Below are 71,030 nucleotides of genomic sequence, written 5' to 3' on the forward strand. Positions count from 1 at the left end.
CGCTTTGGGGCATTTCCTGTCCCGGGCGCTAGACCTACCCACACAAGTGAGGTATCATTGTTATCGGGAGACTTGGGGGAACGCTTGCTGGAAGAAAATTTGTGGCTCCTCTCAGTTTCCAGAACTTTCTGCCACAGAAATGTAAAGAACATGTGTTTTTTTAGCCAAATTTTGAGGTTTGCAAAGGATTCTGGGTAACAGAACCTGGTCCGAGCCCCACAAGTCACCCCATCTTGGATTCCCCTAGATCTCTAGTTTTCAGAAATGCACAGGTTTGGTAGGTTTCCCTAGGTGCTGGCTGAGCTAGAGGCCAAAATCTACAGGTAGGCACTTTGCAAAAAACACCTCTGTTTTCTTTAAAAAAATTGGATGTGTCCACGTTGCGCTTTGGGGCATTTCCTGTCGCGGGCGCTAGGCCTACCCACACAAGTGAGGTATCATTTTTATCGGGAGACTTGGGGGAACACTGGGTGGAAGGAAATGTGTGGCTCCTCTCAGATTCCAGAACTTTCTGCCACAGAAATGTAAAGAACATGTGTTTTTTTAGCCAAATTTTGAGGTTTGCAAAGGATTCTGGGTAACAGAACCTGGTCTGAGCCCCACAAGTCACCCCATCTTGGATTCCCCTAGATCTCTAGTTTTCAGAAATGCACAGGTTTGGTAGGTTTCCCTAGGTGCTGGCTGAGCTAGAGGCCAAAATCTACAGGTAGGCACTTTGCAAAAAACACCTCTGTTTTCTTTAAAAAAATTGGATGTGTCCACGTTGCGCTTTGGGGCATTTCCTGTCGCGGGCGCTAGGTCTACCCACACAAGTGAGGTATCATTTTTATCGGGAGACTTGGGGGAACACTGGGTGGAAGGAAATTTGTGGCTCCTCTCAGATTCCAGAACTTTCTGCCACAGAAATGTGAGGAACATGTGTTTTATTAGCCAAATTTTGAGGTTTGCAAAGGATTCTGGGTAACAGAACCTGGTCCGAGCCCCACAAGTCACCCCATCTTGGATTCCCCTAGGTCTCTAGTTTTCAGAAATGCACAGGTTTGGTAGGTTTCCCTAGGTGCCGGCTGAGCTAGAGGCCAAAATCTACAGGTAGGCACTTTGCAAAAAACACCTCTGTTTTCTTTAAAAAAATTGGATGTGTCCAAGTTGTGCTTTGGGGCATTTCCTGTCGCGGGCGCTAGACCTACCCACACAAGTGAGGTATCATTGTTATCGGGAGACTTGGGGGAACGCTTGCTGGAAGAAAATTTGTGGCTCCTCTCAGTTTCCAGAACTTTCTGCCACAGAAATGTAAAGAACATGTGTTTTATTAGCCAAATTTTGAGGTTTGCAAAGGATTCTGGGTAACAGAACCTGGTCCGAGCCCTACAAGTCACCCCATCTTGGATTCCCCTAGGTCTCTAGTTTTCAGAAATGCACAGGTTTGGTAGGTTTCCCTAGGTGGTGGCTGAGCTAGAGGCCAAAATCTACAGGTAGGCACTTTGCAAAAAACACCTCTGTTTTCTTTCAAAAAATTGGATGTGTCCACGTTGCGCTTTGGGGCATTTCCTGTCGCTGGTGCTAGGCCTACCCACACAAGTGAGGTATCATTTTTATCGGGAGACTTGGGTGAACGCTGGGTGGAAGGAAATTTGAGGCTCCTCTCAGATTCCAGAACTTTCGGCCACGGAAATGTGAGGAACATGTGTTTTTTTAGCCAAACTTTGAGGTTTGCAAAGGATTCTGGGTACCAGAACCTGGTCCGAGCCCCACAAGTCACCCCATCTTGGATTCCCCTAGGTCTCTAGTTTTCAGAAATGCACAGGTTTGGTAGGTTTCCCTAGGTGCCGGCTGAGCTAGAGGCCAAAATCTACAGGTAGGCACTTTGCAAAAAACACCTCTGTTTACTTTCAATAAATTGGATGTGTCCACGTTGCGCTTTGGGGCATTTCCTGTCGCGGGCGCTAGGCCTACCCACACAAGTGAGGTATCATTTTTATCGGGAGACTTGGGGAAACGCTGGGTGGAAGGAAATTTGTGGCTCCTCTCAGATTTCAGAACTTTCTGCCACAGAAATGTGAGGAACATGTGTTTTATTAGCCAAATTTTGAGGTTTGCAAAGGATTCTGGGTAACAGAACCTGGTCCGAGCCCTACAAGTCACCCCATCTTGGATTCCCATAGGTCTCTAGTTTACAGAAATGCACAGGTTTGGTAGGTTTCCCTAGGTGCCGGCTGAGCTAGAGGCCAAAATCTACAGGTAGGCACTTTGCAAAAAACACCTCTGTTTTCTTTCAAAAAATTTGATGTGTCCACGTTGCGCTTTGTGGCATTTCCTGTCGCTGGTGCTAGGCCTACCCACACAAGTGAGGTATCATTTTTATCGTGAGACTTGGGGGAACGCTGGGTGGAAGGAAATTTGAGGCTCCTCTCAGATTCCAGAACTTTCTGCCACAGAAATTTGAGGAACATGTGTTTTTTTAGCCAAATTTTGAGGTTTGCAAAGGATTCCGGGTAACAGAACCTGGTCCGAGCCCCACAAGTCACCCCATCTTGGATTTCCCTAGGTCTCTAGTTTTCAGAAATGCACAGGTTTGGTAGGTATCCCTAGGTGCCTGCTGAGCTAGAGGCCAAAATCTACAGGTAGGCACTTTGCAAAAAACACCTCTGTTTACTTTCAAAAAATTGGATGTGTCCACGTTGCGCTTTGGGGCATTTCCTGTCGCGGGCGCTAGGCCTACCCACACAAGTGAGGTATCATTTTTATCGGGAGACTTGGGGAAACGCTGGGTGGAAGGAAATTTGTGGCTCCTCTCAGATTTCAGAACTTTCTGCCACAGAAATGTGAGGAACATGTGTTTTATTAGCCAAATTTTGAGGTTTGCAAAGGATTCTGGGTAACAGAACCTTGTCCGAGCCCTACAACTCACCCCATCTTGGATTCCCCTAGGTCTCTAGTTTACAGAAATGCACAGGTTTGGTAGGTTTCCCTAGGTGCCGGCTGAGCTAGAGGCTAAAATCTACAGGTAGGCACTTTGCAAAAAACACCTCTGTTTTCTTTCAAAAAATTGGATGTGTCCACGTTGCGCTTTGGGGCATTTCCTGTCACGGGTGCTAGGCCTACCCACAAAAGTGAGGTATCATTTTTATCGGGAGACTTGGGGAAACGCTGGGTGGAAGGAAATTTGTGGCTCCTCTCAGATTCCAGAACTTTCTGCCACAGAAATGTAAGGAACATCTGTTTTATTAGCCAAATTTTGAGGTTTGCAAAGGATTCTGGGTAACAGAACCTGGTCCGAGCCCTACAAGTCACCCCATCTTGTATTCCCACCGGTCTCTAGTTTTCAGAAATGCACAGGTTTGGTAGGTTTTCCTAGGTGTCGGCTGAGCTAGAGGCTAAAATCTACAGGTAGGCACTTTGCAAAAAACACCTCTGTTTTCTTTCAAAAAATTGGATGTGTCCACGTTGCGCTTTGGGGCATTTCCTGTCGCTGGAGCTAGGCCTACCCACACAAGTGAGGTATCATTTTTATTGGGAGACTTGGGGAAACGCTGGGTGGAAGGAAATTTGTGGCTCCTTTCAGATTCCAGAACTTTCTCCCACAGAAATGTGAGGAACATGTGTTTTATTAGCCAAATTTTTAGGTTTGCAAAGGATTCTGGGTAACAGAACCTGGTCCGAGCCCTACAAGTCACCCCATCTTGGATTCCCCTAGGTCTCTAGTTTTCAGATATGCACAGGTTTGGTAGGTTTCCCTAGGTGCTGGCTGAACTAGAGGCCAAAATCTACAGGTAGGCACTTTGCAAAAAACACCTCTGTTTTCTTTAAAAAAATTGGATGTGTCCACGTTGCGCTTTGGGGCATTTCCTGTCACGGGTGCTAGGCCTACCCACAAAAGTGTGGTATCATTTTGATCGGGAGACTTGGGGAAACGCTGGGTGGAAGGAAATTTGTGGCTCCTCTCAGATTCCAGAACTTTCTGCCACAGAAATGTAAGGAACATCTGTTTTATTAGCCAAATTTTGAGGTTTGCAAAGGATTCTGGGTAACAGAACCTGGTCCGAGCCCCACAAGTCACCCCATCTTGGATTCCCCTAGGTCTCTAGTTTTCAGAAATGCACAGGTTTGGTAGGTATCCCTAGGTGCCTGCTGAGCTAGAGGCCAAAATCTACAGGTAGGCACTTTGCAAAGAACACCTCTGTTTTCTTTAAAAAAATTGGATGTGTCCACGTTGTGCTTTGGGGCATTTCCTGTCGCGGGCGTTAGGCCTACCCACACAAGTGAGGTATCATTGTTATCGGGAGACTTGGGGGAACGCTTGCTGGAAGAAAATTTGTGGCTCCTCTCAGATTCCAGAACTTTCTGCCACAGAAATGTAAGGAACATGTGTTTTTTTAGCCAAATTTTGAGGTTTGCAAAGGATTCTGGTTAACAGAATCTGGTCCGAGCCCCACAAGTCACCCCATCCTGGATTCCCCTAGGTCTCTAGTTTTCAGAAATGCACAGGTTTGGTAGGTTTCCCTAGGTGCCGGCTGAGCTAGAGGCCAAAATCTACAGGTAGGCACTTTGCAAAAAACACCTCTGTTTTCTTTAAAAAAATTGGATGTGTCCACGTTGCGCTTTGGGGCATTTCCTGTCGCGGGTGCTAGGCCTACCCACACAAGTGAGGTATCATTTTTATCGGGAGACTTGGGGAAACGCTGGGTGGAAGGAAATTTGTGGCTCCTCTCAGATTCCAGAACTTTCTGCCACAGAAATGTGAGGAACATGTGTTTTATTAGCCAAATTTTGAGGTTTGCAAATGATTCTGGGTAACAGAACCTGGTCCGAGCCCTACAAGTCACCCCATCTTGGATTCCCCTAGGTCTCTAGTTTTCAGAAATGCACAGGTTTGGTAGGTTTCCCTAGGTGCCGGCTGAGCTAGAGGCCAAAATCTACAGGTAGGCACTTTGCAAAAAACACCTCTGTTTTCTTTAAAAAAATTGGATGTGTCCACGTTGCGCTTTGGGGCATTTCCTGTCCCGGGAGCTAGGCCTACCCACACAAGTGAGGTCTCATTTTTATCAGGAGACTTGGGGGAACGCTGGGTGGGAGGAAATTTGTGGCTCCTCTCAGATTCCAGAACTTTCTGCCACAGAAATGTGAGGAACATGTGTTTTTTTAGCCAAATTTTGAGGTTTGCAAAGGAGTCTGGGTAACAGAACCTGGTCTGAGCCCCGCAAGTCATCCCATCTTGGATTCCCCTAGGTCTCTAGTTTTCAGAAATGCACAGGTTTGGTAGGTTTCCCTAGGTGCTGGCTGAGCTAGAGGCCAAAATCTACAGGTAGGCACTTTGCAAAAAACACCTCTGTTTTCTTTAAAAAAATTGGATGTGTCCACGTTGCGCTTTGGGGCATTTCCTGTCGCGGGCGCTAGGCCTACCCACACAAGTGAGGTATCATTTGTAACGGGAGATTTGGAGGAACGCTGGGTGGAAGGAAATTTGAGGCTCCTCTCAGATTCCAGAACTTTCTGCCACAGAAATGTGAGGAACATGTGTTTTTTTAGCCAAATTTTTGAGGTTTGCAAAGGATTCTGGGTAACAGAACCTGGTCCGAGCCCCACAAGTCACCCCATCTTGGATTCCCCTACGTCTCTAGTTTTCAGAAATGCACAGGTTTGGTAGGTTTCCCTAGGTGCTGGCTGAGCTAGAGGCCAAAATCTACAGGTAGGCACTTTGCAAACAACACCTCTGTTTTCTTTCAAAAAATTGGATGTGTCCACGTTGCGCTTTGGGGCATTTCCTGTCGCTGGTGCTAGGCCTACCCACACAAGAGAGGTATCATTTTTATCGGGAGACTTGGGGGAACGCTGGGTGGAAGGAAATTTGAGGCTCCTCTCAGATTCCAGAACTTTCTGCCACAGAAATGTGAGGAACATGTGTTTTTTTAGCCAAATTTTGAGGTTTGCAAAGGATTCTGGGTAACAGAACCTGGTCCGAGCCCCACAAGTCACCCCATCTTGGATTCCCCTAGGTCTCTAGTTTTCAGAAATGCACAGGTTTGGTAGGTTTCCCTAGGTGCCGGCTGAGCTAGAGGCCAAAATCTACAGGTAGGCACTTTGCAAAGAACACCTCTGTTTTCTTTAAAAAAATTGGATGTGTCCACGTTGTGCTTTGGGGCATTTCCTGTCCCGGGAGCTAGGCCTACCCACACAAGTGAGGTATCATTTTTATCAGGAGACTTGGGGGAATGCTGGGTGGGAGGAAATTTGTGGCTCCTCTCAGATTCCAGAACTTTCTGCCACAGAAATGTGAGGAACATGTGTTTTTTTAGCCAAATTTTGAGGTTTGCAAAGGAGTCTGGGTAACAGAACCTGGTCTGAGCCCCACAAGTCACCCCATCTTGGATTCCCCTAGGTCTCTAGTTTTCAGAAATGCACAGGTTTGGTAGGTTTCCCTAGGTGCTGGCTGAGCTAGAGGCCAAAACCTACAGGTAGGCACTTTGCAAAAAACACCTCTGTTTTCTTTAAAAAAATTGGAAGTGTCCACGTTGCGCTTTGGGGCATTTCCTGTCGCGGGCGCTAGGCCTACCCACACAAGTGAGGTATCATTTTTATCGGGAGACTTGGGGGAACACTGGGTGGAAGGAAATTTGTGGCTCCTCTCAGATTCCAGAACTTTCTGCCACAGAAATGTGAGGAACATGTGTTTTATTAGCCAAATTGTGAGTTTTGCAAAGGATTCTGGGTAACAGAACCTGGTCCGAGCCCCACAAGTCACCCCATCTTGGATTCCCCTAGGTCTCTAGTTTTCAGAAATGCACAGGTTTGGTAGGTTTCCCTAGGTGCCGGCTGAGCTAGAGGCCAAAATCTACAGGTAGGCACTTTGCAAAAAACACCTTTGTTTTCTTTAAAAAAATTGGATGTGTCCACGTTGCGCTTTGGGGCATTTCCTGTCCCGGGCGCTAGACCTACCCACACAAGTGAGGTATCATTGTTATCGGGAGACTTGGGGGAACGCTTGCTGGAAGAAAATTTGTGGCTCCTCTCAGTTTCCAGAACTTTCTGCCACAGAAATGTAAAGAACATGTGTTTTTTTAGCCAAATTTTGAGGTTTGCAAAGGATTCTGGGTAACAGAACCTGGTCCGAGCCCCACAAGTCACCCCATCTTGGATTCCCCTAGATCTCTAGTTTTCAGAAATGCACAGGTTTGGTAGGTTTCCCTAGGTGCTGGCTGAGCTAGAGGCCAAAATCTACAGGTAGGCACTTTGCAAAAAACACCTCTGTTTTCTTTAAAAAAATTGGATGTGTCCACGTTGCGCTTTGGGGCATTTCCTGTCGCGGGCGCTAGGCCTACCCACACAAGTGAGGTATCATTTTTATCGGGAGACTTGGGGGAACACTGGGTGGAAGGAAATTTGTGGCTCCTCTCAGATTCCAGAACTTTCTGCCACAGAAATGTAAAGAACATGTGTTTTTTTAGCCAAATTTTGAGGTTTGCAAAGGATTCTGGGTAACAGAACCTGGTCTGAGCCCCACAAGTCACCCCATCTTGGATTCCCCTAGATCTCTAGTTTTCAGAAATGCACAGGTTTGGTAGGTTTCCCTAGGTGCTGGCTGAGCTAGAGGCCAAAATCTACAGGTAGGCACTTTGCAAAAAACACCTCTGTTTTCTTTAAAAAAATTGGATGTGTCCACGTTGCGCTTTGGGGCATTTCCTGTCGCGGGCGCTAGGTCTACCCACACAAGTGAGGTATCATTTTTATCTGGAGACTTGGGGGAACACTGGGTGGAAGGAAATTTGTGGCTCCTCTCAGATTCCAGAACTTTCTGCCACAGAAATGTGAGGAACATGTGTTTTATTAGCCAAATTTTGAGGTTTGCAAAGGATTCTGGGTAACAGAACCTGGTCCGAGCCCCACAAGTCACCCCATCTTGGATTCCCCTAGGTCTCTAGTTTTCAGAAATGCACAGGTTTGGTAGGTTTCCCTAGGTGCCGGCTGAGCTAGAGGCCAAAATCTACAGGTAGGCACTTTGCAAAAAACACCTCTGTTTTCTTTAAAAAAATTGGATGTGTCCAAGTTGTGCTTTGGGGCATTTCCTGTCGCGGGCGCTAGACCTACCCACACAAGTGAGGTATCATTGTTATCGGGAGACTTGGGGGAACGCTTGCTGGAAGAAAATTTGTGGCTCCTCTCAGTTTCCAGAACTTTCTGCCACAGAAATGTAAAGAACATGTGTTTTATTAGCCAAATTTTGAGGTTTGCAAAGGATTCTGGGTAACAGAACCTGGTCCGAGCCCTACAAGTCACCCCATCTTGGATTCCCCTAGGTCTCTAGTTTTCAGAAATGCACAGGTTTGGTAGGTTTCCCTAGGTGGTGGCTGAGCTAGAGGCCAAAATCTACAGGTAGGCACTTTGCAAAAAACACCTCTGTTTTCTTTCAAAAAATTGGATGTGTCCACGTTGCGCTTTGGGGCATTTCCTGTCGCTGGTGCTAGGCCTACCCACACAAGTGAGGTATCATTTTTATCGGGAGACTTGGGTGAACGCTGGGTGGAAGGAAATTTGAGGCTCCTCTCAGATTCCAGAACTTTCGGCCACGGAAATGTGAGGAACATGTGTTTTTTTAGCCAAACTTTGAGGTTTGCAAAGGATTCTGGGTACCAGAACCTGGTCCGAGCCCCACAAGTCACCCCATCTTGGATTCCCCTAGGTCTCTAGTTTTCAGAAATGCACAGGTTTGGTAGGTTTCCCTAGGTGCCGGCTGAGCTAGAGGCCAAAATCTACAGGTAGGCACTTTGCAAAAAACACCTCTGTTTACTTTCAATAAATTGGATGTGTCCACGTTGCGCTTTGGGGCATTTCCTGTCGCGGGCGCTAGGCCTACCCACACAAGTGAGGTATCATTTTTATCGGGAGACTTGGGGAAACGCTGGGTGGAAGGAAATTTGTGGCTCCTCTCAGATTTCAGAACTTTCTGCCACAGAAATGTGAGGAACATGTGTTTTATTAGCCAAATTTTGAGGTTTGCAAAGGATTCTGGGTAACAGAACCTGGTCCGAGCCCTACAAGTCACCCCATCTTGGATTCCCATCGGTCTCTAGTTTACAGAAATGCACAGGTTTGGTAGGTTTCCCTAGGTGCCGGCTGAGCTAGAGGCCAAAATCTACAGGTAGGCACTTTGCAAAAAACACCTCTGTTTTCTTTCAAAAAATTTGATGTGTCCACGTTGCGCTTTGTGGCATTTCCTGTCGCTGGTGCTAGGCCTACCCACACAAGTGAGGTATCATTTTTATCGTGAGACTTGGGGGAACGCTGGGTGGAAGGAAATTTGAGGCTCCTCTCAGATTCCAGAACTTTCTGCCACAGAAATTTGAGGAACATGTGTTTTTTTAGCCAAATTTTGAGGTTTGCAAAGGATTCCGGGTAACAGAACCTGGTCCGAGCCCCACAAGTCACCCCATCTTGGATTTCCCTAGGTCTCTAGTTTTCAGAAATGCACAGGTTTGGTAGGTATCCCTAGGTGCCTGCTGAGCTAGAGGCCAAAATCTACAGGTAGGCACTTTGCAAAAAACACCTCTGTTTACTTTCAAAAAATTGGATGTGTCCACGTTGCGCTTTGGGGCATTTCCTGTCGCGGGCGCTAGGCCTACCCACACAAGTGAGGTATCATTTTTATCGGGAGACTTGGGGAAACGCTGGGTGGAAGGAAATTTGTGGCTCCTCTCAGATTTCAGAACTTTCTGCCACAGAAATGTGAGGAACATGTGTTTTATTAGCCAAATTTTGAGGTTTGCAAAGGATTCTGGGTAACAGAACCTTGTCCGAGCCGTACAACTCACCCCATCTTGGATTCCCCTAGGTCTCTAGTTTACAGAAATGCACAGGTTTGGTAGGTTTCCCTAGGTGCCGGCTGAGCTAGAGGCTAAAATCTACAGGTAGGCACTTTGCAAAAAACACCTCTGTTTTCTTTCAAAAAATTGGATGTGTCCACGTTGCGCTTTGGGGCATTTCCTATCGCTGGTGCTATGCCTACCCACACAAGTGAGGTATCATTTTTATTGGGAGACTTGGGGAAACGCTGGGTGGAAGGAAATTTGTGGCTCCTCTCAGATTCCAGAACTTTCTCCCACAGAAATGTGAGGAACATGTGTTTTATTAGCCAAATTTTTAGGTTTGCAAAGGATTCTGGGTAACAGAACCTGGTCCGAGCCCTACAAGTCACCCCATCTTGGATTCCCCTAGGTCTCTAGTTTTCAGAAATGCACAGGTTTGGTAAGTTTCCCTAGGTGCCGGCTGAGCTAGAGGCCAAAATCTACAGGTAGGCACTTTGCAAAAAACACCTCTGTTTTCTTTCAAAAAATTTGATGTGTCCACGTTGCGCTTTGGGGCATTTCCTGTCCCGGGAGCTAGGCCTACCCACACAAGTGAGGTCTCATTTTTATCAGGAGACTTGGGGGAACGCTGGGTGGGAGGAAATTTGTGGCTCCTCTCAGATTCCAGAACTTTCTGCCACAGAAATGTGAGGAACATGTGTTTTTTTAGCCAAATTTTGAGGTTTGCAAAGGAGTCTGGGTAACAGAACCTGGTCTGAGCCCCGCAAGTCACCCCATCTTGGATTCCCCTAGGTCTCTAGTTTTCAGAAATGAACAGGTTTGGTAGGTTTCCCTAGGTGCTGGCTGAGCTAGAGGCCAAAATCTACAGGTAGGCACTTTGCAAAAAACACCTCTGTTTTCTTTCAAAAAATTTGATGTGTCCACGTTGCGCTTTGGGGCATTTCCTGTCCCGGGAGCTAGGCCTACCCACACAAGTGAGGTCTCATTTTTATCAGGAGACTTGGGGGAACGCTGGGTGGGAGGAAATTTGTGGCTCCTCTCAGATTCCAGAACTTTCTGCCACAGAAATGTGAGGAACATGTGTTTTTTTAGCCAAATTTTGAGGTTTGCAAAGGAGTCTGGGTAACAGAACCTGGTCTGAGCCCCGCAAGTCACCCCATCTTGGATTCCCCTAGGTCTCTAGTTTTCAGAAATGAACAGGTTTGGTAGGTTTCCCTAGGTGCTGGCTGAGCTAGAGGCCAAAATCTACAGGTAGGCACTTTGCAAAAAACACCTCTGTTTTCTTTCAAAATATTGGATGTGTCCACGTTGCGCTTTGGGGCATTTCCTGTCGCGGGCGCTAGGCCTACCCACACAAGTGAGGTATCATTTTTATCGGGAGACTTGGGGAAACGCTGGGTGGAAGGAAATTTGTGGCTCCTCTCAGATTCCAGAACTTTCTGCCACAGAAATGTGAGGAACATGTGTTTTATTAGCCAAATTTTGAGGTTTGCAAAGGATTCTGGGTAACAGAACCTGGTCCGAGCCCCACAAGTCACCCCATCTTGGATTCCCCTAGGTCTCTAGTTTTCAGAAATGCACAGGTTTGGTAGGTTTCCCTAGGTGCCGGCTGAGCTAGAGGCCAAAATCTACAGGTAGGCACTTTGCAAAAAACACCTCTGTTTTCTTTAAAAAAATTGGATGTGTCCAAGTTGTGCTTTGGGGCATTTCCTGTCGCGGGCGCTAGACCTACCCACACAAGTGAGGTATCATTGTTATCGGGAGACTTGGGGGAACGCTTGCTGGAAGAAAATTTGTGGCTCCTCTCAGTTTCCAGAACTTTCTGCCACAGAAATGTAAAGAACATGTGTTTTATTAGCCAAATTTTGAGGTTTGCAAAGGATTCTGGGTAACAGAACCTGGTCCGAGCCCTACAAGTCACCCCATCTTGGATTCCCCTAGGTCTCTAGTTTTCAGAAATGCACAGGTTTGGTAGGTTTCCCTAGGTGCTGGCTGAGCTAGAGGCCAAAATCTACAGGTAGGCACTTTGCAAAAAACACCTCTGTTTTCTTTCAAAAAATTGGATGTGTCCACGTTGCGCTTTGGGGCATTTCCTGTCGCTGGTGCTAGGCCTACCCACACAAGTGAGGTATCATTTTTATCGGGAGACTTGGGTGAACGCTGGGTGGAAGGAAATTTGAGGCTCCTCTCAGATTCCAGAACTTTCGGCCACGGAAATGTGAGGAACATGTGTTTTTTTAGCCAAACTTTGAGGTTTGCAAAGGATTCTGGGTACCAGAACCTGGTCCGAGCCCCACAAGTCACCCCATCTTGGATTCCCCTAGGTCTCTAGTTTTCAGAAATGCACAGGTTTGGTAGGTTTCCCTAGGTGCCGGCTGAGCTAGAGGCCAAAATCTACAGGTAGGCACTTTGCAAAAAACACCTCTGTTTACTTTCAATAAATTGGATGTGTCCACGTTGCGCTTTGGGGCATTTCCTGTCGCGGGCGCTAGGCCTACCCACACAAGTGAGGTATCATTTTTATCGGGAGACTTGGGGAAACGCTGGGTGGAAGGAAATTTGTGGCTCCTCTCAGATTTCAGAACTTTCTGCCACAGAAATGTGAGGAACATGTGTTTTATTAGCCAAATTTTGAGGTTTGCAAAGGATTCTGGGTAACAGAACCTTGTCCGAGCCCTACAACTCACCCCATCTTGGATTCCCCTAGGTCTCTAGTTTACAGAAATGCACAGGTTTGGTAGGTTTCCCTAGGTGCCGGCTGAGCTAGAGGCTAAAATCTACAGGTAGGCACTTTGCAAAAAACACCTCTGTTTTCTTTCAAAAAATTGGATGTGTCCACGTTGCGCTTTGGGGCATTTCCTGTCGCTGGTGCTATGCCTACCCACACAAGTGAGGTATCATTTTTATTGGGAGACTTGGGGAAACGCTGGGTGGAAGGAAATTTGTGGCTCCTCTCAGATTCCAGAACTTTCTCCCACAGAAATGTGAGGAACATGTGTTTTATTAGCCAAATTTTTAGGTTTGCAAAGGATTCTGGGTAACAGAACCTGGTCCGAGCCCTACAAGTCACCCCATCTTGGATTCCCCTAGGTCTCTAGTTTTCAGAAATGCACAGGTTTGGTAAGTTTCCCTAGGTGCCGGCTGAGCTAGAGGCCAAAATCTACAGGTAGGCACTTTGCAAAAAACACCTCTGTTTTCTTTCAAAAAATTTGATGTGTCCACGTTGCGCTTTGGGGCATTTCCTGTCCCGGGAGCTAGGCCTACCCACACAAGTGAGGTCTCATTTTTATCAGGAGACTTGGGGGAACGCTGGGTGGGAGGAAATTTGTGGCTCCTCTCAGATTCCAGAACTTTCTGCCACAGAAATGTGAGGAACATGTGTTTTTTTAGCCAAATTTTGAGGTTTGCAAAGGAGTCTGGGTAACAGAACCTGGTCTGAGCCCCGCAAGTCACCCCATCTTGGATTCCCCTAGGTCTCTAGTTTTCAGAAATGAACAGGTTTGGTAGGTTTCCCTAGGTGCTGGCTGAGCTAGAGGCCAAAATCTACAGGTAGGCACTTTGCAAAAAACACCTCTGTTTACTTTCAAAAAATTGGATGTGTCCAAGTTGTGCTTTGGGGCATTTCCTGTCGCGGGCGCTAGACCTACCCACACAAGTGAGGTATCATTGTTATCGGGAGACTTGGGTGAACGCTTACTGGAAGAAAATTTGTGGCTCCTCTCAGTTTCCAGAACTTTCGGCCACAGAAATGTAAAGAACATGTGTTTTTTTAGCCAAACTTTGAGGTTTGCAAAGGATTCTCGGTACCAGAACCTGGTCCGAGCCCCACAAGTCACCCCATCTTGGATTCCCCTAGGTCTCTAGTTTTCAGAAATGCACAGGTTTGGTAGGTTTCCCTAGGTGCCGGCTGAGCTAGAGGCCAAAATCTACAGGTAGGCACTTTGCAAAAAACACCTCTGTTTTCTTTAAAAAAATTGGATGTGTCCAAGTTGTGCTTTGGGGCATTTCCTGTCGCGGGCGCTAGACCTACCCACACAAGTGAGGTATCATTGTTATCGGGAGACTTGGGGGAACGCTTACTGGAAGAAAATTTGTGGCTCCTCTCAGTTTCCAGAACTTTCGGCCACAGAAATGTAAAGAACATGTGTTTTTTTAGCCAAACTTTGAGGTTTGCAAAGGATTCTGGGTACCAGAACCTGGTCCGAGCCCCACAAGTCACCCCATCTTGGATTCCCCTAGGTCTCTAGTTTTCAGAAATGCACAGGTTTGGTAGGTTTCCCTAGGTGCCGGCTGAGCTAGAGGCCAAAATCTACAGGTAGGCACTTTGCAAAAAACACCTCTGTTTACTTTCAAAAAATTGGATGTGTCCACGTTGCGCTTTGGGGCATTTCCTGTCGCGGGCGCTAGGCCTACCCACACAAGTGAGGTATCATTTTTATCGGGAGACTTGGGGAAACGCTGGGTGGAAGGAAATTTGTGGCTCCTCTCAGATTTCAGAACTTTCTGCCACAGAAATGTGAGGAACATGTGTTTTATTAGCCAAATTTTGAGGTTTGCAAAGGATTCTGGGTAACAGAACCTGGTCCGAGCCCTACAAGTCACCCCATCTTGGATTCCCCTAGGTCTCTAGTTTTCAGAAATGCACAGGTTTGGTAGGTTTCCCTAGGTGCCGGCTGAGCTAGAGGCCAAAATCTACAGGTAGGCACTTTGCAAAAAACACCTCTGTTTTCTTTCAAAAAATTGGATGTGTCCACGTTGCGTTTTGGGACATTTCCTGTCGCGGGCGCTAGGCCTACCCACACAAGTGAGGTATCATTTTTATCGGGAGACTTGGGGGAACACTGGGTGGAAGGAAATTTGTGGCTCCTCTCAGATTCCAGAACTTTCTGCCACAGAAATGTGAGGAACATGTGTTTTATTAGCCAAATTTTGAGGTTTGCAAAGGATTCTGGGTAACAGAACCTGGTCCGAGCCCCACAAGTCACCCCATCTTGGATTCCCCTAGGTCTCTAGTTTTCAGAAATGCACAGGTTTGGTAGGTTTCCCTAGGTGCCGGCTGAGCTAGAGGCCAAAATCTACAGGTAGGCACTTTGCAAAAAACACCTCTGTTTTCTTTAAAAAAATTGGATGTGTCCAAGTTTTGCTTTGGGGCATTTCCTGTCGCGGGCGCTAGACCTACCCACACAAGTGAGGTATCATTGTTATCGGGAGACTTGGGGAAACGCTGGGTGGAAGGAAATTTGTGGCTCCTCTCAGATTCCTGAACTTTCTCCCACAGAAATGTGAGGAACATGTGTTTTATTAGCCAAATGTTTAGGTTTGCAAAGGATTCTGGGTAACAGAACCTGGTCCGAGCCCTACAAGTCACCCCATCTTGGATTCCCCTAGGTCTCTAGTTTACAGAAATGCACAGGTTTGGTAGGTTTCCCTAGGTGCCGGCTGAGCTAGAGGCCAAACTCTACAGGTAGGCACTTTGCAAAAAACACCTCTGTTTTCTTTAAAAAAATTGGATGTGTCCACGTTGCGCTTTGGGGCATTTCCTGTCCCGGGAGCTAGGCCTACCCACACAAGTGAGGTCTCATTTTTATCAGGAGACTTGGGGGAACGCTGGGTGGGAGGAAATTTGTGGCTCCTCTCAGATTCCAGAACTTTCTGCCACAGAAATGTGAGGAACATGTGTTTTATTAGCCAAATTTTGAGGTTTGCAAAGGAGTCTGGGTAACAGAACCTGGTCTGAGCCCCGCAAGTCACCCCATCTTGGATTCCCCTAGGTCTCTAGTTTTCAGAAATGCACAGGTTTGGTAGGTTTCCCTAGGTGCTGGCTGAGCTAGAGGCCAAAATCTACAGGTAGGCACTTTGCAAAAAACACCTCTGTTTTCTTTCAAAAAATTGGATGTGTCCACGTTGCGCTTTGGGGCATTTCCTGTCGCGTGCGCTAGGCCTAACCACACAAGTGAGGTATCATTTTTATCGGGAGACTTGGGGAAACGCTGGGTGGAAGGACATTTGTGGCTCCTCTCAGATTTCAGAACTTTCTGCCACAGAAATGTGAGGAACATGTGTTTTATTAGCCAAATTTTGAGGTTTGCAAAGGATTCTGGGTAACAGAACCTAGTCCGAGCCCTACAAGTCACCCCATCTTGGATTCCCCTAGGTCTCTAGTTGACAGAAATGCACAGGTTTGGTAGGTTTCCCTAGGTGCCGGCTGAGCTAGAGGCCAAAATCTACAGGTAGGCACTTTGCAAAAAACACCTCTGTTTTCTTTAAAAAAATTGGATGTGTCCACGTTGTGCTTTGGGGCATTTCCTGTCACGGGCGCTAGGCCTACCCACACAAGTGAGGTATCATTGTTATCGGGAGACTTGGGGGAACGCTTGCTGGAAGAACATTTGTGGCTCCTCTCAGATTCCAGAACTTTCTGCCACAGAAATGTAAGGAACATGTGTTTTTTAAGCCAAATTTTTAGGTTTGCAGAGGATTCTGGGTAAGAGAACCTGGTCCTAGCCCTACAAGTCACCCCATCTTGGATTCCCCTAGGTCTCTAGTTTTCACAAATGCACAGGTTTGGTAGGTATCCCTAGGTGCCGGCTGAGCTAGAGGCCAAAATCTACAGGTAGGCACTTTGCAAAAAACACCTCTGTTTTATTTCAAAAAATTGGATGTGTCCACGTTGTGCTTTGGGGCATTTCCTGTCGCTGGTGCTAGGCCTACCCACACAAGTGAGGTATCATTTTTATCGGGAGACTTGGGGGAACGCTGGGTGTAAGGAAATTTGAGGCTCCTCTCAGATTCCAGAACTTTCTGCCACAGAAATGTGAGGAACATGTGTTTTTTTAGCCAAATTTTGAGGTTTGCAAAGGATTCTGGGTAACAGAACCTGGTCCGAGCCCCACAAGTCACCCCATCTTGGATTCCCCTAGGTCTCTAGTTTTCAGAAATGCACAGGTTTGGTAGGTTTCCCTAGGTGCCGGCTGAGCTAGAGGCCCAAATCTACAGGTAGGCACTTTGCAAAAAACACCTCTGTTTTCTTTCAAAAGATTGGATGTGTCCACGTTGCGCTTTGGGGCATTTCCTGTCGCTGGTGCTATGCCTACCCACACAAGTGAGGTATCATTTTTATTGGGAGACTTGGGGAAACGCTGGGTGGAAGGAAATTTGTGGCTCCTCTCAGATTCCAGAACTTTCTCCCACAGAAATGTGAGGAACATGTGTTTTATTAGCCAAATTTTTAGGTTTGCAAAGGATTCTGGGTAACAGAACCTGGTCCGAGCCCTACAAGTCACCCCATCTTGGATTCCCCTAGGTCTCTAGTTTTCAGAAATGCACAGGTTTGGTAAGTTTCCCTAGGTGCCGGCTGAGCTAGACACCAAAATCTACAGGTAGGCACTTTGCAAAAAACACCTCTGTTTTCTTTAAAAAAATTGGATGTGTCCACGTTGCGCTTTGGGGCATTTCCTGTCCCGGGAGCTAGGCCTACCCACACAAGTGAGGTCTCATTTTTATCAGGAGACTTGGGGGAACGCTGGGTGGGAGGAAATTTGTGGCTCCTCTCAGATTCCAGAACTTTCTGCCACAGAAATGTGAGGAACATGTGTTTTTTTAGCCACATTTTGAGGTTTGCAAAGGAGTCTGGGTAACAGAACCTGGTCTGAGCCCCGCAAGTCACCGCATCTTGGATTCCCCTAGGTCTCTAGCTTTCAGAAATGCACAGGTTTGGTAGGTTTCCCTAGGTGCCGGCTGAGCTAGAGGCCAAAATCTACAGGTAGGCACTTTGCAAAAAACACCTCTGTTTTCTTTAAAAAAATTGGATGTGTCCACGTTGCGCTTTGGGGCATTTCCTGTCCCGGGAGCTAGGCCTACCCACACAAGTGAGGTCTCATTTTTATCAGGAGACTTGGGGGAACGCTGGGTGGGAGGAAATTTGTGGCTCCTCTCAGATTCCAGAACTTTCTGCCACAGAAATGTGAGGAACATGTGTTTTTTTAGCCACATTTTGAGGTTTGCAAAGGAGTCTGGGTAACAGAACCTGGTCTGAGCCCCGCAAGTCACCCCATCTTGGATTCCCCTAGGCCTCTAGTTTTCAGAAATGCACATGTTTGGTAGGTTTCCCTAGGTGCCGGCTGAGCTAGAGGCCAAAATCTACAGGTAGGCACTTTGCAAAAAACACCTCTGTTTTCTTTAAAAAAATTGGATGTGTCCACGTTGTGCTTTGGGGCATTTCCTGTCACGGGCGCTAGGCCTACCCACACAAGTGAGGTATCATTGTTATCGGGAGACTTGGGGGAACGCTTGCTGGAAGAAAATTTGTGGCTCCTCTCAGATTCCAGAACTTTCTGCCACAGAAATGTAAGGAACATGAGTTTTTTAAGCCAAATTTTTAGGTTTGCAGAGGATTCTGGGTAAGAGAACCTGGTCCTAGCCCTACAAGTCACCCCATCTTGGATTCCCCTAGGTCTCTAGTTTTCACAAATGCACAGGTTTGGTAGGTATCCCTAGGTGCCGGCTGAGCTAGAGGCCAAAATCTACAGGTAGGCACTTTGCAAAAAACACACCTCTGTTTTCTTTCAAAAAATTGGATGTGTCCACGTTGTCCTTTGGGGCATTTCCTGTCGCTGGTGCTAGGCCTACCCACACAAGTGAGGTATCATTTTTATCGGGAGACTTGGGGGAACGCTGGGTGTAAGGAAATTTGAGGCTCCTCTCAGATTCCAGAACTTTCTGCCACAGAAATGTGAGGAACATGTGTTTTTTTAGCCAAATTTTGAGGTTTCCAAAGGATTCCCGGTAACAGAACCTGTCCGAGCCCCACAAGTCACCCCATCTTGGATTCCCCTAGGTCTCTAGTTTTCAGAAATGCACAAGTTTGGTAGGTATCCCTAGGTGCCGGCTGAGCTAGAGGCCAAAATCTACAGGTAGGCACTTTGCAAAAAACACCTCTGTTTTCTTTCAAAAAATTGGATGTGTCCACGTTGCGCTTTGGGGCATTTCCTGTCGCTGGTGCTATGCCTACCCACACAAGTGAGGTATCATTTTTATTGGGAGACTTGGGGGAACACTGGGTGGAAGGAAATTTGTGGCTCCTCTCAGATTCCAGAACTTTCTGCCACAGAAATGTGAGGAACATGTGTTTTATTAGCCAAATTTTGAGTTTTGCAAAGGATTCTGGCTAACAGAACCTGGTCCGAGCCCCACAAGTCACCCCATCTTGGATTCCCCTAGGTCTCTAGTTTTCAGAAATGCACAGGTTTGGTAGGTTTCCCTAGGTGCCGGCTGAACTAGAGGACAAAATCTACAGGTAGGCACTTTGCAAAAAACACCTCTGTTTTCTTTCAAAAAATTGGATGTGTCCACGTTGCGCTTTGGGGCATTTCCTGTCGCTGGTGCTATGCCTACCCACACAAGTGAGGTATCATTTTTATTGGGAGACTTGGGGGAACACTGGGTGGAAGGAAATTTGTGGCTCCTCTCAGATTCCAGAACTTTCTGCCACAGAAATGTGAGGAACATGTGTTTTATTAGCCAAATTTTGAGTTTTGCAAAGGATTCTGGCTAACAGAACCTGGTCCGAGCCCCACAAGTCACCCCATCTTGGATTCCCCTAGGTCTCTAGTTTTCAGAAATGCACAGGTTTGGTAGGTTTCCCTAGGTGCCGGCTGAACTAGAGGACAAAATCTACAGGTAGGCACTTTGCAAAAAACACCTCTGTTTTCTTTCAAAAAATTGGATGTGTCCACGTTGCGCTTTGGGGCATTTCCTGTCGCTGGTGCTATGCCTACCCACACAAGTGAGGTATCATTTTTATTGGGAGACTTGGGGGAACACTGGGTGGAAGGAAATTTGTGGCTCCTCTCAGATTCCAGAACTTTCTGCCACAGAAATGTGAGGAACATGTGTTTTATTAGCCAAATTTTGAGTTTTGCAAAGGATTCTGGCTAACAGAACCTGGTCCGAGCCCCACAAGTCACCCCATCTTGGATTCCCCTAGGTCTCTAGTTTTCAGAAATGCACAGGTTTGGTAGGTTTCCCTAGGTGCTGGCTGAACTAGAGGCCAAAATCTACAGGTAGGCACTTTGCAAAAAACACCTCTGTTTTCTTTAAAAAAATTGGATGTGTCCACGTTGCGCTTTGGGGCATTTCCTGTCCCGGGAGCTAGGCCTACCCACACAAGTGAGGTATCATTTTTATCAGGAGACTTGGGGGAACGCTGGGTGGGAGGAAATTTGTGGCTCCTCTCAGATTCCAGAACTTTCTGCCACAGAAATGTGAGGAACATGTGTTTTTTTAGACAAATTTTGAGGTTTGCAAAGGAGTCTGGGTAACAGAACCTGGTCTGAGCCCCACAAGTCACCCCATCTTGGATTCCCCTAGGTCTCTAGTTTTCAGAAATGCACAGGTTTGGTAGGTTTCCCTAGGTGCTGGCTGAACTAGAGGCCAAAATCTACAGGTAGGCACTTTGCAAAAAACACCTCTGTTTTCTTTCAAAAAATTGGATGTGTCCACGTTGCGCTTTGGGGCATTTCCTGTCGCGGGCGCTAGGCCTACCCATACAAGTGAGGTATCATTTTTATCGGGAGACTTGGGGGAACACTGGGTGGAAGGAAATTTGTGGCTCCTCTCAGATTCCAGAACTTTCTGCCACAGAAATGTGAGGAACATGTGTTTTATTAGCCAAATTTTGAGGTTTGCAAAGGATTCTGGGTAACAGAACCTGGTCCGAGCCCCACAAGTCACCCCATCTTGGATTCCCCTAGGTCTCTAGTTTTCAGAAATGCACAGGTTTGGTAGGTTTCCCTAGGTGCCGGCTGAGCTAGAGGCCAAAATCTACAGGTAGGCACTTTGCAAAAATCACCTCTGTTTTCTTTAAAAAAATTGGATGTGTCCAAGTTGTGCTTTGGGGCATTTCCTGTTGCGGGCGCTAGACCTACCCACACAAGTGAGGTATCATTGTTATCGGGAGACTTGGGGAAACGCTGGGTGGAAGGAAATTTGTGGCTGCTCTCAGATTCCAGAACTTTCTGCCACAGAAATATGAGGAACATGTGTTTTATTAGCCACATTTTGAGGTTTGCAAAGGATTCTGGGTAACAGAACCTGGTCCGAGCCCCACAAGTCACCCCATCTTGGATTCCCCTAGGTCTCTAGTTTTCAGAAATGCACAGGTTTGGTAGGTTTCCCTAGGTGCCGGCTGAGCTAGAGGCCAAAATCTACAGGTAGGCACTTTGCAAAAATCACCTCTGTTTTCTTTAAAAAAATTGGATGTGTCCAAGTTGTGCTTTGGGGCATTTCCTGTTGCGGGCGCTAGACCTACCCACACAAGTGAGGTATCATTGTTATCGGGAGACTTGGGGGAACGCTTGCTGGAAGAAAATTTGTGGCTCCTCTCAGTTTCCAGAACTTTCTGCCACAGAAATGTAAAGAACATGTGTTTTTTTAGCCAAATTTTGAGGTTTGCAAAGGATTCTGTGTAACAGAACCTGGTCTGAGCCCCACAAGTCACCCCATCTTGGATTCCCCTAGGTCTCTAGTTTTCAGAAATGCACAGGTTTGGTAGGTTTCCCTAGCTGCTGGCTGAGCTAGAGGCCAAAATCTACAGGTAGGCACTTTGTAAAAAACACCTCTGTTTTCTTTCAAAAAATTAGATGTGTCCACGTTGCGCTTTGGGGCATTTCCTGTCGCGGGCGCTAGGCCTACCGACACAAGTGAGGTATCATTTTTATCGGGAGACATGGGGGAACACTGGGTGGAAGGAAATTTGTGGCTCCTCTCAGATTCCAGAACTTTCTGCCACAGAAATGTGAGGAACATGTGTTTTATTAGCCACATTTTGAGGTTTGCAAAGGATTCTGGGTAACAGAACCTGGTCCGAGCCCTACAAGTCACCCCATCTTGGATTCCCCTAGGTCTCTAGTTTTCAGAAATGCACAGGTTTGGTAGGTTTCCCTAGGTGCCGGCTGAGCTAGAGGCCAAAATCTACAGGTAGGCACTTTGCAAAAAACACCTCTGTTTTCTTTAAAAAAATTGGATGTGTCCAAGTTGTGCTTTGGGGCATTTCCTGTTGCGGGCGCTAGACCTACCCACACAAGTGAGGTATCATTGTTATCGGGAGACTTGGGGGAACGCTTGCTGGAAGAAAATTTGTGGCTCCTCTCAGTTTCCAGAACTTTCTGCCACAGAAATGTAAAGAACATGTGTTTTTTTAGCCAAATTTTGAGGTTTGCAAAGGATTCTGTGTAACAGAACCTGGTCTGAGCCCCACAAGTCACCCCATCTTGGTTTCCCCTAGGTCTCTAGTTTTCAGAAATGCACAGGTTTGGTAGGTTTCCCTAGCTGCTGGCTGAGCTAGAGGCCAAAATCTACAGGTAGGCACTTTGTAAAAAACACCTCTGTTTTCTTTCAAAAAATTGGATGTGTCCACGTTGCGCTTTGGGGCATTTCCTGTCGCGGGCGCTAGGCCTACCGACACAAGTGAGGTATCATTTTTATCGGGAGACATGGGGGAACACTGGGTGGAAGGAAATTTGTGGCTCCTCTCAGATTCCAGAACTTTCTGCCACAGAAATGTGAGGAACATGTGTTTTATTAGCCACATTTTGAGGTTTGCAAAGGATTCTGGGTAACAGAACCTGGTCTGAGCCCCACAAGTCACCCCATCTTGGATTCCCCTAGGTCTCTAGTTTTCAGAAATGCACAGGTTTGGTAGGTTTCCCTAGGTGCCGGCTGAGCCAGAGGCCAAAATCTACAGGTAGGCACTTTGCAAAAAACACCTCTGTTTTCTTTAAAAAAATTGGATGTGTCCACGTTGCGCTTTGGGGCATTTCCTGTCGCGGGCGCTAGGCCTACCCACACAAGTGAGGTATAATTTTTTATCGGGAGACTTGGGGAAACGCTGGGTGGAAGGAAATTTGTGGCTGCTCTCAGATTCCAGAACTTTCTGCCACAGAAATATGAGGAACATGTGTTTTATTAGCCACATTTTGAGGTTTGCAAAGGATTCTGGGTAACAGAACCTGGTCCGAGCCCTACAAGTCACCCCATCTTGGATTCCCCTAGGTCTCTAGTTTTCAGAAATGCACAGGTTTGGTAGGTTTCCCTAGGTGCCGGCTGAGCTAGAGGCCAAAATCTACAGGTAGGCACTTTGCAAAAAACACCTCTGTTTTCTTTAAAAAAATTGGATGTGTCCACGTTGCGCTTTGGGGCATTTCCTGTCCCGGGAGCTAGGCCTACCCACACAAGTGAGGTATCATTTTTATCAGGAGACTTGGGGGAACGCTGGGTGGGAGGAAATTTGTGGCTCCTCTCAGATTCCAGAACTTTCTGCCACAGAAATGTGAGGAACATGTGTTTTTTTAGACAAATTTTGAGGTTTGCAAAGGAGTCTGGGTAACAGAACCTGGTCTGAGCCCCACAAGTCACCCCATCTTGGATTCCCCTAGGTCTCTAGTTTTCAGAAATGCACAGGTTTGGTAGGTTTCCCTAGGTGCTGGCTGAGCTAGAGGCCAAAATCTACAGGTAGGCACTTTGCAAAAAACACCTCTGTTTTCTTTCAAAAAATTGGATGTGTCCACGTTGCGCTTTGGGGCATTTCCTGTCGCGGGCGCTAGGCCTACCCATACAAGTGAGGTATCATTTTTATCGGGAGACTTGGGGGAACACTGGGTGGAAGGAAATTTGTGGCTCCTCTCAGATTCCAGAACTTTCTGCCACAGAAATGTGAGGAACATGTGTTTTATTAGCCAAATTTTGAGGTTTGCAAAGGATTCTGGGTAACAGAACCTGGTCCGAGCCCCACAAGTCACCCCATCTTGGATTCCCCTAGGTCTCTAGTTTTCAGAAATGCACAGGTTTGGTAGGTTTCCCTAGGTGCCGGCTGAGCTAGAGGCCAAAATCTACAGGTAGGCACTTTGCAAAAATCACCTCTGTTTTCTTTAAAAAAATTGGATGTGTCCAAGTTGTGCTTTGGGGCATTTCCTGTTGCGGGCGCTAGACCTACCCACACAAGTGAGGTATCATTGTTATCGGGAGACTTGGGGGAACGCTTGCTGGAAGAAAATTTGTGGCTCCTCTCAGTTTCCAGAACTTTCTGCCACAGAAATGTAAAGAACATGTGTTTTTTTAGCCAAATTTTGAGGTTTGCAAAGGATTCTGTGTAACAGAACCTGGTCTGAGCCCCACAAGTCACCCCATCTTGGATTCCCCTAGGTCTCTAGTTTTCAGAAATGCACAGGTTTGGTAGGTTTCCCTAGCTGCTGGCTGAGCTAGAGGCCAAAATCTACAGGTAGGCACTTTGTAAAAAACACCTCTGTTTTCTTTCAAAAAATTAGATGTGTCCACGTTGCGCTTTGGGGCATTTCCTGTCGCGGGCGCTAGGCCTACCGACACAAGTGAGGTATCATTTTTATCGGGAGACATGGGGGAACACTGGGTGGAAGGAAATTTGTGGCTCCTCTCAGATTCCAGAACTTTCTGCCACAGAAATGTGAGGAAAATGTGTTTTATTAGCCACATTTTGAGGTTTGCAAAGGATTCTGGGTAACAGAACCTGGTCTGAGCCCCACAAGTCACCCCATCTTGGATTCCCCTAGGTCTCTAGTTTTCAGAAATGCACAGGTTTGGTAGGTTTCCCTAGGTGCCGGCTGAGCCAGAGGCCAAAATCTACAGGTAGGCACTTTGCAAAAAACACCTCTGTTTTCTTTAAAAAAATTGGATGTGTCCACGTTGCGCTTTGGGGCATTTCCTGTCGCGGGCGCTAGGCCTACCCACACAAGTGAGGTATAATTTTTTATCGGGAGACTTGGGGAAACGCTGGGTGGAAGGAAATTTGTGGCTCCTCTCAGATTCCCGAACTTTCTGCCACAGAAATATGAGGAACATGTGTTTTATTAGCCACATTTTGAGGTTTGCAAAGGATTCTGGGTAACAGAACCTGGTCGGAGCCCTACAAGTCACCCCATCTTGGATTCCCCTAGGTCTCTAGTTTTCAGAAATGCACAGGTTTGGTAGGTTTCCCTAGGTGCCGGCTGAGCTAGAGGCCAAAATCTACAGGTAGGCACTTTGCAAAAAACACCTCTGTTTTCTTTAAAAAAATTGGATGTGTCCACGTTGCGCTTTGGGGCATTTCCTGTTGCTGGTGCTAGGCCTACCCACACAAGTGAGGTATCATTTTTATCGGGAGACTTGGGGGAACGCTGGGTGGAAGGAAATTTGAGGCTCCTCTCAGATTCTAGAACTTTCGGCCACAGAAATGTGAGGAACATGTGTTTTTTTAGCCAAACTTTGAAGTTTGCAAAGGATTCTGGGTAACAGAACCTGGTCCGAGCCCCACAAGTCACCCCATCTTGGATTCCCCTAGGTCTCTAGTTTTCAGAAATGCACAGGTTTGGTAGGTTTCCCTAGGTGCCGGCTGAGCTAGAGGCCAAAATCTACAGGTAGGCACTTTGCAAAAAACACCTCTGTTTACTTTCAAAAAATTGGATGTGTCCACGTTGCGCTTTGGGGCATTTCCTGTCGCGGGCGCTAGGCCTACTCACACAAGTGAGGTATCATTTTTATCGGGAGACTTGGGGAAACGCTGGGTGGAAGGAAATTTGTGGCTCCTCTCAGATTTCAGAACTTTCTGCCACAGAAATGTGAGGAACATGTGTTTTCTTAGCCAAATTTTGAGGTTTGCAAAGGATTCTGGGTAACAGAACCTTGTCCGAGCCCTACAAGTCACCCCATCTTGGATTCCCCTAGGTCTCTAGTTTACAGAAATGGACAGGTTTGGTAGGTTTCCCTAGGTGCCGGCTGAGCTAGAGGCTAACATCTACAGGTAGGCACTTTGCAAAAAACACCTCTGTTTTCTTTCAAAAAATTTGAAGTGTCCACGTTGCGCTTTGTGGCATTTCCTGTCGCTGGTGCTATGCCTACCCACACAAGTGAGGTATCATTTTTATTGTGAGACTTGGGGGAACGCTGGGTGGAAGGAAATTTGAGGCTCCTCTCAGATTCCAGAACTTTCTGCCACAGAAATGTGAGGAACATGTGTTTTTTTAGCCAAATTTTGAGGTTTGCACAGGATTCCGGGTAACAGAACCTGGTCCGAGCCCCACAAGTCACCCCATCTTGGATTCCCCTAGGTCTCTAGTTTTCAGAAATGCACAGGTTTGGTAGGTATCCCTAGGTGCCTGCTGAGCTAGAGGCCAAAATCTACAGGTAGGCACTTTGCAAAAAACACCTCTGTTTTCTTTAAAAAATTTGGAGGTGTCCACGTTGCGCTTTGGGGGATTTCCTGTCGTGGGTGCTAGGCCTACCCACACAAGTGAGGTATCATTTGTATCAGGAGACTTGGAGGAATGCTGGGTGGAAGGAAATTTGAGGCTCCTCTCAGATTCCAGAACTTTCTGCCACAGAAATGTGAGGAACATGTGTTTTTTTAACCAAATTTTGTGGTTTGCAAAGGAGTCTGGGTAACAGAACCTGGTCTGAGCCCCACAACTCACCCCATCTTGGATTCCCCTAGGTCTCTAGTTTTCAGAAATGCACAGGTTTGGTAGGTTTCCCTAGGTGCTGGCTGAGCTAGAGGCCAAAATCTACAGGTAGGCACTTTGCAAAAAAACACCTCTGTTTTCTTTCAAAAAATTGGATGTGTCCACGTTGCGCTTTGGGGCATTTCCTGTCGCGGGCGCTAGGCCTACCCACACAAGTGAGGTATCATTTTTATCGGGAGACTTGGGGGAACACTGGGTGGAAGGAAATTTGTGTCTCCTCTCAGATTCCAGAACTTTCTGCCACAGAAATGTGAGGAACATGTGTTTTATTAGCCAAATTTTGAGGTTTGCAAAGGATTCTGGGTAACAGAACCTGGTCCGAGCCCCACAAGTCACCCCATCTTGGATTCCCCTAGGTCTCTAATTTTCAGAAATGCACAGGTTTGGTAGGTTTCCCTAGGTGCCGGCTGAGCTAGAGGCCAAAATCTACAGGTAGGCACTTTGCAAAAAACACCTCTGTTTTCTTTAAAAAAATTGGATGTGTCCAAGTTGTGCTTTGGGGCATTTCCTGTCGCGGGCGCTAGACCTACCCACACAAGTGAGGTATCATTGTTATCGGGAGACTTGGGGGAACGCTTGCTGGAAGAAAATTTGTGGCTCCTCTCAGTTTCCAGAACTTTCTGCCACAGAAATGTAAAGAACATGTGTTTTTTTAGCCAAATTTTGAGGTTTGCAAAGGATTCTGGGTAACAGAACCTGGTCTGAGCCCCACAAGTCACCCCATCTTGGATTCCCCTAGGTCTCTAGTTTTCAGAAATGCACAGGTTTGGTAGGTTTCCCTAGGTGCTGGCTGAGCTAGAGGCCAAAATCTACAGGTAGGCACTTTGCAAAAAACACCTCTGTTTTCTTTAAAAAAATTGGATGTGTCCACGTTGCGCTTTGGGGCATTTCCTGTCACGGGCGCTAGGCCTACCCACACAAGTGAGGTATCATTTTTATCGGGAGACTTGGGGGAACACTGGGTGGAAGGAAATTTGTGGCTCCTCTCAGATTCCAGAACTTTCTGCCACAGAAATGTGAGGAACATGTGTTTTATTAGCCACATTTTGAGGTTTGCAAAGGATTCTGGGTAACAGAACCTGGTCCGAGCCCCACAAGTCACCCCATCTTGGATTCCCCTAGGTCTCTAGTTTTCAGAAATGCACAGGTTTGGTAGGTTTCCCTAGGTGCCGGCTGAGCTAGAGGCCAAAATCTACAGGTAGGCACTTTGCAAAAAACACCTCTGTTTTCTTTAAAAAAATTGGATGTGTCCAAGTTGTGCTTTGGGGCATTTCCTGTCGTGGGCGCTAGACCTACCCACACAAGTGAGGTATCATTTTTATCGGGAGACTTGGGGGAACACTGGGTGGAAGGAAATTTGTGGCTCCTCTCAGATTCCAGAACTTTCTGCCACAGAAATGTGAGGAACATGTGTTTTATTAGCCACATTTTGAGGTTTGCAAAGGATTCTGGGTAACAGAACCTGGTCCGAGCCCCACAAGTCACCCCATCTTGGATTCCCCTAGGTCTCTAGTTTTCAGAAATGCACAGGTTTGGTAGGTTTCCCTAGGTGCTGGCTGAGCTAGAGGCCAAAATCTACAGGTAGGCACTTTGCAAAAAACACCTCTGTTTTCTTTCAAAAAATTGAATGTGTCCACGTTGCGCTTTGGGGCATTTCCTGTCGCAGGCGCTAGGCCTACCCACACAAGTGAGGTATCATTTTTATCGGGAGACTTGGGGGAACACTGGGTGGAAGGAAATTTGTGGCTCCTCTCAGATTCCAGAACTTTCTGCCACAGAAATGTGAGAAACATGTGTTTTATTAGCCAAATTTTGAGGTTTTCAAAGGATTCTGGGTAACAGAACCTGGTCCGAGCCCCACAAGTCACCCCATCTTGGATTCCCCTAGGTCTCTAATTTTCAGAAATGCACAGGTTTGGTAGGTTTCCCTAGGTGCCGGCTGAGCTAGAGGCCAAAATCTACAGGTAGGCACTTTGCAAAAAACACCTCTGTTTTCTTTCAAAAAATTGGATGTGTCCACGTTGCGCTTTGGGGCATTTCCTGTCGCGGGCGCTAGGCCTACCCACACAAGTGAGGTATCATTTTTATCGGGAGACTTGGGGGAACACTGGGTGGAAGGAAATTTGTGGCTCCTCTCAGATTCCAGAACTTTCTGCCACAGAAATGTGAGGAACATGTGTTTTATTAGCCAAATTTTGACGTTTGCAAAGGATTCTGGGTAACAGAACCTGGTCCGAGCCCCACAAGTCACCCCATCTTGGATTCCCCTAGGTCTCTAGTGTTCAGAAATGCACAGGTTTGGTAGGTTTCCCTAGGTGCCGGCTGAGCTAGAGGCCAAAATCTACAGGTAGGCACTTTGCAAAAATCACCTCTGTTTTCTTTAAAAAAATTGGATGTGTCCAAGTTGTGCTTTGGGGCATTTCCTGTCGCGGGCGCTAGACCTACCCACACAAGTGAGGTATCATTGTTATCGGGAGACTTGGGGGAACGCTTGCTGGAAGAAAATTTGTGGCTCCTCTCAGTTTCCAGAACTTTCTGCCACAGAAATGTAAAGAACATGTGTTTTTTTAGCCAAATTTTGAGGTTTGCAAAGGATTCTGGGTAACAGAACCTGGTCTGAGCCCCACAAGTCACCCCATCTTGGATTCCCCTAGGTCTCTAGTTTTCAGAAATGCACAGGTTTGGTAGGTTTCCCTAGGTGCTGGCTGAGCTAGAGGCCAAAATCTACAGGTAGGCACTTTGCAAAAAACACCTCTGTTTTCTTTAAAAAAATTGGATGTGTCCACGTTGCGCTTTGGGGCATTTCCTGTCGCGGGCGCTAGGCCTACCCACACAAGTGAGGTATCATTTTTATCGGGAGACTTGGGGGAACACTGGGTGGAAGGAAATTTGTGGCTCCTCTCAGATTCCAGAACTTTCTGCCACAGAAATGTGAGGAACATGTGTTTTATTAGCCACATTTTGAGGTTTGCAAAGGATTCTGGGTAACAGAACCTGGTCCGAGCCCCACAAGTCACCCCATCTTGGATTCCCCTAGGTCTCTAGTTTTCAGAAATGCACAGGTTTGGTAGGTATCCCTAGGTGCCGGCTGAGCTAGAGGCCAAAATCTACAGGTAGGCACTTTGCAAAAAACACCTCTGTTTTCTTTAAAAAAATTGGATGTGTCCAAGTTGTGCTTTGGGGCATTTCCTGTTGCGGGCGCTAGACCTACCCACACAAGTGAGGTATCATTTTTATCGGGAGACTTGGGGGAACACTGGGTGGAAGGAAATTTGTGGCTCCTCTCAGATTCCAGAACTTTCTGCCACAGAAATGTGAGGAACATGTGTTTTATTAGCCACATTTTGAGGTTTGCAAAGGATTCTGGGTAACAGAACCTGGTCCGAGCCCCACAAGTCACCCCATCTTGGATTCCCCTAGGTCTCTAGTTTTCAGAAATGCACAGGTTTGGTAGGTTTCCCTAGGTGCTGGCTGAGCTAGAGGCCAAAATCTACAGGTAGGCACTTTGCAAAAAACACCTCTGTTTTCTTTCAAAAAATTGAATGTGTCCACGTTGCGCTTTGGGGCATTTCCTGTCGCGGGCGCTAGGCCTACCCACACAAGTGAGGTATCATTTTTATCGGGAGACTTGGGGGAACACTGGGTGGAAGGAAATTTGTGGCTCCTCTCAGATTCCAGAACTTTCTGCCACAGAAATGTGAGGAACATGTGTTTTATTAGCCACATTTTGAGGTTTGCAAAGGATTCTGGGTAACAGAACCTGGTCCGAGCCCCACAAGTCACCCCATCTTGGATTCCCCTAGGTCTCTAGTTTTCAGAAATGCACAGGTTTGGTAGGTTTCCCTAGGTGCCGGCTGAGCTAGAGGCCAAAATCTACAGGTAGGCACTTTGCAAAAAACACCTCTGTTTTCTTTTAAAAAATTGGATGTGTCCAAGTTGTGCTTTGGGGCATTTCCTGTCGCGGGCGCTAGACCTACCCACACAAGTGAGGTATCATTGTTATCGGGAGACTTGGGGGAACGCTTGCTGGAAGAAAATTTGTGGCTCCTCTCAGTTTCCAGAACTTTCTGCCACAGAAATGTAAAGAACATGTGTTTTTTTAGCTAAATTTTGAGGTTTGCAAAGGATTCTGGGTAACAGAACCTGGTCCGAGCCCCACAAGTCACCCCATCTTGGATTCCCCTAGGTCTCTAGTTTTCAGGAATGCACAGGTTTGGTAGGTTTCCCTAGGTGCCGGCTGAGCTAGAGGCCAAAATCTACAGGTAGGCACTTTGCAAAAAACACCTCTGTTTTCTTTCAAAATATTGGATGTGTCCACGTTGCGCTTTGGGGCATTTCCTGTCGCGGGCGCTAGGCCTACCCACACAAGTGAGATATCATTTTTATCGGGAGACTTGGGGAAACGCTGGGTGGAAGGAAATTTGTGGCTCCTCTCAGATTTCAGAACTTTCTGCCACAGAAATGTGAGGAACATGTGTTTTATTAGCCAAATTTTGAGGTTTGCAAAGGATTCTGGGTAACAGAACCTGGTCCGAGCCCTACAAGTCACCCCATCTTGGATTCCCCTAGGTCTCTAGTTTACAGAAATGCACAGGTTTGGTAGGTTTCCCTAGGTGCCGGCTGAGCTAGAGGCCAAAATCTACAGGTAGGCACTTTGCAAAAAACACCTCTGTTTTCTTTCAAAAAATTTGATGTGTCCACGTTGCGCTTTGTGGCATTTCCTGTCGCTGGTGCTAGGCCTACCCACACAAGTGAGGTATCATTTTTATCGTGAGACTTGGGGGAACGCTGGGTGGAAGGAAATTTTAGGCTCCTCTCAGATTCCAAAACTTTCTGCCACAGAAATGTGAGGAACATGTGTTTTTTTAGCCAAATTTTGAGGTTTGCAAAGGATTCCGGGTAACAGAACCTGGTCCGAGCCCCAGAAGTCACCCCATCTTGGATTGCCCTAGGTCTCTAGTTTTCAGAAATGCACAGGTTTGGTAGGTATCCCTAGGTGTCTGCTGAGCTAGAGGCCAAAATCTACAGGTAGGCACTTTGCAAAAAACACCTCTGTTTACTTTCAAAAAATTGGATGTGTCCACGTTGCGCTTTGGGGCATTTCCTGTCGCGGGCGCTAGGCCTACCCACACAAGTGAGGTATCATTTTTATCGGGAGACTTGGGGAAACGCTGGGTGGAAGGAAATCTGTGGCTCCTCTCAGATTTCAGAACTTTCTGCCACAGAAATGTGAGGAACATGTGTTTTCTTAGCCAAATTTTGAGGTATGCAAAGGATTCTGGGTAACAGAACCTTGTCCGAGCAGTACAAGTCACCCCATCTTGGATTCCCCTAGGTCTCTAGTTTACAGAAATGGACAGGTTTGGTAGGTTTCCCTAGGTGCCGGCTGAGCTAGAGGCTAAAATCTACAGGTAGGCACTTTGCAAAAAACACCTCTGTTTTCTTTCAAAAAATTTGAAGTGTCCACGTTGCGCTTTGTGGCATTTCCTGTCGCTGGTGCCAGGCCTACCCACACAAGTGAGGTATCATTTTTATCGTGAGACTTGGGGGAACGCTGGGTGGAAGGAAATTTGAGGCTCCTCTCAGATTCCAGAACTTTCTGCCACAGAAATGTGAGGAACATGTGTTTTTTTAGCCAAATTTTGAGGTTTGCACAGGATTCCGGGTAACAGAACCTGGTCCGAGCCCCACAAGTCACCCCATCTTGGATTCCCCTAGGTCTCTAGTTTTCAGAAATGCACAGGTTTGGTAGGTATCCCTAGGTGCCTGCTGAGCTAGAGGCCAAAATCTACAGGTAGGCACTTTGCAAAAAACACCTCTGTTTTCTTTCAAAAAATTGGAGGTGTCCACGTTGCGCTTTGGGGGATTTCCTGTCGTGGGTGCTAGGCCTACCCACACAAGTGAGGTATCATTTGTATCAGGAGACTTGGAGGAACGCTGGGTGGAAGGAAATTTGAGGCTCCTCTCAGATTCCAGAACTTTCTGCCACAGAAATGTGAGGAACATGTGTTTTTTTAGCCAAATTTTGTGGTTTGCAAAGGAGTCTGGGTAACAGAACCTGGTCTGAGCCCCACAACTCACCCCATCTTGGATTCCCCTAGGTCTCTAGTTTTCAGAAATGCACAGGTTTGGTAGGTTTCCCTAGGTGCTGGCTGAGCTAGAGGCCAAAATCTACAGGTAGGCACTTTGCAAAAAACACCTCTGTTTTCTTTCAAAAAATTGGATGTGTCCACGTTGCGCTTTGGGGCATTTCCTGTCGCGGGCGCTAGGCCTACCCACACAAGTGAGGTATCATTTTTATCGGGAGACTTGGGGGAACACTGGGTGGAAGGAAATTTGTGGCTCCTCTCAGATTCCAGAACTTTCTGCCACAGAAATGTGAGGAACATGTGTTTTATTAGCCAAATTTTGAGGTTTGCAAAGGATTCTGGGTAACAGAACCTGGTCCGAGCCCTACAAGTCACCCCATCTTGGATTCCCCTAGGTCTCTAGTTTACAGAAATGCACAGGTTTGGTAGGTTTCCCTAGGTGCCGGCTGAGCTAGAGGCCAAAATCTACAGGTAGGCACTTTGCAAAAAACACCTCTGTTTTCTTTCAAAATATTGGATGTGTCCACGTTGCGCTTTGGGGCATTTCCTGTCGCGGGCGCTAGGCCTACCCACACAAGTGAGATATCATTTTTATCGGGAGACTTGGGGAAACGCTGGGTGGAAGGAAATTTGTGGCTCCTCTCAGATTTCAGAACTTTCTGCCACAGAAATGTGAGGAACATGTGTTTTATTAGCCAAATTTTGAGGTTTGCAAAGGATTCTGGGTAACAGAACCTGGTCCGAGCCCTACAAGTCACCCCATCTTGGATTCCCCTAGGTCTCTAGTTTACAGAAATGCACAGGTTTGGTAGGTTTCCCTAGGTGCCGGCTGAGCTAGAGGCCAAAATCTACAGGTAGGCACTTTGCAAAAAACACCTCTGTTTTCTTTCAAAAAATTTGATGTGTCCACGTTGCGCTTTGTGGCATTTCCTGTCGCTGGTGCTAGGCCTACCCACACAAGTGAGGTATCATTTTTATCGTGAGACTTGGGGGAACGCTGGGTGGAAGGAAATTTTAGGCTCCTCTCAGATTCCAGAACTTTCTGCCACAGAAATGTGAGGAACATGTGTTTTTTTAGCCAAATTTTGAGGTTTGCAAAGGATTCCGGGTAACAGAACCTGGTCCGAGCCCCAGAAGTCACCCCATCTTGGATTGCCCTAGGTCTCTAGTTTTCAGAAATGCACAGGTTTGGTAGGTATCCCTAGGTGTCTGCTGAGCTAGAGGCCAAAATCTACAGGTAGGCACTTTGCAAAAAACACCTCTGTTTACTTTAAAAAAATTGGATGTGTCCACGTTGCGCTTTGGGGCATTTCCTGTCGCGGGCGCTAGGCCTACCCACACAAGTGAGGTATCATTTTTATCGGGAGACTTGGGGATACGCTGGGTGGAAGGAAATCTGTGGCTCCTCTCAGATTTCAGAACTTTCTGCCACAGAAATGTGAGGAACATGTGTTTTCTTAGCCAAATTTTGAGGTTTGCAAAGGATTCTGGGTAACAGAACCTTGTCCGAGCAGTACAAGTCACCCCATCTTGGATTCCCCTAGGTCTCTAGTTTACAGAAATGGACAGGTTTGGTAGGTTTCCCTAGGTGCCGGCTGAGCTAGAGGCTAAAATCTACAGGTAGGCACTTTGCAAAAAACACCTCTGTTTTCTTTCAAAAAATTTGAAGTGTCCACGTTGCGCTTTGTGGCATTTCCTGTCGCTGGTGCCAGGCCTACCCACACAAGTGAGGTATCATTTTTATCGTGAGACTTGGGGGAACGCTGGGTGGAAGGAAATTTGAGGCTCCTCTCAGATTCCAGAACTTTCTGCCACAGAAATGTGAGGAACATGTGTTTTTTTAGCCAAATTTTGAGGTTTGCACAGGATTCCGGGTAACAGAACCTGGTCCGAGCCCCACAAGTCACCCCATCTTGGATTCCCCTAGGTCTCTAGTTTTCAGAAATGCACAGGTTTGGTAGGTATCCCTAGGTGCCTGCTGAGCTAGAGGCCAAAATCTACAGGTAGGCACTTTGCAAAAAACACCTCTGTTTTCTTTCAAAAAATTGGAGGTGTCCACGTTGCGCTTTGGGGGATTTCCTGTCGTGGGTGCTAGGCCTACCCACACAAGTGAGGTATCATTTGTATCAGGAGACTTGGAGGAACGCTGGGTGGAAGGAAATTTGAGGCTCCTCTCAGATTCCAGAACTTTCTGCCACAGAAATGTGAGGAACATGTGTTTTTTTAGCCAAATTTTGTGGTTTGCAAAGGAGTCTGGGTAACAGAACCTGGTCTGAGCCCCACAACTCACCCCATCTTGGATTCCCCTAGGTCTCTAGTTTTCAGAAATGCACAGGTTTGGTAGGTTTCCCTAGGTGCTGGCTGAGCTAGAGGCCAAAATCTACAGGTAGGCACTTTGCAAAAAACACCTCTGTTTTCTTTCAAAAAATTGGATGTGTCCACGTGCGCTTTGGGGCATTTCCTGTCGCGGGCGCTAGGCCTACCCACACAAGTGAGGTATCATTTTTATCGGGAGACTTGGGGGAACACTGGGTGGAAGGAAATTTGTGGCTCCTCTCAGATTCCAGAACTTTCTGCCACAGAAATGTGAGGAACATGTGTTTTATTAGCCAAATTTTGAGGTTTGCAAAGGATTCTGGGTAACAGAACCTGGTCCGAGCCCTACAAGTCACCCCATCTTGGATTCCCCTAGGTCTCTAGTTTACAGAAATGCACAGGTTTGGTAGGTTTCCCTAGGTGCCGGCTGAGCTAAAGGCCAAAATCTACAGGTAGGCACTTTGCAAAAAACACCTCTGTTTTCTTTAAAAAAATTGGATGTGTCCAAGTTGTGCTTTGGGGCATTTCCTGTCGCGGGCGCTAGACCTACCCACACAAGTGAGGTATCATTGTTATCGGGAGACTTGGGGGAACGCTTGCTGGAAGAAAATTTGTGGCTCCTCTCAGTTTCCAGAACTTTCTGCCACAGAAATGTAAAGAAGATATGTTTTTTTAGCCAAATTTTGAGGTTTGCAAAGGATTCTGGGTAACAGAACCTGGTCTGAGCCCCACAAGTCACCCCATCTTGGATTCCCCTAGGTCTCTAGTTTTCAGAAATGCACAGGTTTGGTAGGTTTCCCTAGGTGCTGGCTGAGCTAGAGGCCAAAATCTACTGGTAGGCACTTTGCAAAAAACACCTCTGTTTTCTTTCAAAAAATTGGATGTGTCCACGTTGCGCTTTGGGGCATTTCCTGTCGCGGGCGCTAGGCCTACCCACACAAGTGAGGTATCATTTTTATCGGGAGACTTGGGGGAACACTGGGTGGAAGGAAATTTGTGGCTCCTCTCAGATTCCAGAACTTTCTGCCACAGAAATGTGAGGAACATGTGTTTTATTAGCCACATTTTGAGGTTTGCAAAGGATTCTGGGTAACAGAACCTGGTCCGAGCCCCACAAGTCACCCCATCTTGGATTCCCCTACGTCTCTAGTTTTCAGAAATGCACAGGTTTGGTAGGTTTCCCTAGGTGCCGGCTGAGCTAGAGGCCAAAATCTACAGGTAGGCACTTTGCAAAAAACACCTCTGTTTTCTTTAAAAAAATTGGATGTGTCCAAGTTGTGCTTTGGGGCATTTCCTGTCGCGGGCGCTAGACCTACCCACACAAGTGAGGTATCATTGTTATCGGGAGACTTGGGGGAACGCTTGCTGGAAGAAAATTTGTGGCTCCTCTCAGTTTCCAGAACTTTCTGCCACAGAAATGTGAGGAACATGTGTTTTATTAGCCAAATTTTGAGGTTTGCAAAGGATTCTGGGTAACAGAACCTGGTCCGAGCCCTACAAGTCACCCCATCTTGGATTCCCCTAGGTCTCTAGTTTACAGAAATGCACAGGTTTGGTAGGTTTCCCTAGGTGCCGGCTGAGCTAGAGGCCAAAATCTACAGGTAGGCACTTTGCAAAAAACACCTCTGTTTTCTTTAAAAAAATTGGATGTGTCCAAGTTGTGCTTTGGGGCATTTCCTGTCGCGGGCGCTAGACCTACCCACACAAGTGAGGTATCATTGTTATCGGGAGACTTGGGGGAACGCTTGCTGGAAGAAAATTTGTGGCTCCTCTCAGTTTCCAGAACTTTCTGCCACAGAAATGTAAAGAAGATGTGTTTTTTTAGCCAAATTTTGAGGTTTGCAAAGGATTCTGGGTAACAGAACCTGGTCTGAGCCCCACAAGTCACCCCATCTTGGATTCCCCTAGGTCTCTAGTTTTCAGAAATGCACAGGTTTGGTAGGTTTCCCTAGGTGCTGGCTGAGCTAGAGGCCAAAATCTACAGGTAGGCACTTTGCAAAAAACACCTCTGTTTTCTTTCAAAAAATTGGATGTGTCCACGTTGCGCTTTGGGGCATTTCCTGTTGCGGGCGCTAGGCCTACCCACACAAGTGAGGTATCATTTTTATCGGGAGACTTGGGGGAACACTGGGTGGAAGGAAATTTGTGGCTCCTCTCAGATTCCAGAACTTTCTGCCACAGAAATGTGAGGAACATGTGTTTTATTCGCCACATTTTGAGGTTTGCAAAGGATTCTGGGTAACAGAACCTGGTCCGAGCCCCACAAGTCACCCCATCTTGGATTCCCCTACGTCTCTAGTTTTCAGAAATGCACAGGTTTGGTAGGTTTCCCTAGGTGCCGGCTGAGCTAGAGGCCAAAATCTACAGGTAGGCACTTTGCAAAAAACACCTCTGTTTTCTTTAAAAAAATTGGATGTGTCCAAGTTGTGCTTTGGGGCATTTCCTGTCGCGGGCGCTAGACCTACCCACACAAGTGAGGTATCATTGTTATCGGGAGACTTGGGGGAACGCTTGCTGGAAGAAAATTTGTGGCTCCTCTCAGTTTCCAGAACTTTCTGCCACAGAAATGTAAAGAACATGTGTTTTTTTAGCCAAATTTTGAGGTTTGCAAAGGATTCTGGGTAACAGAACCTGGTCCGAGCCCCACAAGTCACCCCATCTTGGATTCCCCTAGGTCTCTAGTTTTCAGGAATGCACAGGTTTGGTAGGTTTCCCTAGGTGCCGGCTGAGCTAGAGGCCAAAATCTACAGGTAGGCACTTTGCAAAAAACACCTCTGTTTTCTTTCAAAATATTGGATGTGTCCACGTTGCGCTTTGGGGCATTTCCTGTCGCGGGCGCTAGGCCTACCCACACAAGTGAGGTATAATTTTTTATCGGGAGACTTGGGGAAACGCTGGGTGGAAGGAAATTTGTGGCTCCTCTCAGATTCCAGAACTTTCTGCCACAGAAATATGAGGAACATGTGTTTTATTAGCCAAATTTTGAGGTTTGCAAAGGATTCTGGGTAACAGAACCTGGTCCGAGCCCTACAAGTCACCCCATCTTGGATTACCCTAGGTCTCTAGTTTTCAGAAATGGACAGGTTTGGTAGGTTTCCCTAGGTGCCGGCTGAGCTAGAGGCCAAAATCTACAGGTAGGCACTTTGCAAAAAACACCTCTGTTTTCTTTCAAAAAATTGGATGTGTCCACGTTGTGCTTTGGGGCATTTCCTGTCGCTGGTGCTAGGCCTACCCACACAAGTGAGGTACAATTTTTATCGGGAGACTTGGGGGAACGCTGGGTGGAAGGAAATTTGAGGCTCCTCTCAGATTCCAGAACTTTCGGCCACAGAAATGTGAGGAACATGTGTTTTCTTAGCCAAATTTTGAGGTTTGCACAGGATTCTGGGTAACAGAACCTTGTCCGAGCCCTACAAGTCACCCCATCTTGGATTCCCCTAGGTCTCTAGTTTACAGAAATGGACAGGTTTGGTAGGTTTCCCTAGGTGCCGGCTGAGCTAGAGGCTAAAATCTACAGGTAGGCACTTTGCAAAAAACACCTCTGTTTTCTTTCAAAAAATTTGACGTGTCCACGTTGCGCTTTGTGGCATTTCCTGTCGCTGGTGCTAGGCCTACCCACACAAGTGAGGTATCATTTTTATCGTGAGACTTGGGGGAACGCTGGGTGGAAGGAAATTTGAGGCTCCTCTCAGATTCCAGAACTTTCTGCCACAGAAATGTGAGGAACATGTGTTTTTTTAGCCAAATTTTGAGGTTTGCACAGGATTCCGGGTAACAGGACCTGGTCCGAGCCCCACAAGTCACCCCATCTTGGATTCCCCTTCTCTAGTTTTCAGAAATGCACAGGTTTGGTAGGTATCCCTAGGTGCCTGCTGAGCTAGAGGCCAAAATCTACAGGTAGGCACTTTGCAAAAAACACCTCTGTTTTCTTTCAAAAAATTGGAGGTGTCCACGTTGCGCTTTGGGGGATTTCCTGTCGTGGGTGCTAGGCCTACCCACACAAGTGAGCTATCATTTGTATCAGGAGACTTGGAGGAACGCTGGGTGGAAGGAAATTTGAGGCTCCTCTCAGATTCCAGAACTTTCTGCCACAGAAATGTGAGGAACATGTGTTTTTTTAGCCAAATTTTGTGGTTTGCAAAGGAGTCTGGGTAACAGAACCTGGTCTGAGCCCCACAACTCACCCCATCTTGGATTCCCCTAGGTCTCTAGTTTTCAGAAATGCACAGGTTTGGTAGGTTTCCCTAGGTGCTGGCTGAGCTAGAGGCCAAAATCTACAGGTAGGCACTTTGCAAAAAACACCTCTGTTTTCTTTCAAAAAATTGGATGTGTCCACGTTGCGCTTTGGGGCATTTCCTGTCGCGGGCGCTAGGCCTACCCACACAAGTGAGGTATCATTTTTATCGGGAGACTTGGGGGAACACTGGGTGGAAGGAAATTTGTGGCTCCTCTCAGATTCCAGAACTTTCTGCCACAGAAACGTGAGGAACATGTGTTTTATTAGCCAAATTTTGAGGTTTGCAAAGGATTCTGGGTAACAGAACCTGGTCCGAGCCCTACAAGTCACCCCATCTTGGATTCCCCTAGGTCTCTAGTTTACAGAAATGCACAGGTTTGGTAGGTTTCCCTAGGTGCCGGCTGAGCTAAAGGCCAAAATCTACAGGTAGGCACTTTGCAAAAAACACCTCTGTTTTCTTTAAAAAAATTGGATGTGTCCAAGTTGTGCTTTGGGGCATTTCCTGTCGCGGGCGCTAGACCTACCCACACAAGTGAGGTATCATTGTTATCGGGAGACTTGGGGGAACGCTTGCTGGAAGAAAATTTGTGGCTCCTCTCAGTTTCCAGAACTTTCTGCCACAGAAATGTAAAGAAGATGTGTTTTTTTAGCCAAATTTTGAGGTTTGCAAAGGATTCTGGGTAACAGAACCTGGTCTGAGCCCCACAAGTCACCCCATCTTGGATTCCCCTAGGTCTCTAGTTTTCAGAAATGCACAGGTTTGGTAGGTTTCCCTAGGTGCTGGCTGAGCTAGAGGCCAAAATCTACTGGTAGGCACTTTGCAAAAAACACCTCTGTTTTCTTTCAAAAAATTGGATGTGTCCACGTTGCGCTTTGGGGCATTTCCTGTCGCGGGCGCTAGGCCTACCCACACAAGTGAGGTATCATTTTTATCGGGAGACTTGGGGGAACACTGGGTGGAAGGAAATTTGTGGCTCCTCTCAGATTCCAGAACTTTCTGCCACAGAAATGTGAGGAACATGTGTTTTATTAGCCACATTTTGAGGTTTGCAAAGGATTCTGGGTAACAGAACCTGGTCCGAGCCCCACAAGTCACCCCATCTTGGATTCCCCTACGTCTCTAGTTTTCAGAAATGCACAGGTTTGGTAGGTTTCCCTAGGTGCCGGCTGAGCTAGAGGCCAAAATCTACAGGTAGGCACTTTGCAAAAAACACCTCTGTTTTCTTTAAAAAAATTGGATGTGTCCAAGTTGTGCTTTGGGGCATTTCCTGTCGCGGGCGCTAGACCTACCCACACAAGTGAGGTGTCATTGTTATCGGGAGACTTGGGGGAACGCTTGCTGGAAGAAAAATTGTGGCTCCTCTCAGTTTCCAGAACTTTCTGCCACAGAAATGTGAGGAACATGTGTTTTATTAGCCAAATTTTGAGGTTTGCAAAGGATTCTGGGTAACAGAACCTGGTCCGAGCCCTACAAGTCACCCCATCTTGGATTCCCCTAGGTCTCTAGTTTACAGAAATGCACAGGTTTGGTAGGTTTCCCTAGGTGCCGGCTGAGCTAGAGGCCAAAATCTACAGGTAGGCACTTTGCAAAAAACACCTCTGTTTTCTTTAAAAAAATTGGATGTGTCCAAGTTGTGCTTTGGGGCATTTCCTGTCGCGGGCGCTAGACCTACCCACACAAGTGAGGTATCATTGTTATCGGGAGACTTGGGGGAACGCTTGCTGGAAGAAAATTTGTGGCTCCTCTCAGTTTCCAGAACTTTCTGCCACAGAAATGTAAAGAAGATGTGTTTTTTTAGCCAAATTTTGAGGTTTGCAAAGGATTCTGGGTAACAGAACCTGGTCTGAGCCCCACAAGTCACCCCATCTTGGATTCCCCTAGGTCTCTAGTTTTCAGAAATGCACAGGTTTGGTAGGTTTCCCTAGGTGCTGGCTGAGCTAGAGGCCAAAATCTACAGGTAGGCACTTTGCAAAAAACACCTCTGTTTTCTTTCAAAAAATTGGATGTGTCCACGTTGCGCTTTGGGGCATTTCCTGTTGCGGGCGCTAGGCCTACCCACACAAGTGAGGTATCATTTTTATCGGGAGACTTGGGGGAACACTGGGTGGAAGGAAATTTGTGGCTCCTCTCAGATTCCAGAACTTTCTGCCACAGAAATGTGAGGAACATGTGTTTTATTCGCCACATTTTGAGGTTTGCAAAGGATTCTGGGTAACAGAACCTGGTCCGAGCCCCACAAGTCACCCCATCTTGGATTCCCCTACGTCTCTAGTTTTCAGAAATGCACAGGTTTGGTAGGTTTCCCTAGGTGCCGGCTGAGCTAGAGGCCAAAATCTACAGGTAGGCACTTTGCAAAAAACACCTCTGTTTTCTTTAAAAAAATTGGATGTGTCCAAGTTGTGCTTTGGGGCATTTCCTGTCGCGGGCGCTAGACCTACCCACACAAGTGAGGTATCATTGTTATCGGGAGACTTGGGGGAACGCTTGCTGGAAGAAAATTTGTGGCTCCTCTCAGTTTCCAGAACTTTCTGCCACAGAAATGTAAAGAACATGTGTTTTTTTAGCCAAATTTTGAGGTTTGCAAAGGATTCTGGGTAACAGAACCTGGTCCGAGCCCCACAAGTCACCCCATCTTGGAGTCCCCTAGGTCTCTAGTTTTCAGGAATGCACAGGTTTGGTAGGTTTCCCTAGGTGCCGGCTGAGCTAGAGGCCAAAATCTACAGGTAGGCACTTTGCAAAAAACACCTCTGTTTTCTTTCAAAATATTGGATGTGTCCACGTTGCGCTTTGGGGCATTTCCTGTCGCGGGCGCTAGGCCTACCCACACAAGTGAGGTATAATTTTTTATCGGGAGACTTGGGGAAACGCTGGGTGGAAGGAAATTTGTGGCTCCTCTCAGATTCCAGAACTTTCTGCCACAGAAATATGAGGAACATGTGTTTTATTAGCCAAATTTTGAGGTTTGCAAAGGATTCTGGGTAACAGAACCTGGTCCGAGCCCTACAAGTCACCCCATCTTGGATTACCCTAGGTCTCTAGTTTACAGAAATGGACAGGTTTGGTAGGTTTCCCTAGGTGCCGGCTGAGCTAGAGGCTAAAATCTACAGGTAGGCACTTTGCAAAAAACACCTCTGTTTTCTTTCAAAAAATTTGACGTGTCCACGTTGCGCTTTGTGGCATTTCCTGTCGCTGGTGCTAGGCCTACCCACACAAGTGAGGTATCATTTTTATCGTGAGACTTGGGGGAACGCTGGGTGGAAGGAAATTTGAGGCTCCTCTCAGATTCCAGAACTTTCTGCCACAGAAATGTGAGGAACATGTGTTTTTTTAGCCAAATTTTGAGGTTTGCACAGGATTCCGGGTAACAGGACCTGGTCCGAGCCCCACAAGTCACCCCATCTTGGATTCCCCTTCTCTAGTTTTCAGAAATGCACAGGTTTGGTAGGTATCCCTAGGTGCCTGCTGAGCTAGAGGCCAAAATCTACAGGTAGGCACTTTGCAAAAAACACCTCTGTTTTCTTTCAAAAAATTGGAGGTGTCCACGTTGCGCTTTGGGGGATTTCCTGTCGTGGGTGCTAGGCCTACCCACACAAGTGAGCTATCATTTGTATCAGGAGACTTGGAGGAACGCTGGGTGGAAGGAAATTTGAGGCTCCTCTCAGATTCCAGAACTTTCTGCCACAGAAATGTGAGGAACATGTGTTTTTTTAGCCAAATTTTGTGGTTTGCAAAGGAGTCTGGGTAACAGAACCTGGTCTGAGCCCCACAACTCACCCCATCTTGGATTCCCCTAGGTCTCTAGTTTTCAGAAATGCACAGGTTTGGTAGGTTTCCCTAGGTGCTGGCTGAGCTAGAGGCCAAAATCTACAGGTAGGCACTTTGCAAAAAACACCTCTGTTTTCTTTCAAAAAATTGGATGTGTCCACGTTGCGCTTTGGGGCATTTCCTGTCGCGGGCGCTAGGCCTACCCACACAAGTGAGGTATCATTTTTATCGGGAGACTTGGGGGAACACTGGGTGGAAGGAAATTTGTGGCTCCTCTCAGATTCCAGAACTTTCTGCCACAGAAATGTGAGGAACATGTGTTTTATTAGCCAAATTTTGAGGTTTGCAAAGGATTCTGGGTAACAGAACCTGGTCCGAGCCCCACAAGTCACCCCATCTTGGATTCCCCTAGGTCTCTAATTTTCAGAAATGCACAGGTTTGGTAGGTTTCCCTAGGTGCCGGCTGAGCTAGAGGCCAAAATCTACAGGTAGGCACTTTGCAAAAAACACCTCTGTTTTCTTTAAAAAAATTGGATGTGTCCAAGTTGTGCTTTGGGGCATTTCCTGTCGCGGGCGCTAGACCTACCCACACAAGTGAGGTATCATTGTTATCGGGAGACTTGGGGGAACGCTTGCTGGAAGAAAATTTGTGGCTCCTCTCAGTTTCCAGAACTTTCTGCCACAGAAATGTAAAGAACATGTGTTTTTTTAGCCAAATTTTGAGGTTTGCAAAGATTCTGGGTAACAGAACCTGGTCTGAGCCCCACAAGTCACCCCATCTTGGATTCCCCTAGGTCTCTAGTTTTCAGAAATGCACAGGTTTGGTAGGTTTCCCTAGGTGCTGGCTGAGCTAGAGGCCAAAATCTACAGGTAGGCACTTTGCAAAAAACACCTCTGTTTTCTTTCAAAATATTGGATGTGTCCACGTTGCGCTTTGGGGCATTTCCTGTAGCGGGCGCTAGGCCTACCCACACAAGTGAGGTATCATTTTTATCGGGAGACTTGGGGAAACGCTGGGTGGAAGGAAATTTGTGGCTCCTCTCAGATTTCAGAACTTTCTGCCACAGAAATGTGAGGAACATGTGTTTTATTAGCCAAATTTTGAGGTTTGCAAAGGATTCCGGGTAACAGAACCTGGTCCGAGCCCCAGAAGTCACCCCATCTTGGATTGCTCTAGGTCTCTAGTTTTCAGAAATGCACAGGTTTGGTAGGTATCCCTAGGTGTCTGCTGAGCTAGAGGCCAAAATCTACAGGTAGGCACTTTGCAAAAAACACCTCTGTTTACTTTCAAAAAATTGGATGTGTCCACGTTGCGCTTTGGGGCATTTCCTGTCGCGGGCGCTAGGCCTACCCACACAAGTGAGGTATCATTTTTATCGGGAGACTTGGGGAAACGCTGGGTGGAAGGAAATTTGTGGCTCCTCTCAGATTTCAGAACTTTCTGCCACAGAAATGTGAGGAACATGTGTTTTCTTAGCCAAATTTTGAGGTTTGCAAAGGATTCTGGGTAACAGAACCTTGTCCGAGCCCTACAAGTCACCCCATCTTGGATTCCCCTAGGTCTCTAGTTTTCAGAAATGCACAGGTTTGGTAGGTTTCCCTAGGTGCTGGCTGAGCTAGAGGCCAAAATCTACAGGTAGGCACTTTGCAAAAAACACCTCTGTTTTCTTTAAAAAAATTGGATGTGTCCACGTTGCGCTTTGGGGCATTTCCTGTCGCGGGCGCTAGGCCTACCCACACAAGTGAGGTATCATTTTTATCGGGAGACTTGGGGGAACACTGGGTGGAAGGAAATTTGTGGCTCCTCTCAGATTCCAGAACTTTCTGCCACAGAAATGTGAGGAACATGTGTTTTATTAGCCACATTTTGAGGTTTGCAAAGGATTCTGGGTAACAGAACCTGGTCCGAGCCCCACAAGTCACCCCATCTTGGATTCCCCTAGGTCTCTAGTTTTCAGAAATGCACAGGTTTGGTAGGTTTCCCTAGGTGCCGGCTGAGCTAGAGGCCAAAATCTACAGGTAGGCACTTTGCAAAAAACACCTCTGTTTTCTTTAAAAAAATTGGATGTGTCCAAGTTGTGCTTTGGGGCATTTCCTGTCGCGGGCGCTAGACCTACCCACACAAGTGAGGTATCATTGTTATCGGGAGACTTGGGGGAACGCTTGCTGGAAGAAAATTTGTGGCTCCTCTCAGTTTCCAGAACTTTCTGCCACAGAAATGTAAAGAACATGTGTTTTTTTAGCCAAATTTTGAGGTTTGCAAAGGATTCTGGGTAACAGAACCTGGTCCGAGCCCCACAAGTCACCCCATCTTGGATTCCCCTAGGTCTCTAATTTTCAGAAATGCACAGGTTTGGTAGGTTTCCCTAGGTGCCGGCTGAGCTAGAGGCCAAAATCTACAGGTAGGCACTTTGCAAAAAACACCTCTGTTTTCTTTAAAAAAATTGGATGTGTCCAAGTTGTGCTTTGGGGCATTTCCTGTCGCGGGCGCTAGACCTACCCACACAAGTGAGGTATCATTGTTATCGGGAGACTTGGGGGAACGCTTGCTGGAAGAAAATTTGTGGCTCCTCTCAGTTTCCAGAACTTTCTGCCACAGAAATGTAAAGAACATGTGTTTTTTTAGCCAAATTTTGAGGTTTGCAAAGGATTCTGGGTAACAGAACCTGGTCTGAGCCCCACAAGTCACCCCATCTTGGATTCCCCTAAGTCTCTAGTTTTCAGAAATGCACAGGTTTGGTAGGTTTCCCTAGGTGCTGGCTGAGCTAGAGGCCAAAATCTACAGGTAGGCACTTTGCAAAAAACACCTCTGTTTTCTTTAAAAAAATTGGATGTGTCCACGTTGCGCTTTGGGGCATTTCCTGTCGCGGGCGCTAGACCTACCCACACAAGTGAGGTATCATTGTTATCGGGACTCTTGGGGGAACGCTTGCTGGAAGAAAATTTGGGGCTCCTCTCAGTTTCCAGAACTTTCTGCCACAGAAATGTGAGGAACATGTGTTTTTTTAGCCAAATTTTGAGGTTTGCACAGGATTCCGGGTAACAGAACCTGGTCCGAGCCCCACTAGTCACCCCATCTTGGATTCCCCTAGGTCTCTAGTTTTCAGAAATGCACAGGTTTGGTAGGTATCCCTAGGTGCCTGCTGAGCTAGAGGCCAAAATCTACAGGTAGTCACTTTGCAAAAAACACCTCTGTTTTCTTTCAAAAAATTGGAGGTGTCCACGTTGCGCTTTGGGGGATTTCCTGTCGTGGGTGCTAGGCCTACCCACACAAGTGAGGTATCATTTGTATCAGGAGACTTGGAGGAACGCTGGGTGGAAGGAAATTTGAGGCTCCTCTCAGATTCCAGAACTTTCTGCCACAGAAATGTGAGGAACATGTGTTTTTTTAGCCAAATTTTGTGGTTTGCAAAGGAGTCTGGGTAACAGAACCTGGTCTGAGCCCCACAACTCACCCCATCTTGGATTCCCCTAGGTCTCTAGTTTTCAGAAATGCACAGGTTTGGTAGGTTTCCCTAGGTGCTGGCTGAGCTAGAGGCCAAAATCTACAGGTAGGCACTTTGCAAAAAACACCTCTGTTTTCTTTAAAAAAATTGGATGTGTCCAAGTTGTGCTTTGGGGCATTTCCTGTCGCGGGCGCTAGACCTACCCACACAAGTGAGGTATCATTGTTATCGGGAGACTTGGGGGAACGCTTGCTGGAAGAAAATTTGTGGCTCCTCTCAGTTTCCAGAACTTTCTGCCACAGAAATGTAAAGAACATGTGTTTTTTTAGCCAAATTTTGAGGTTTGCAAAGGATTCTGGGTAACAGAACCTGGTCTGAGCCCCACAAGTCACCCCATCTTGGATTCCCCTAGGTCTCTAGTTTTCAGAAATGCACAGGTTTGGTAGGTTTCCCTAGGTGCTGGCTGAGCTAGAGGCCAAAATCTACAGGTAGGCACTTTGCAAAAAACACCTCTGTTTTGTTTTAAAAAATTGGATGTGTCCACGTTGCGCTTTGGGGCATTTCCTGTCGCGGGCGCTAGGCCTACCCACACAAGTGAGGTATCATTTTTATCGGGAGACTTGGGGGAACATTGGGTGGAAGGAAATTTGTGGCTCCTCTCAGATTCCAGAACTTTCTGCCACAGAAATGTGAGGAAAATGTGTTTTATTAGCCACATTTTGAGGTTTGCAAAGGATTCTGGGTAACAGAACCTGGTCCGAGCCCCACAAGTCACCCCATCTTGGATTCCCCTAGGTCTCTAGTTTTCAGAAATGCACAGGTTTGGTAGGTTTCCCTAGGTGCCGGCTGAGCTAGAGGCCAAAATCTACAGGTAGGCACTTTGCAAAAAACACCTCTGTTTTCTTTAAAAAAATTGGAGGTGTCCAAGTTGTGCTTTGGGGCATTTCCTGTCGCGGGCGCTAGACCTACCCACACAAGTGAGGTATCATTGTTATCGGGACTCTTGGGGGAACGCTTGCTGGAAGAAAATTTGTGGCTCCTCTCAGTTTCCAGAACTTTCTGCCACAGAAATGTGAGGAACATGTGTTTTTTTAGCCAAATTTTGAGGTTTGCACAGGATTCCGGGTAACAGAACCTGGTCCGAGCCCCACTAGTCACCCCATCTTGGATTCCCCTAGGTCTCTAGTTTTCAGAAATGCACAGGTTTGGTAGGTATCCCTAGGTGCCTGCTGAGCTAGAGGCCAAAATCTACAGGTAGGCACTTTGCAAAAAACACCTCTGTTTTCTTTCAAAAAATTGGAGGTGTCCACGTTGCGCTTTGGGGGATTTCCTGTCGTGGGTGCTAGGCCTACCCACACAAGTGAGGTATCATTTGTATCAGGAGACTTGGAGGAACGCTGGGTGGAAGGAAATTTGAGGCTCCTCTCAGATTCCAGAACTTTCTGCCACAGAAATGTGAGGAACATGTGTTTTTTTAGCCAAATTTTGTGGTTTGCAAAGGAGTCTGGGTAACAGAACCTGGTCTGAGCCCCACAACTCACCCCATCTTGGATTCCCCTAGGTCTCTAGTTTTCAGAAATGCACAGGTTTGGTAGGTTTCCCTAGGTGCTGGCTGAGCTAGAGGCCAAAATCTACAGGTAGGCACTTTGCAAAAAACACCTCTGTTTTCTTTAAAAAAATTGGATGTGTCCAAGTTGTGCTTTGGGGCATTTCCTGTCGCGGGCTCTAGACCTACCCACACAAGTGAGGTATCATTGTTATCGGGAGACTTGGGGGAACGCTTGCTGGAAGAAAATTTGTGGCTCCTCTCAGTTTCCAGAACTTTCTGCCACAGAAATGTAAAGAACATGTGTTTTTTTAGCCAAATTTTGAGGTTTGCAAAGGATTCTGGGTAACAGAACCTGGTCTGAGCCCCACAAGTCACCCCATCTTGGATTCCCCTAGGTCTCTAGTTTTCAGAAATGCACAGGTTTGGTAGGTTTCCCTAGGTGCTGGCTGAGCTAGAGGCCAAAATCTACAGGTAGGCACTTTGCAAAAAACACCTCTGTTTTCTTTTAAAAAATTGGATGTGTCCACGTTGCGCTTTGGGGCATTTCCTGTCGCGGGCGCTAGGCCTACCCACACAAGTGAGGTATCATTTTTATCGGGAGACTTGGGGGAACATTGGGTGGAAGGAAATTTGTGGCTCCTCTCAGATTCCAGAACTTTCTGCCACAGAAATGTGAGGAAAATGTGTTTTATTAGCCACATTTTGAGGTTTGCAAAGGATTCTGGGTAACAGAACCTGGTCCGAGCCCCACAAGTCACCCCATCTTGGATTCCCCTAGGTCTCTAGTTTTCAGAAATGCACAGGTTTGGTAGGTTTCCCTAGGTGCCGGCTGAGCTAGAGGCCAAAATCTACAGGTAGGCACTTTGCAAAAAACACCTCTGTTTTCTTTAAAAAAATTGGATGTGTCCAAGTTGTGCTTTGGGGCATTTCCTGTCGCGGGCTCTAGACCTACCCACACAAGTGAGGTATCATTGTTATCGGGAGACTTGGGGGAACGCTTGCTGGAAGAAAATTTGTGGCTCCTCTCAGTTTCCAGAACTTTCTGCCACAGAAATGTAAAGAACATGTGTTTTTTTAGCCAAATTTTGAGGTTTGCAAAGGATTCTGGGTAACAGAACCTGGTCTGAGCCCCACAAGTCACCCCATCTTGGATTCCCCTAGGTCTCTAGTTTTCAGAAATGCACAGGTTTGGTAGGTTTCCCTAGGTGCTGGCTGAGCTAGAGGCCAAAATCTACAGGTAGGCACTTTGCAAAAAACACCTCTGTTTTCTTTTAAAAAATTGGATGTGTCCACGTTGCGCTTTGGGGCATTTCCTGTCGCGGGCGCTAGGCCTACCCACACAAGTGAGGTATCATTTTTATCGGGAGACTTGGGGGAACATTGGGTGGAAGGAAATTTGTGGCTCCTCTCAGATTCCAGAACTTTCTGCCACAGAAATGTGAGGAAAATGTGTTTTATTAGCCACATTTTGAGGTTTGCAAAGGATTCTGGGTAACAGAACCTGGTCCGAGCCCCACAAGTCACCCCATCTTGGATTCCCCTAGGTCTCTAGTTTTCAGAAATGCACAGGTTTGGTAGGTTTCCCTAGGTGCCGGCTGAGCTAGAGGCCAAAATCTACAGGTAGGCACTTTGCAAAAAACACCTCTGTTTTCTTTAAAAAAATTGGATGTGTCCAAGTTGTGCTTTGGGGCATTTCCTGTCGCGGGCGCTAGACCTACCCACACAAGTGAGGTATCATTGTTATCGGGACTCTTGGGGGAACGCTTGCTGGAAGAAAATTTGTGGCTCCTCTCAGTTTCCAGAACTTTCTGCCACAGAAATGTGAGGAACATGTGTTTTTTTAGCCAAATTTTGAGGTTTGCACAGGATTCCGGGTAACAGAACCTGGTCCGAGCCCCACTAGTCACCCCATCTTGGATTCCCCTAGGTCTCTAGTTTTCAGAAATGCACAGGTTTGGTAGGTATCCCTAGGTGCCTGCTGAGCTAGAGGCCAAAATCTACAGGTAGGCACTTTGCAAAAAACACCTCTGTTTTCTTTCAAAAAATTGGAGGTGTCCACGTTGCGCTTTGGGGGATTTCCTGTCGTGGGTGCTAGGCCTACCCACACAAGTGAGGTATCATTTGTATCAGGAGACTTGGAGGAACGCTGGGTGGAAGGAAATTTGAGGCTCCTCTCAGATTCCAGAACTTTCTGCCACAGAAATGTGAGGAACATGTGTTTTTTTAGCCAAATTTTGTGGTTTGCAAAGGAGTCTGGGTAACAGAACCTGGTCTGAGCCCCACAACTCACCCCATCTTGGATTCCCCTAGGTCTCTAGTTTTCAGAAATGCACAGGTTTGGTAGGTTTCCCTAGGTGCTGGCTGAGCTAGAGGCCAAAATCTACAGGTAGGCACTTTGCAAAAAACACCTCTGTTTTCTTTAAAAAAATTGGATGTGTCCAAGTTGTGCTTTGGGGCATTTCCTGTCGCGGGCTCTAGACCTACCCACACAAGTGAGGTATCATTGTTATCGGGAGACTTGGGGGAACGCTTGCTGGAAGAAAATTTGTGGCTCCTCTCAGTTTCCAGAACTTTCTGCCACAGAAATGTAAAGAACATGTGTTTTTTTAGCCAAATTTTGAGGTTTGCAAAGGATTCTGGGTAACAGAACCTGGTCTGAGCCCCACAAGTCACCCCATCTTGGATTCCCCTAGGTCTCTAGTTTTCAGAAATGCACAGGTTTGGTAGGTTTCCCTAGGTGCTGGCTGAGCTAGAGGCCAAAATCTACAGGTAGGCACTTTGCAAAAAACACCTCTGTTTTCTTTTAAAAAATTGGATGTGTCCACGTTGCGCTTTGGGGCATTTCCTGTCGCGGGCGCTAGGCCTACCCACACAAGTGAGGTATCATTTTTATCGGGAGACTTGGGGGAACATTGGGTGGAAGGAAATTTGTGGCTCCTCTCAGATTCCAGAACTTTCTGCCACAGAAATGTGAGGAAAATGTGTTTTATTAGCCACATTTTGAGGTTTGCAAAGGATTCTGGGTAACAGAACCTGGTCCGAGCCCCACAAGTCACCCCATCTTGGATTCCCCTACGTCTCTAGTTTTCAGAAATGCACAGGTTTGGTAGGTTTCCCTAGGTGCCGGCTGAGCTAGAGGCCAAAATCTACAGGTAGGCACTTTGCAAAAAACACCTCTGTTTTCTTTCAAAAAATTGGAGGTGTCCACGTTGCTCTTTGGGGCATTTCCTGTAGCGGGCGCTAGGCCTACCCACACAAGTGAGGTATCATTTTTATCGGGAGACTTGGGGAAACGCTGGGTGGAAGGAAATTTGTGGCTCCTCTCAGATTTCAGAACTTTCTGCCACAGAAATGTGAGGAACATGTGTTTTATTAGCCAAATTTTGAGGTTTGCAAAGGATTCTGGGTAACAGAACCTGGTCCGAGCCCTACAAGTCACCCCATCTTGGATTCCCCTAGGTCTCTAGTTTACAGAAATGCACAGGTTTGGTAGGTTTCCCTAGGTGCCGGCTGAGCTAGAGGCCAAAATCTACAGGTAGGCACTTTGCTAAAAACACCTCTGTTTTCTTTCAAAAAATTTGATGTGTCCACGTTGCGCTTTGTGGCATTTCCTGTCGCTGGTGCTAGGCCTACCCACACAAGTGAGGTATCATTTTTATCGTGAGACTTGGGGGAACGCTGGGTGGAAGGAAATTTGAGGCTCCTCTCAGATTCCAGAACTTTCTGCCACAGAAATGTGAGGAACATGTGTTTTTTTAGCCAAATTTTGAGGTTTGCAAAGGATTCCGGGTAACAGAACCTGGTCCGAGCCCCAGAAGTCACCCCATCTTGGATTGCCCTAGGTCTCTAGTTTTCAGAAATGCACAGGTTTGGTAGGTTTCCCTAGGTGCTGGCTGAGCTAGAGGCCAAAATCTACAGGTAGGCACTTTGCAAAAAACACCTCTGTTTTCTTTAAAAAAATTGGATGTGTCCAAGTTGTGCTTTGGGGCATTTCCTGTCGCGGGCGCTAGACCTACCCACACAAGTGAGGTATCATTGTTATCGGGAGACTTGGGGGAACGCTTGCTGGAAGAAAATTTGTGGCTCCTCTCAGTTTCCAGAACTTTCTGCCACAGAAATGTAAAGAACATGTGTTTTTTTAGCCAAATTTTGAGGTTTGCAAAGGATTCTGGGTAACAGAACCTGGTCTGAGCCCCACAAGTCACCCCATCTTGGATTCCCCTAGGTCTCTAGTTTTCAGAAATGCACAGGTTTGGTAGGTTTCCCTAGGTGCTGGCTGAGCTAGAGGCCAAAATCTACAGGTAGGCACTTTGCAAAAAACACCTCTGTTTTCTTTTAAAAAATTGGATGTGTCCACGTTGCGCTTTGGGGCATTTCCTGTCGCGGGCGCTAGGCCTACCCACACAAGTGAGGTATCATTTTTATCGGGAGACTTGGGGGAACATTGGGTGGAAGGAAATTTGTGGCTCCTCTCAGATTCCAGAACTTTCTGCCACAGAAATGTGAGGAAAATGTGTTTTATTAGCCACATTTTGAGGTTTGCAAAGGATTCTGGGTAACAGAACCTGGTCCGAGCCCCACAAGTCACCCCATCTTGGATTCCCCTAGGTCTCTAGTTTTCAGAAATGCACAGGTTTGGTAGGTTTCCCTAGGTGCCGGCTGAGCTAGAGGCCAAAATCTACAGGTAGGCACTTTGCAAAAAACACCTCTGTTTTCTTTAAAAAAATTGGAGGTGTCCAAGTTGTGCTTTGGGGCATTTCCTGTCGCGGGCGCTAGACCTACCCACACAAGTGAGGTATCATTGTTATCGGGACTCTTGGGGGAACGCTTGCTGGAAGAAAATTTGTGGCTCCTCTCAGTTTCCAGAACTTTCTGCCACAGAAATGTGAGGAACATGTGTTTTTTTAGCCAAATTTTGAGGTTTGCACAGGATTCCGGGTAACAGAACCTGGTCCGAGCCCCACTAGTCACCCCATCTTGGATTCCCCTAGGTCTCTAGTTTTCAGAAATGCACAGGTTTGGTAGGTATCCCTAGGTGCCTGCTGAGCTAGAGGCCAAAATCTACAGGTAGGCACTTTGCAAAAAACACCTCTGTTTTCTTTCAAAAAATTGGAGGTGTCCACGTTGCGCTTTGGGGGATTTCCTGTCGTGGGTGCTAGGCCTACCCACACAAGTGAGGTATCATTTGTATCAGGAGACTTGGAGGAACGCTGGGTGGAAGGAAATTTGAGGCTCCTCTCAGATTCCAGAACTTTCTGCCACAGAAATGTGAGGAACATGTGTTTTTTTAGCCAAATTTTGTGGTTTGCAAAGGAGTCTGGGTAACAGAACCTGGTCTGAGCCACACAACTCACCCCATCTTGGATTCCCCTAGGTCTCTAGTTTTCAGAAATGCACAGGTTTGGTAGGTTTCCCTAGGTGCTGGCTGAGCTAGAGGCCAAAATCTACAGGTAGGCACTTTGCGAAAAACACCTCTGTTTTCTTTTAAAAAATTGGATGTGTCCACGTTGCGCTTTGGGGCATTTCCTGTCGCGGGCGCTAGGCCTACCCACACAAGTGAGGTATCATTTTTATCGGGAGACTTGGGGGAACATTGGGTGGAAGGAAATTTGTGGCTCCTCTCAGATTCCAGAACTTTCTGCCACAGAAATGTGAGGAAAATGTGTTTTATTAGCCACATTTTGAGGTTTGCAAAGGATTCTGGGTAACAGAACCTGGTCCGAGCCCCACAAGTCACCCCATCTTGGATTCCCCTAGGTCTCTAGTTTTCAGAAATGCACAGGTTTGGTAGGTTTCCCTAGGTGCCGGCTGAGCTAGAGGCCAAAATCTACAGGTAGGCACTTTGCAAAAAACACCTCTGTTTTCTTTAAAAAAATTGGAGGTGTCCAAGTTGTGCTTTGGGGCATTTCCTGTCGCGGGCGCTAGACCTACCCACACAAGTGAGGTATCATTGTTATCGGGACTCTTGGGGGAACGCTTGCTGGAAGAAAATTTGTGGCTCCTCTCAGTTTCCAGAACTTTCTGCCACAGAAATGTGAGGAACATGTGTTTTTTTAGCCAAATTTTGAGGTTTGCACAGGATTCCGGGTAACAGAACCTGGTCCGAGCCCCACTAGTCACCCCATCTTGGATTCCCCTAGGTCTCTAGTTTTCAGAAATGCACAGGTTTGGTAGGTATCCCTAGGTGCCTGCTGAGCTAGAGGCCAAAATCTACAGGTAGGCACTTTGCAAAAAACACCTCTGTTTTCTTTCAAAAAATTGGAGGTGTCCACGTTGCGCTTTGGGGGATTTCCTGTCGTGGGTGCTAGGCCTACCCACACAAGTGAGGTATCATTTGTATCAGGAGACTTGGAGGAACGCTGGGTGGAAGGAAATTTGAGGCTCCTCTCAGATTCCAGAACTTTCTGCCACAGAAATGTGAGGAACATGTGTTTTTTTAGCCAAATTTTGTGGTTTGCAAAGGAGTCTGGGTAACAGAACCTGGTCTGAGCCCCACAACTCACCCCATCTTGGATTCCCCTAGGTCTCTAGTTTTCAGAAATGCACAGGTTTGGTAGGTTTCCCTAGGTGCTGGCTGAGCTAGAGGCCAAAATCTACAGGTAGGCACTTTGCAAAAAACACCTCTGTTTTCTTTAAAAAAATTGGATGTGTCCAAGTTGTGCTTTGGGGCATTTCCTGTCGCGGGCGCTAGACCTACCCACACAAGTGAGGTATCATTGTTATCGGGAGACTTGGGGGAACGCTTGCTGGAAGAAAATTTGTGGCTCCTCTCAGTTTCCAGAACTTTCTGCCACAGAAATGTAAAGAACATGTGTTTTTTTAGCCAAATTTTGAGGTTTGCAAAGGATTCTGGGTAACAGAACCTGGTCCGAGCCCCACTAGTCACCCCATCTTGGATTCCCCTAGGTCTCTAGTTTTCAGAAATGCACAGGTTTGGTAGGTATCCCTAGGTGCCTGCTGAGCTAGAGGCCAAAATCTACAGGTAGGCACTTTGCAAAAAACACCTCTGTTTTCTTTCAAAAAATTGGAGGTGTCCACGTTGCTCTTTGGGGCATTTCCTGTAGCGGGCGCTAGGCCTACCCACACAAGTGAGGTATCATTTTTATCGGGAGACTTGGGGAAACGCTGGGTGGAAGGAAATTTGTGGCTCCTCTCAGATTTCAGAACTTTCTGCCACAGAAATGTGAGGAACATGTGTTTTATTAGCCAAATTTTGAGGTTTGCAAAGGATTCTGGGTAACAGAACCTGGTCCGAGCCCTACAAGTCACCCCATCTTGGATTCCCCTAGGTCTCTAGTTTACAGAAATGCACAGGTTTGGTAGGTTTCCCTAGGTGCCGGCTGAGCTAGAGGCCAGAATCTACAGGTAGGCACTTTGCTAAAAACACCTCTGTTTTCTTTCAAAAAATTTGATGTGTCCACGTTGCGCTTTGTGGCATTTCCTGTCGCTGGTGCTAGGCCTACCCACACAAGTGAGGTATCATTTTTATCGTGAGACTTGGGGGAACGCTGGGTGGAAGGAAATTTGAGGCTCCTCTCAGATTCCAGAACTTTCTGCCACAGAAATGTGAGGAACATGTGTTTTTTTAGCCAAATTTTGAGGTTTGCAAAGGATTCCGGGTAACAGAACCTGGTCCGAGCCCCAGAAGTCACCCCATCTTGGATTGCCCTAGGTCTCTAGTTTTCAGAAATGCACAGGTTTGGTAGGTATCCCTAGGTGTCTGCTGAGCTAGAGGCCAAAATCTACAGGTAGGCACTTTGCAAAAAACACCTCTGTTTACTTTCAAAAAATTGGATGTGTCCACGTTGCGCTTTGGGGCATTTCCTGTCGCGGGCGCTAGGCCTACCCACACAAGTGAGGTATCATTTTTATCGGGAGACTTGGGGAAACGCTGGGTGGAAGGAAATTTGTGGCTCCTCTCAGATTTCAGAACTTTCTGCCACAGAAATGTGAGGAACATGTGTTTTCTTAGCCAAATTTTGAGGTTTGCAAAGGATTCTGGGTAACAGAACCTTGTCCGAGCCCTACAAGTCACCCCATCTTGGATTCCCCTAGGTCTCTAGTTTTCAGAAATGCACAGGTTTGGTAGGTTTCCCTAGGTGCTGGCTGAGCTAGAGGCCAAAATCTACAGGTAGGCACTTTGCAAAAAACACCTCTGTTTTCTTTAAAAAAATTGGATGTGTCCACGTTGCGCTTTGGGGCATTTGCTGTCGCGGGCGCTAGGCCTACCCACACAAGTGAGGTATCATTTTTATCGGGAGACTTGGGGGAACACTGGGTGGAAGGAAATTTGTGGCTCCTCTCAGATTCCAGAACTTTCTGCCACAGAAATGTGAGGAACATGTGTTTTATTAGCCACATTTTGAGGTTTGCAAAGGATTCTGGGTAACAGAACCTGGTCAGAGCCCCACAAGTCACCCCATCTTGGATTCCCCTAGGTCTCTAGTTTTCAGAAATGCACAGGTTTGGTAGGTTTCCCTAGGTGCCGGCTGAGCTAGAGGCCAAAATCTACAGGTAGGCACTTTGCAAAAAACACCTCTGTTTTCTTTAAAAAAATTGGATGTGTCCAAGTTGTGCTTTGGGGCATTTCCTGTCGCGGGCGCTAGACCTACCCACACAAGTGAGGTATCATTGTTATCGGGAGACTTGGGGGAACGCTTGCTGGAAGAAAATTTGTGGCTCCTCTCAGTTTCCAGAACTTTCTGCCACAGAAATGTAAAGAACATGTGTTTTTTTAGCCAAATTTTGAGGTTTGCAAAGGATTCTGGGTAACAGAACCTGGTCCGAGCCCCACAAGTCACCCCATCTTGGATTCCCCTAGGTCTCTAATTTTCAGAAATGCACAGGTTTGGTAGGTTTCCCTAGGTGCCGGCTGAGCTAGAGGCCAAAATCTACAGGTAGGCACTTTGCAAAAAACACCTCTGTTTTCTTTAAAAAAATTGGATGTGTCCAAGTTGTGCTTTGGGGCATTTCCTGTCGCGGGCGCTAGACCTACCCACACAAGTGAGGTATCATTGTTATCGGGAGACTTGGGGGAACGCTTGCTGGAAGAAAATTTGTGGCTCCTCTCAGTTTCCAGAACTTTCTGCCACAGAAATGTAAAGAACATGTGTTTTTTTAGCCAAATTTTGAGGTTTGCAAAGGATTCTGGGTAACAGAACCTGGTCCGAGCCCCACAAGTCACCCCATCTTGGATTCCCCTAGGTCTCTAATTTTCAGAAATGCACAGGTTTGGTAGGTTTCCCTAGGTGCCGGCTGAGCTAGAGGCCAAAATCTACAGGTAGGCACTTTGCAAAAAACACCTCTGTTTTCTTTAAAAAAATTGGATGTGTCCAAGTTGTGCTTTGGGGCATTTCCTGTCGCGGGCGCTAGACCTACCCACACAAGTGAGGTATCATTGTTATCGGGAGACTTGGGGGAACGCTTGCTGGAAGAAAATTTGTGGCTCCTCTCAGTTTCCAGAACTTTCTGCCACAGAAATGTAAAGAACATGTGTTTTTTTAGCCAAATTTTGAGGTTTGCAAAGGATTCTGGGTAACAGAACCTGGTCTGAGCCCCACAAGTCACCCCATCTTGGATTCCCCTAGGTCTCTAGTTTTCAGAAATGCACAGGTTTGGTAGGTTTCCCTAGGTGCTGGCTGAGCTAGAGGCCAAAATCTACAGGTAGGCACTTTGCAAAAAACACCTCTGTTTTCTTTAAAAAAATTGGATGTGTCCAAGTTGTGCTTTGGGGCATTTCCTGTCGCGGGCGCTAGACCTACCCACACAAGTGAGGTATCATTGTTATCGGGAGACTTGGGGGAACGCTTGCTGGAAGAAAATTTGTGGCTCCTCTCAGTTTCCAGAACTTTCTGCCACAGAAATGTAAAGAACATGTGTTTTTTTAGCCAAATTTTGAGGTTTGCAAAGGATTCTGGGTAACAGAACCTGGTCCGAGCCCCACAAGTCACCCCATCTTGGATTCCCCTAGGTCTCTAATTTTCAGAAATGCACAGGTTTGGTAGGTTTCCCTAGGTGCCGGCTGAGCTAGAGGCCAAAATCTACAGGTAGGCACTTTGCAAAAAACACCTCTGTTTTCTTTAAAAAAATTGGATGTGTCCAAGTTGTGCTTTGGGGCATTTCCTGTCGCGGGCGCTAGACCTACCCACACAAGTGAGGTATCATTGTTATCGGGAGACTTGGGGGAACGCTTGCTGGAAGAAAATTTGTGGCTCCTCTCAGTTTCCAGAACTTTCTGCCACAGAAATGTAAAGAACATGTGTTTTTTTAGCCAAATTTTGAGGTTTGCAAAGGATTCTGGGTAACAGAACCTGGTCCGAGCCCCACAAGTCACCCCATCTTGGATTCCCCTAGGTCTCTAATTTTCAGAAATGCACAGGTTTGGTAGGTTTCCCTAGGTGCCGGCTGAGCTAGAGGCCAAAATCTACAGGTAGGCACTTTGCAAAAAACACCTCTGTTTTCTTTAAAAAAATTGGATGTGTCCAAGTTGTGCTTTGGGGCATTTCCTGTCGCGGGCGCTAGACCTACCCACACAAGTGAGGTATCATTGTTATCGGGAGACTTGGGGGAACGCTTGCTGGAAGAAAATTTGTGGCTCCTCTCAGTTTCCAGAACTTTCTGCCACAGAAATGTAAAGAACATGTGTTTTTTTAGCCAAATTTTGAGGTTTGCAAAGGATTCTGGGTAACAGAACCTGGTCTGAGCCCCACAAGTCACCCCATCTTGGATTCCCCTAGGTCTCTAGTTTTCAGAAATGCACAGGTTTGGTAGGTTTCCCTAGGTGCTGGCTGAGCTAGAGGCCAAAATCTACAGGTAGGCACTTTGCAAAAAACACCTCTGTTTTCTTTAAAAAAATTGGATGTGTCCACGTTGCGCTTTGGGGCATTTCCTGTCGCGGGCGCTAGGCCTACCCACACAAGTGAGGTATCATTTTTATCGGGAGACTTGGGGGAACATTGGGTGGAAGGAAATTTGTGGCTCCTCTCAGATTCCAGAACTTTCTGCCACAGAAATGTGAGGAACATGTGTTTTATTAGCCACATTTTGAGGTTTGCAAAGGATTCTGGGTAACAGAACCTGGTCCGAGCCCCACAAGTCACCCCATCTTGGATTCCCCTAGGTCTCTAGTTTTCAGAAATGCACAGGTTTGGTAGGTTTCCCTAGGTGCCGGCTGAGCTAGAGGCCAAAATCTACAGGTAGGCACTTTGCAAAAAACACCTCTTTTTTCTTTAAAAAAATTGGAGGTGTCCAAGTTGTGCTTTGGGGCATTTCCTGTCGCGGGCGCTAGACCTACCCACACAAGTGAGGTATCATTGTTATCGGGACTCTTGGGGGAACGCTTGCTGGAAGAAAATTTGTGGCTCCTCTCAGTTTCCAGAACTTTCTGCCACAGAAATGTAAAGAACATGTGTTTTTTTAGCCAAATTTTGAGGTTTGCAAAGGATTCTGGGTAACAGAACCTGGTCCGAGCCCCACAAGTCACCCCATCTTGGATTCCCCTAGGTCTCTAGTTTTCAGAAATGCACAGGTTTGGTAGGTTTCCCTAGGTGCCGGCTGAGCTAGAGGCCAAAATCTACAGGTAGGCACTTTGCAAAAAACACCTCTGTTTTCTTTAAAAAAATTGGATGTGTCCAAGTTGTGCTTTGGGGCATTTCCTGTCGCGGGCGCTAGACCTACCCACACAAGTGAGGTATCATTGTTATCGGGAGACTTGGGGGAACGCTTGCTGGAAGAAAATTTGTGGCTCCTCTCAGTTTCCAGAACTTTCTGCCACAGAAATGTAAAGAACATGTGTTTTTTTAACCAAATTTTGAGGTTTGCAAAGGATTCTGGGTAACAGAACCTGGTCCGAGCCCCACAAGTCACCCCATCTTGGATTCCCCTAGGTCTCTAATTTTCAGAAATGCACAGGTTTGGTAGGTTTCCCTAGGTGCCGGCTGAGCTAGAGGCCAAAATCTACAGGTAGGCACTTTGCAAAAAACACCTCTGTTTTCTTTAAAAAAATTGGATGTGTCCACGTTGCGCTTTGGGGCATTTCCTGTCGCGGGCGCTAGGCCTACCCACACAAGTGAGGTATCATTTTTATCGGGAGACTTGGGGGAACACTGGGTGGAAGGAAATTTGTGGCTCCTCTCAGATTCCAGAACTTTCTGCCACAGAAATGTGAGGAACATGTGTTTTATTAGCCACATTTTGAGGTTTGCAAAGGATTCTGGGTAACAGAACCTGGTCCGAGCCCCACAAGTCACCCCATCTTGGATTCCCCTAGGTCTCTAGTTTTCAGAAATGCACAGGTTTGGTAGGTTTCCCTAGGTGCCGGCTGAGCTAGAGGCCAAAATCTACAGGTAGGCACTTTGCAAAAAACACCTCTGTTTTCTTTCAAAATATTGGATGTGTCCACGTTGCGCTTTGGGGCATTTCCTGTCGCGGGCGCTAGGCCTACCCACACAAGTGAGGTATCATTTTTATCGGGAGACTTGGGGAAACGCTGGGTGGAAGGAAATTTGTGGCTCCTCTCAGATTTCAGAACTTTCTGCCACAGAAATGTGAGGAACATGTGTTTTATTAGCCAAATTTTGAGGTTTGCAAAGGATTCTGGGTAACAGAACCTGGTCCTAGCCCTACAAGTCACCCCATCTTGGATTCCCCTAGGTCTCTAGTTTACAGAAATGCACAGGTTTGGTAGGTTTCCCTAGGTGCCGGCTGAGCTAGAGGCCAAAATCTACAGGTAGGCACTTTGCAAAAAACACCTCTGTTTTCTTTCAAAAAATTTGATGTGTCCACGTTGCGCTTTGTGGCATTTCCTGTCGCTGGTGCTAGGCCTACCCACACAAGTGAGGTATCATTTTTATCGTGAGACTTGGGGGAACGCTGGGTGGAAGGAAATTTGAGGCTACTCTCAGATTCCAGAACTTTCTGCCACAGAAATGTGAGGAACATGTGTTTTTTTAGCCAAATTTTGAGGTTTGCAAAGGATTCCGGGTAACAGAACCTGGTCCGAGCCCCAGAAGTCACCCCATCTTGGATTGCCCTAGGTCTCTAGTTTTCAGAAATGCACAGGTTTGGTAGGTATCCCTAGGTGTCTGCTGAGCTAGAGGCCAAAATCTACAGGTAGGCACTTTGCAAAAAACACCTCTGTTTACTTTCAAAAAATTGGATGTGTCCACGTTGCGCTTTGGGGTATTTCCTGTCGCGGGCGCTAGGCCTCCCCACACAAGTGAGGTATCATTTTTATCGTGAGACTTGGGGAAACGCTGGGTGGAAGGAAATTTGTGGCTCCTCTCAGATTTCAGAACTTTCTGCCACAGAAATGTGAGGAACATGTGTTTTCTTAGCCAAATTTTGAGGTTTGCAAAGGATTCTGGGTAACAGAACCTTGTCCGAGCCCTACAAGTCACCCCATCTTGGATTCCCCTAGGTCTCTAGTTTACAGAAATGGACAGGTTTGGTAGGTTTCCCTAGGTGCCGGCTGAGCTAGAGGCTAAAATCTACAGGTAGGCACTTTGCAAAAAACACCTCTGTTTTCTTTCAAAATATTTGAAGTGTCCACGTTGCGCTTTGTGGCATTTCCTGTCGCTGGTGCCAGGCCTACCCACACAAGTGAGGTATCATTTTTATCGTGAGACTTGGGGGAACGCTGAGTGGAAGGAAATTTGAGGCTCCTCTCAGATTCCAGAACTTTCTGCCACAGAAATGTGAGGAACATGTGTTTTTTTAGCCAAATTTTGAGGTTTGCACAGGATTCCGGGTAACAGAACCTGGTCCGAGCCCCACAAGTCACCCCATCTTGGATTCCCCTAGGTCTCTAGTTTTCAGAAATGCACAGGTTTGGTAGGTATCCCTAGGTGCCTGCTGAGCTAGAGGCCAAAATCTACAGGTAGGCACTTTGCAAAAAACACCTCTGTTTTCTTTCAAAAAATTGGAGGTGTCCACGTTGCGCTTTGGGGGATTTCCTGTCGTGGGTGCTAGGCCTACCCACACAAGTGAGGTATCATTTGTATCAGGAGACTTGGAGGAACGCTGGGTGGAAGGAAATTTGAGGCTCCTCTCAGATTCCAGAACTTTCTGCCACAGAAATGTGAGGAACATGTGTTTTTTTAGCCAAATTTTGTGGTTTGCAAAGGAGTCTGGGTAACAGAACCTGGTCTGAGCCCCACAACTCACCCCATCTTGGATTACCCTAGGTCTCTAGTTTTCAGAAATGCACAGGTTTGGTAGGTTTCCCTAGGTGCTGGCTGAGCTAGAGGCCAAAATCTACAGGTAGGCACTTTGCAAAAAACACCTCTGTTTTATTTCAAAAAATTGGATGTGTCCACCTTGCGCTTTGGGGCATTTCCTGTCGCGGGCGCTAGGCCTACCCACACAAGTGAGGTATCATTTTTATCGGGAGACTTGGGGGAACACTGGGTGGAAGGAAATTTGTGGCTCCTCTCAGATTCCAGAACTTTCTGCCACAGAAATGTGAGGAACATGTGTTTTATTAGCCACATTTTGAGGTTTGCAAAGGATTCTGGGTAACAGAACCTGGTCCGAGCTCCACAAGTCACCCCATCTTGGATTCCCCTAGGTCTCTAGTTTTCAGAAATGCACAGGTTTGGTAGGTTTCCCTAGGTGCCGGCTGAGCTAGAGGCCAAAATCTACAGGTAGGCACTTTGCAAAAAACACCTCTGTTTTCTTTAAAAAAATTGGATGTGTCCAAGTTGTGCTTTGGGGCATTTCCTGTCGCGGGCGCTAGACCTACCCACACAAGTGAGGTATCATTGTTATCGGGAGACTTGGGGGAACGCTTGCTGGAAGAAAATTTGTGGCTCCTCTCAGTTTCCAGAACTTTCTGCCACAGAAATGTAAAGAACATGTGTTTTTTTAGCCAAATTTTGAGGTTTGCAAAGGATTCTGGGTAACAGAACCTGGTCCGAGCCCCACAAGTCACCCCATCTTGGATTCCCCTAGGTCTCTAGTTTTCAGGAATGCACAGGTTTGGTAGGTTTCCCTAGGTGCCGGCTGAGCTAGAGGCCAAAATCTACAGGTAGGCACTTTGCAAAAAACACCTCTGTTTTCTTTCAAAATATTGGATGTGTCCACGTTGCGCTTTGGGGCATTTCCTGTCGCGGGCGCTAGGCCTACCCACACAAGTGAGGTATCATTTTTATCGGGAGACTTGGGGAAACGCTGGGTGGAAGGAAATTTGTGGCTCCTCTCAGATTTCAGAACTTTCTGCCACAGAAATGTGAGGAACATGTGTTTTCTTAGCCAAATTTTGAGGTTTGCAAAGGATTCTGGGTAACAGAACCTTGTCCGAGCCCTACAAGTCACCCCATCTTGGATTCCCCTAGGTCTCTAGTTTTCAGAAATGCACAGGTTTGGTAGGTTTCCCTAGGTGCTGGCTGAGCTAGAGGCCAAAATCTACAGGTAGGCACTTTGCAAAAAACACCTCTGTTTTATTTCAAAAAATTGGATGTGTCCACCTTGCGCTTTGGGGCATTTCCTGTCGCGGGCGCTAGGCCTACCCACACAAGTGAGGTATCATTTTTATCGGGAGACTTGGGGGAACACTGGGTGGAAGGAAATTTGTGGCTCCTCTCAGATTCCAGAACTTTCTGCCACAGAAATGTGAGGAACATGTGTTTTATTAGCCACATTTTGAGGTTTGCAAAGGATTCTGGGTAACAGAACCTGGTCCGAGCTCCACAAGTCACCCCATCTTGGATTCCCCTAGGTCTCTAGTTTTCAGAAATGCACAGGTTTGGTAGGTTTCCCTAGGTGCCGGCTGAGCTAGAGGCCAAAATCTACAGGTAGGCACTTTGCAAAAAACACCTCTGTTTTCTTTAAAAAAATTGGATGTGTCCAAGTTGTGCTTTGGGGCATTTCCTGTCGCGGGCGCTAGACCTACCCACACAAGTGAGGTATCATTGTTATCGGGAGACTTGGGGGAACGCTTGCTGGAAGAAAATTTGTGGCTCCTCTCAGTTTCCAGAACTTTCTGCCACAGAAATGTAAAGAACATGTGTTTTTTTAGCCAAATTTTGAGGTTTGCAAAGGATTCTGGGTAACAGAACCTGGTCCGAGCCCCACAAGTCACCCCATCTTGGATTCCCCTAGGTCTCTAGTTTTCAGGAATGCACAGGTTTGGTAGGTTTCCCTAGGTGCCGGCTGAGCTAGAGGCCAAAATCTACAGGTAGGCACTTTGCAAAAAACACCTCTGTTTTCTTTCAAAATATTGGATGTGTCCACGTTGCGCTTTGGGGCATTTCCTGTCGCGGGCGCTAGGCCTACCCACACAAGTGAGGTATCATTTTTATCGGGAGACTTGGGGAAACGCTGGGTGGAAGGAAATTTGTGGCTCCTCTCAGATTTCAGAACTTTCTGCCACAGAAATGTGAGGAACATGTGTTTTCTTAGCCCAATTTTGATGTTTGCAAAGGATTCTGGGTAACAGAACCTTGTCCGAGCCCTACAAGTCACCCCATCTTGGATTCCCCTAGGTCTCTAGTTTACAGAAATGGACAGGTTTGGTAGGTTTCCCTAGGTGCCGGCTGAGCTAGAGGCTAAAATCTACAGGTAGGCACTTTGCAAAAAACACCTCTGTTTTCTTTCAAAATATTTGAAGTGTCCACGTTGCGCTTTGTGGCATTTCCTGTCGCTGGTGCCAGGCCTACCCACACAAGTGAGGTATCATTTTTATCGTGAGACTTGGGGGAACGCTGGGTGGAACGAAATTTGAGGCTCCTCTCAGATTCCAGAACTTTCTGCCACAGAAATGTGAGGAACATGTGTTTTTTTAGCCAAATTTTGAGGTTTGCAAAGGATTCCGGGTAACAGAACCTGGTCCGAGCCCCAGAAGTCACCCCATCTTGGATTGCCCTAGGTCTCTAGTTTTCAGAAATGCACAGGTTTGGTAGGTATCCCTAGGTGCCGGCTGAGCTAGAGGCTAAAATCTACAGGTAGGCACTTTGCAAAAAACACCTCTGTTTTCTTTCAAAAAATTTGACGTGTCCACGTTGCGCTTTGTGGCATTTCCTGTCGCTGGTGCTAGGCCTACCCACACAAGTGAGGTATCATTTTTATCGTGAGACTTGGGGGAACGCTGGGTGGAAGGAAATTTGAGGCTCCTCTCAGATTCCAGAACTTTCTGCCACAGAAATGTGAGGAACATGTGTTTTTTTAGCCAAATTTTGAGGTTTGCACAGGATTCCGGGTAACAGAACCTGGTCCGAGCCCCACAAGTCACCCCATCTTGGATTCCCCTAGGTCTCTAGTTTTCAGAAATGCACAGGTTTGGTAGGTATCCCTAGGTGCCTGCTGAGCTAGAGGCCAAAATCTACAGGTAGGCACTTTGCAAAAAACACCTCTGTTTTCTTTAAAAAAATTGGAGGTGTCCACGTTGCGCTTTGGGGGATTTCCTGTCGTGGGTGCTAGGCCTGCCCACACAAGTGAGGTATCATTTGTATCAGGAGACTTGGAGGAACGCTGGGTGGAAGGAAATTTGAGGCTCCTCTCAGATTCCAGAACTTTCTGCCACAGAAATGTGAGGAACATGTGTTTTTTTAGCCAAATTTTGTGGTTTGCAAAGGAGTCTGGGTAACAGAACCTGGTCTGAGCCCCACAACTCACCCCATCTTGGATTCCCCTAGGTCTCTAGTTTTCAGAAATGCACATGTTTGGTAGGTTTCCCTAGGTGCTGGCTGAGCTAGAGGCCAAAATCTACAGGTAGGCACTTTGCAAAAAACACCTCTGTTTTCTTTCAAAATATTGGATGTGTCCACGTTGCGCTTTGGGGCATTTCCTGTCGCGGGCGCTAGGCCTACCCACACAAGTGAGGTATCATTTTAATCGGGAGACTTGTGGAAACGCTGGGTGGAAGGAAATTTGTGGCTCCTCTCAGATTTCAGAACTTTCTGCCACAGAAATGTGAGGAACATGTGTTTTATTAGCCAAATTTTGAGGTTTGCAAAGGATTCTGGGTAACAGAACCTGGTCCGAGCCCTACAAGTCACCCCATCTTGGATTCCCCTAGGTCTCTAGTTTACAGAAATGCACAGGTTTGGTAGGTTTCCCTAGGTGCCGGCTGAGCTAGAGGCCAAAATCTACAGGTAGGCACTTTGCAAAAAACACCTCTGTTTTCTTTCAAAAAATTTGATGTGTCCACGTTGCGCTTTGTGGCATTTCCTGTCGCTGGTGCTAGGCCTACCCACACAAGTGAGGTATCATTTTTATCGTGAGACTTGGGGGAACGCTGGGTGGAAGGAAATTTGAGGCTCCTCTCAGATTCCAGAACTTTCTGCCACAGAAATGTGAGGAACATGTGTTTTTTTAGCCAAATTTTGAGGTTTGCAAAGGATTCCGGGTAACAGAACCTGGTCCGAGCCCCAGAAGTCACCCCATCTTGGATTGCCCTAGGTCTCTAGTTTTCAGAAATGCACAGGTTTGGTAGGTATCCCTAGGTGTCTGCTGAGCTAGAGGCCAAAATCTACAGGTAGGCACTTTGCAAAAAACACCTCTGTTTACTTTAAAAAAATTGGATGTGTCCACGTTGCGCTTTGGGGCATTTCCTGTCGCGGGCGCTAGGCCTACCCACACAAGTGAGGTATCATTTTTATCGGGAGACTTGGGGAAACGCTGGGTGGAAGGAAATTTGTAGCTCCTCTCAGATTTCAGAACTTTCTGCCACAGAAATGTGAGGAACATGTGTTTTCTTAGCCAAATTTTGAGGTTTGCAAAGGATTCTGGGTAACAGAACCTTGTCCGAGCCCTACAAGTCACCCCATCTTGGATTCCCCTAGGTCTCTAGTTTTCAGAAATGCACAGGTTTGGTAGGTTTCCCTAGGTGCTGGCTGAGCTAGAGGCCAAAATCTACAGGTAGGCACTTTGCAAAAAACACCTCTGTTTTCTTTAAAAAAATTGGATGTGTCCACGTTGCGCTTTGGGGCATTTCCTGTCGGGGGCGCTAGGCCTACCACACAAGTGAGGTATCATTTTTATCGGGAGACTTGGGGGAACACTGGGTGGAAGGAAATTTGTGGCTCCTCTCAGATTCCAGAACTTTCTGCCACAGAAATGTGAGGAACATGTGTTTTATTAGCCACATTTTGAGGTTTGCAAAGGATTCTGGGTAACAGAACCTGGTCCGAGCCCCACAAGTCACCCCATCTTGGATTCCCCTAGGTCTCTAGTTTTCAGAAATGCACAGGTTTGGTAGGTTTCCCTAGGTGCCGGCTGAGCTAGAGGCCAAAATCTACAGGTAGGCACTTTGCAAAAAACACCTCTGTTTTCTTTAAAAAAATTGGATGTGTCCACGTTGCGCTTTGGGGCATTTCCTGTTGCGGGCGCTAGGCCTACCCACACAAGTGAGGTATCATTTTTATCGGGAGACTTGGGGGAACACTGGGTGGAAGGAAATTTGTGGCTCCTCTCAGATTCCAGAACTTTCTGCCACAGAAATGTGAGGAACATGTGTTTTATTAGCCAAATTTTGAGGTTTGCAAAGGATTCTGGGTAACAGAACCTGGTCCGAGCTCCACAAGTCACCCCATCTTGGATTCCCCTAGGTCTCTAGTTTTCAGAAATGCACAGGTTTGGTAGGTTTCCCTAGGTGCCGGCTGAGCTAGAGGCCAAAATCTACAGGTAGGCACTTTGCAAAAAACACCTCTGTTTTCTTTAAAAAAATTGGATGTGTCCAAGTTGTGCTTTGGGGCATTTCCTGTCGCGGGCGCTAGACCTACCCACACAAGTGAGGTATCATTGTTATCGGGAGACTTGGGGGAACGCTTGCTGGAAGAAAATTTGTGGCTCCTCTCAGTTTCCAGAACTTTCTGCCACAGAAATGTAAAGAACATGTGTTTTTTTAGCCAAATTTTGAGGTTTGCAAAGGATTCTGGGTAACAGAACCTGGTCCGAGCCCCACAAGTCACCCCATCTTGGATTCCCCTAGGTCTCTAGTTTTCAGGAATGCACAGGTTTGGTAGGTTTCCCTAGGTGCCGGCTGAGCTAGAGGCCAAAATCTACAGGTAGGCACTTTGCAAAAAACACCTCTGTTTTCTTTCAAAATATTGGATGTGTCCACGTTGCGCTTTGGGGCATTTCCTGTCGCGGGCGCTAGGCCTACCCACACAAGTGAGGTATCATTTTTATCGGGAGACTTGGGGAAACGCTGGGTGGAAGGAAATTTGTGGCTCCTCTCAGATTTCAGAACTTTCTGCCACAGAAATGTGAGGAACATGTGTTTTCTTAGCCAAATTTTGAGGTTTGCAAAGGATTCTGGGTAACAGAACCTTGTCCGAGCCCTACAAGTCACCCCATCTTGGATTCCCCTAGGTCTCTAGTTTACAGAAATGGACAGGTTTGGTAGGTTTCCCTAGGTGCCGGCTGAGCTAGAGGCTAAAATCTACAGGTAGGCACTTTGCAAAAAACACCTCTGTTTTCTTTCAAAATATTTGAAGTGTCCACGTTGCGCTTTGTGGCATTTCCTGTCGCTGGTGCCAGGCCTACCCACACAAGTGAGGTATCATTTTTATCGTGAGACTTGGGGGAACGCTGGGTGGAACGAAATTTGAGGCTCCTCTCAGATTCCAGAACTTTCTGCCACAGAAATGTGAGGAACATGTGTTTTTTTAGCCAAATTTTGAGGTTTGCAAAGGATTCCAGGTAACAGAACCTGGTCCGAGCCCCAGAAGTCACCCCATCTTGGATTGCCCTAGGTCTCTAGTTTTCAGAAATGCACAGGTTTGGTAGGTATCCCTAGGTGCCGGCTGAGCTAGAGGCTAAAATCTACAGGTAGGCACTTTGCAAAAAACACCTCTGTTTTCTTTCAAAAAATTTGACGTGTCCACGTTGCGCTTTGTGGCATTTCCTGTCGCTGGTGCTAGGCCTACCCACACAAGTGAGGTATCATTTTTATCGTGAGACTTGGGGGAACGCTGGGTGGAAGGAAATTTGAGGCTCCTCTCAGATTCCAGAACTTTCTGCCACAGAAATGTGAGGAACATGTGTTTTTTTAGCCAAATTTTGAGGTTTGCACAGGATTCCGGGTAACAGAACCTGGTCCGAGCCCCACAAGTCACCCCATCTTGGATTCCCCTAGGTCTCTAGTTTTCAGAAATGCACAGGTTTGGTAGGTATCCCTAGGTGCCTGCTGAGCTAGAGGCCAAAATCTACAGGTAGGCACTTTGCAAAAAACACCTCTGTTTTCTTTAAAAAAATTGGAGGTGTCCACGTTGCGCTTTGGGGGATTTCCTGTCGTGGGTGCTAGGCCTGCCCACACAAGTGAGGTATCATTTGTATCAGGAGACTTGGAGGAACGCTGGGTGGAAGGAAATTTGAGGCTCCTCTCAGATTCCAGAACTTTCTGCCACAGAAATGTGAGGAACATGTGTTTTTTTAGCCAAATTTTGTGGTTTGCAAAGGAGTCTGGGTAACAGAACCTGGTCTGAGCCCCACAACTCACCCCATCTTGGATTCCCCTAGGTCTCTAGTTTTCAGAAATGCACAGGTTTGGTAGGTTTCCCTAGGTGCTGGCTGAGCTAGAGGCCAAAATCTACAGGTAGGCACTTTGCAAAAAACACCTCTGTTTTCTTTCAAAATATTGGATGTGTCCACGTTGCGCTTTGGGGCATTTCCTGTCGCGGGCGCTAGGCCTACCCACACAAGTGAGGTATCATTTTAATCGGGAGACTTGGGGAAACGCTGGGTGGAAGGAAATTTGTGGCTCCTCTCAGATTTCAGAACTTTCTGCCACAGAAATGTGAGGAACATGTGTTTTATTAGCCAAATTTTGAGGTTTGCAAAGGATTCTGGGTAACAGAACCTGGTCCGAGCCCTACAAGTCACCCCATCTTGGATTCCCCTAGGTCTCTAGTTTACAGAAATGCACAGGTTTGGTAGGTTTCCCTAGGTGCCGGCTGAGCTAGAGGCCAAAATCTACAGGTAGGCACTTTGCAAAAAACACCTCTGTTTTCTTTCAAAAAATTTGATGTGTCCACGTTGCGCTTTGTGGCATTTCCTGTCGCTGGTGCTAGGCCTACCCACACAAGTGAGGTATCATTTTTATCGTGAGACTTGGGGGAACGCTGGGTGGAAGGAAATTTGAGGCTCCTCTCAGATTCCAGAACTTTCTGCCACAGAAATGTGAGGAACATGTGTTTTTTTAGCCAAATTTTGAGGTTTGCAAAGGATTCCGGGTAACAGAACCTGGTCCGAGCCCCAGAAGTCACCCCATCTTGGATTGCCCTAGGTCTCTAGTTTTCAGAAATGCACAGGTTTGGTAGGTATCCCTAGGTGTCTGCTGAGCTAGAGGCCAAAATCTACAGGTAGGCACTTTGCAAAAAACACCTCTGTTTACTTTCAAAAAATTGGATGTGTCCACGTTGCGCTTTGGGGCATTTCCTGTCGCGGGCGCTAGGCCTACCCACACAAGTGAGGTATCATTTTTATCGGGAGACTTGGGGAAACGCTGGGTGGAAGGAAATTTGTAGCTCCTCTCAGATTTCAGAACTTTCTGCCACAGAAATGTGAGGAACATGTGTTTTCTTAGCCAAATTTTGAGGTTTGCAAAGGATTCTGGGTAACAGAACCTTGTCCGAGCCCTACAAGTCACCCCATCTTGGATTCCCCTAGGTCTCTAGTTTTCAGAAATGCACAGGTTTGGTAGGTTTCCCTAGGTGCTGGCTGAGCTAGAGGCCAAAATCTACAGGTAGGCACTTTGCAAAAAACACCTCTGTTTTCTTTAAAAAAATTGGATGTGTCCACGTTGCGCTTTGGGGCATTTCCTGTCGGGGGCGCTAGGCCTACCACACAAGTGAGGTATCATTTTTATCGGGAGACTTGGGGGAACACTGGGTGGAAGGAAATTTGTGGCTCCTCTCAGATTCCAGAACTTTCTGCCACAGAAATGTGAGGAACATGTGTTTTATTAGCCACATTTTGAGGTTTGCAAAGGATTCTGGGTAACAGAACCTGGTCCGAGCCCCACAAGTCACCCCATCTTGGATTCCCCTAGGTCTCTAGTTTTCAGAAATGCACAGGTTTGGTAGGTTTCCCTAGGTGCCGGCTGAGCTAGAGGCCAAAATCTACAGGTAGGCACTTTGCAAAAAACACCTCTGTTTTCTTTAAAAAAATTGGATGTGTCCACGTTGCGCTTTGGGGCATTTCCTGTCGCGGGCGCTAGGCCTACCCACACAAGTGAGGTATCATTTTTATCGGGAGACTTGGGGGAACACTGGGTGGAAGGAAATTTGTGGCTCCTCTCAGATTCCAGAACTTTCTGCCACAGAAATGTGAGGAACATGTGTTTTATTAGCCAAATTTTGAGGT

Source organism: Pleurodeles waltl, chromosome 9, assembly GCF_031143425.1.
Source record: "Pleurodeles waltl isolate 20211129_DDA chromosome 9, aPleWal1.hap1.20221129, whole genome shotgun sequence".
Taxonomy (NCBI): domain Eukaryota; kingdom Metazoa; phylum Chordata; class Amphibia; order Caudata; family Salamandridae; genus Pleurodeles; species Pleurodeles waltl.